Here is a 71,893-nt window from a genome sequence, read left to right as displayed (position 1 = left end):
AACCGTCACCATCTTTTGGATAGCGGCCCATCAAATTCATACGATTCCCATATGCGTCCCTTGACGGTCAGCTAAGAACGGATGAGGGCCTCTGGCCCGTACCGTATACACCCGAAAACAAACCTGATTCTCGCGGGAAAGTTAACTTACACATGTGTAAGTATCGCCAGAGATGATCGCGTCACTGGAGGATCATGGTGGTGGTCGGAGATGATCATGGTGGTGATGGTGGTGGTCGGAGATGGAAGAAAGAAGAAAGAGGAAAACTTTCTACTTTTTGTACTTTTTTAAATGTTTGTACTATAAATAACTCACCCTATATCTGTGTGTAATGAGCGTATGAAATACAAAGTTTGGAAAAATTAAAAAAATTGAAAGAAGTGTCTAATGACTGGATGAAATACAAGTTGGGAAAAAAATCAAATATTGAAATAAATGAAAGTGATCCTGATGTAACATATAACACAAAGAAAAAGTACGTGAATACGTGATGGAAAACCCGATTAACAACACTAAAAGGTGTCGCACATTTACGAACTTGGTATATGATAAACTAATAACAATGGCGAGGCACAATGAAGACTAAACAAACCGAAAAGTCAAAGTGAATGGTGATGATAGATACGATTGATGAGTGCATATTTTTTTTATCTAGAAGATGCACTTATCTTTCCTATACCTAACTTTGTTACATTAAGACTTTGCTTTCAGTATTTTTTTTAACATTAAGTTAGTATACGATGAAAATCTCACCATCTTATAGTGAAGCCTTGTATGTACCTTAGACAAATAGATATTGACTATAGGTCGTTACAAGTATTTAAAAAGAAAAAATCCTAAAATTTGTCATCTCTAAGAATCAAACTCAAAAGCTTGAGTAAAACCAAATCTATGTCTAATATGAATGCTAGGCGTATTATAGCCATATTTATGTTTTATTATTAGCTTTTTTTATTTGGTTTATTACTCTTAATTATTTTTTTTAACATTATCACTCATTAAGTTTTAAAACGAAAGATAAGTTGCAATAAGTTTGTATTTTAAAAGAATTCGTATTTGTAATTACTAAACATATGTCCGCGCGATGCGACGACGGCGATGACGATAATGGCGGCAGTGTGATGGTGACAGGTAATGGTCGCGGCGGCGATGGTAGAGGTGATGTGGGCGGAGGTGATGTGATTATTACTTCAAAAGTAATTGATGTAAAATGGTATAATTTAAAAAAAAAAAAAAAATTTTGAAAAAAGGTCTTATCAAACATACTTTAATATATAAATTATAAAAGTGAAATATAGCAGATCGTAATAAATTTACCAAATTTTTATATACCTATCCCTTATTTTGAAATGATGTCATGGAACACTTGAAATTAGGAGGAATAAAAGAGTGCCACTAGAAAGAGATTAGTACATAAGATTCAACTTTGCAAGTTCCTTTTTAGCCTTTTGTTTATTTACGTGGAGATAAGTACTCCCACTATCATGATAGGTGTTCCTCGTATGCCTTGCCTCTTGTAAAGTATCACTCCAACTAATATTTTATTTGGGAGTACTTCTCTTTATCAATTTATTCATCTTTTATTAATACTTTTATATTTTCTGAGCCAAGTCGTATTAGACGGACCGATCATTCAAGTCGGCGCGCGTGATAAGTTTTTTCTCTCTCTATCTCTTTCTTTACTTTTAGGGACAAAAAAGATTTTAAACTCATATCATATATACAAGTTTTATAACATTATTAATATAAGAATTAGCGTCAAAAACAAAAGAAATACTTATATGTTACATGTAAAAATATACTTAAAAAAGATTTGACATATTTAAATGTAAATACTTAATGATAAATCATATCAAGGTTGGATAATGTAGTAGAGTTTATTTTATACAAACTTTTTCAGAGAAAACAATATATTAACTTTGATTATATAATTGACCGAGTTTACATTGATATCTTGCGAAAAAATAATTTATTTTCGTTAGTCATTATTGTTAAACAATAAAAGTAACAGCTAGATCGTGGGGTTTTCAACAATTTTGTCTGTTGTGATTTAATTTATAGGTTTTAGTTAATATAAGAAAAATCTGTATCCTAAATCTAATTTGATTTAAATTACTGATAGATTTTAGGCTCGCGTCCAATCTTTTATTATATTAAAGCACATTTGCTCTAATTACTTATCGACCAATCACAGCTTTTGATTTCTTAATGTTGACTTTTATTTTTAATTTTGACTTTATTTTACACTTTTTTTCTTTCCATCACAAATTTACACTTTCTACCAATAATTTTAATATAATAAATCAATAATAGTAGCTAATATATATCTAATAAAGTAATAGCTAATATTTATCCAATAAAATAATAACTAATACTCCCTTCGTCCCACTAGAAGTGTCACATTTTGAGTATTCAAAGTCTTTGTTATTTAACTTTGACTTTTAATATATTTTTTTTGTGCTATATAAATGTTGATAAAATTTATACCTAATGAAAATATATCTAAAACTCAATCAATTCATATAATTCTCATCAACTATTATATAACACAAACAAAAATAATTAAGGTCAAAGTTACCGAATAAAGACTTTAAATATTCAAAACAAAACACTTCTAATGGACGGAGGGAGTATATATTTAACTAAATAATAACTAATATATATCCAATAGTATGTTCTATCATATAAACATAAAATTAATTGATTAAATCTAAATAAAAATTTAACGTAAATATATTAAGATTTAAGAGTAATTGTACTATCATTTTTTATTGAAGTGAAATAAAACAAATAAACTGATAGTGATCTATTATGATTTTTTAATGTTCAAATATCGTTAAGTATCTCACAATTTACAACTTTGATGGACATATTATATTTTGTAATATTCAAATATCGTAAAGCATGTTACAGTAAGCAACTTTGATGAACATATTTTTAAAAATTATTTGAATATAAATACAAAGTGTTAATATGTAGATTAATTTTTTACTACTCAATATAGTATATTAAATTTCAAACTATAATAAATTAACTCTAATATTGATAATGCCATAAGTCTGTGTATTATACACGAGCCTAAAATCTAGTACACAGTATTACAAAGTTATTAACATTAGTTTATTATGGTTTAAAATTTAGTTACTATTATGTAATAAAAAAAATTGATGAAAATAATTTAATTAAAATTGGACAATATTATATGTGTTTATTATAAATTTTATATAATATTTAATACCATAGATGTATAATAATTAACTGAAACTAATTTAAACAAAAAAAAAACGAAAAAGAAGAACGGTAGTTTGTTAAGTGTATTGGATTTTCTACTTTATTATACTAGCTAATTAACCCGGGTTTAACCCGAGCCGCTTAATTAAAAAGTTAAAGCCAAAATTTATATAGAAATATGTATGTAATTTGTTGTCGATACATTATAATTTGATATTGAGATAGTAAGATACTTGTAAAAATGAACATTAATATATAAACCCCAATTAAGGTGATGAAAAAGTAAAAGAACTACGATAAATTAATAGTAGATATAGATTCAAAAATAAAGAGTTAAGACAAAGTCGATCATTTTTCATATTAATTAAAAAAAAAATTGAAGGTTAGACAAATAAAAAAAAAGATGACATAAGGCCTAATAAAAAATATATTAAAACAAAATAAAAAATGATTATGACATCATATATGTTTAAAAAATAGTTTAGAAAAAAATGTTGGCATGCCACGTATAAAAAAACACTTGTAGAAACAATTTTGTTTTATTTATATATAAGAGAAGAGATTAGTTAAAGACTTAAAGTTATGTTAAAAGTTAATTGTGTTTATCCATAACATATATATGATCAACCATTCGACTTATATTAGATATTTATGTTTATAATTTTATTATATTAATTAAATTAATGTTAAAGTTTTAATGATGACATCATCAAATATTAATTTTATTAAATTGAGCTTTGTGATTAGTTAATAAATTATTTAGTCAGTTATATTTTAATATATATAAAGATAAAAATTGACATCCAGTTTAAATCATAACGAGTTGGCAACCCATATTTCAATTTTTCTTTCTATACTTTGGCTCCCAACTAATGTTACTGGTTTTACTTCACTCATACTACGTTACTACATTTGATTACTTTATTGACCGTCCATTTTTTACTCATATCTCATTACAATTATTATTTTATTTAAGGAGCTGATAATAGTAATTTAGTATATCTATCCCACTTTATATTTTAAAACATACAGTAGAACTATGTAATGCATAATAACGGAAAATTTACCAAATTCTGTGATACAAATATCATTTCCTTATTATTTATAACATAAAGTTCCATTAAAGTAAAACATTACATAATAATAAAAATATTAAACTAATACATAACGTAATACTAACTTTGTTTTACGGTCTCCGACAACTTGTTCACCGATATATTAACCCAAGCCTTAACTAACACCTCCTCCTCCACAGACTCCCAATTCTTTTTGGCCGCTTTCATTGGGCGCACCACCTCGGCCACTTCTTCTACTTCATCCTCTTCGGCTGCTTTTTGTGTTTCGGGGACGACATCAAGTCCCTCGTATTCATCTTTCTTATCCACGAGTTGCGGATCTCTTGGCGCCCAAACTGGACGATGTCAATAGCCATATCATACATTTGTGGCTGTGGGTGTAATACATCGGTGTACTTTACGAGTGAAACATTTGTGTGTGGTAAACTAACTGAGAAGATATTTCATACGATTGCGGGTGGTAAGCGAGTGAACTAAATTGCGGGCGGTAAAGGGGTTGCGGTTGAACTTGTTGAGGGCGAAGTTGGGAGCGTCTTCCAGCTTATAAGCACCGACCTTATAAGAAGGGGAATGCTCCAGCTTCTTGCCTGCCACATCTGCATCGCATCACTCAGGGTTCCCCTCAGGACTTTCACTGTCTATAAGGACAACTTCTTAGAACTTCTCCGCTACATCACCAATTATTTTATGGAGTTAATTACAGAAATCGTCCCTGTCGTGAACCCCCATTTGCAGCTTTTGTCCTTAAGTTTAATAAATTACAGTTTCAGTCCAAAAAACTTTGCTCCGTCAACACTTTTGGTTCTGACCGTAAACGTCCATTAAAAATGAGGTCACGTGTCAGGCACGTGATGAGTAATCTCGTAATTTGGGTAAGAGTTAATTATAGATTTCGTCCCTATCGTGAAACACCACTTTCAGTTTTGGTCCTTAGGTTTAAAAATTACACTTTTAGTCCAAAAAATCTATAAGTACATAAACAAAAAACATAACTTATTTACCAGATTATCATCATCTTCATCTAATTACAACACCAAATTTATATATATTTAGAAAAATATAAACAAAAAAATACCATTTTTTTTCCCAACAATTATTTGAAATAATTTGAGTCATCAAAAATCAATCGAACTAAACAAATATATCTTCGATCTATATCTACATGTACGTCATCAATATATATATATATATATATATAAAGGGGGATGAAAATATAAAGCTGTCAGGTATTTAAGCTTAGGTGTGGAACATTCACATATTATTTTTTTAATCCATAAAAATCATGGGGCCCATGCATTTATTCATTAAACAAGAAATAATAAAATATTAGTATGTGAGGGGTTTCACACCTAAGCCTAGGTGTCGGACAACCTTATATTCGCTTTTCCATATATATATATATATATATATATATGGGGACAATCAAATAAGAACAGTTTTAAAATAAGAACGGTGAGAACACTTAAAAAACATCATTTTGATGCATTAAAAGTCCATAAAACTAACATAAGTCTTAACTAATTATCATTATTTAAGTGTATAAGAACACATTGAACCGTCAAAATCGAGAAAATCACGTTTTTTGTTGGATGCATCATTTTGATGAATATGCATCCAAGATGGATGCACAAAACAAAAAAACGTGATTTTTTGATTTTGACAGATCAATGTGTTGTTAAACACTTAAATAATGATAATTAGTTAAGCACTATGTTAGTTTTATGGACTTTTAATGCATCAAATGATGTTTTTTAAGTGTTCTCACCGTTCTTATTTTAAGACTGTTCTCACCGGAATGTTACCCTATATATAGGTATATATATATATCCAATCTAAATATATATCTCTTTCATTGGGGTAACAACTCCAACACATAAAAAAAACTGATGGTAGAAAGAATATATGGATATAGATACGATTTTATGTATGGTGGAAAGAGAAATTTAATAGGGGTATATATTTTGCATGTATATATCTGCCACTAGTTTTTTTATGTGTTGGAGTTGTTAACAAAAATGAAAGAGATATAAATCTAAATTGTATATATACATATATAGCTCGATAATGTAGATGTAGATATAGGTTTAGAAATGAAAGTTATTTATTATATATGTGTTATCGTCTTCCTCGTTTGACCTGCAAATTACACACACACCCTACAACTACATAATATATATATAGTTGAGTTATAATGAGAACAAAAAGATTATCGAGAACTGTGAAAACCAATAAGGTCCATTAGATTAAATACATTAATTGTCAAGAACTTTGATGGCATTAATGTAATTAATGAGAGTTAAAATTAATTTACTAATTAATAAAAATTGAAAAAGGGCATAATAGGAACATGGTTAAAACATGAAACGGCCACCTATGAGTCACAGTGAACGAAATTCTTGGATTTTTGTTATATGAGTAGTAAACTTTTTGATATTATTATTGATTAATAATAATTGATATATTATGATAATTTTAAAATATAACTGAGACATGTTTTTATGGTTTTACAAATTGTGTTACATTACAAATTTATTATTTGAGTGGTACACATGTGATTCACGTTTAAAACTTGTTATTAAAATTATTAACATTAAATTAAAAAGATATTAATTTTCTAACCATATTCACATGTGTTACGAATATATTTTCTAACAAAAAGTTTACAGTTGAACTTATAAAAACATTGATATATGAGTTTTATTCATATGTACACATGTGAATGACCCTATTCATAAATGTCTAGTTTTTTATATAACAACTTTAACTAGTGAGTGAGACACATGAATTGTGTTCATATGTAAACATGTAACTTGTACACATGTGAGTAACTCTATTCACAAGTGTTTAGATTTTTTTTTTTAATTTGACCGAAGATATATTGGTTTACACCTGAAACTTTAGACTATAAAACATTATATGAATAACCATATCTATATAATTATTAAAACAATAGGAAACCGAACGATTCTAGAGCCCTAAAATCTCAAACCTATTTTATAAACTTGCCACATATGATTTATCTTACGTGACATCTCCATGTTTTTTTAAGGATATTTATATATAATCTACACAAAATTATTAAAAAAATATCGTATCAAATTAAAAACCGTATATGGAAAGGTAGATCCATTACATTTAGATTTAATTTGGCAAATATTTTTTATACGGATATTATTATATATATATATCTTATACTAATACAATTCCATTCAAATATACATATAATTTTTGTTCACCTAGCTAATGCGTCCCTGTGTTGTTTGAATCTTGTGTATTGTGCTTGGATTTTTTTTGTTTTTGTTTTTTGTATTTTCTTCCTCTTGGTAGTAAATCATCTCTTTATGTCGTAGCTTTGCCGTTTTATTTCAACAATATTTCAAGTTTAAATGAAATTGCTTATATTCTTTCTTCCATATTGCAATCATTTACAATCGTTCACATCCTTATATTTTTATTTTATTTGGGGTATATATGATTCTTTCTTCACATTCATACCTATTTTTGTTTTATATATTGGATGTTGTCATGCTTAATCATTTTAATCTTAATTGTTTCTATCCTTTTTTTTTATGAAATAATCGTGGGATGTTTATTAGTAAAACAAGGTTTTTGGATCAAATTGAGAAGAAAATTGAAAGGGCCACTATACCATGATTCGAAGAAGCCATGGCGTGGTATTTAAGTTTTAAGTACATTCTTATCGTATAAACTCAATTAGATAAAATTGATATATGTGATAATTTGAATATTTTCATAACTTTAACGTTTTAAGGTATGAAAATGGGCAGAGGTAGCTCACGTTATCATGCTTTCAATATAGTAAGTATTTAATTTTTTTCTTGCCTTCTCTATACAAGTTAAACAGATTTTAAACAAGTTGCGATATATTGCAACTACAAACATTCTAAAACCTTGGGTTGTCATTAAATTTGCATAAACTTACATGGAAGGTGGTGGAGACTTTGATGCATATGGAGTTCATATAGTAGTTACCTGTTATTAACGGAGTTGACTCAAGACATGGTAAATTTTTCATCGGTAAGTTTTCTTCACAACGTCATTCGTTTATATTATTTAACTCTTCGATTATTATCTTATTAATTTGCATGTTTTATATCTTTTTATTATATGGTAACCAATTACATGTAACTTATAAATAATTGAAGTAATTTTTTTATAATAAAATTAACTCATAAACACACTTTATTAAACATCAACTTAAATTAGTCGCACATCGTGCGAAAAATATTAGTTATCTTAGCTTTATAAATCTATTCAACATCAATTTAAAGTTGTCACCAAACATTGTCACATAGGATTCTTTATAGTATTTTTTTTCAAGATATTCATTTTATTATGTGTAGATTTTGGCAACAAAAATCTCCATTGTGCAATATTTATAACATAATATATCGTCCATATATTATTATTTACTATTTCATTTAATATATGTCGCCTTTTTTACACATTTTTAGACAATGATTATAACAACTCGCGCATCGCGCGGGGTAAAATACCTAGTTCACATATATACAGATATATTTTTAACAAACTTGACAAATGCATAGTAAAATATTCATATATGAATTATGTTCAAATGTGAACCAATAATATTTTACATCAAAAAGTTTTCTACATTCTAATTGTTCACAAAGTAATATATAGGCGTCAAATTTATAAACAAGATTATGAGAAATCTTGTTGATAACTACTAAATGACCGTTTTTACGTAAGGGAAAAATTCCCAATTGATGAAGTAATATTAAATGAGAGAGTAACGGAATTTCAGTTAACTACATGAGAGATTTATGGGAATTTTTCATAGATTAATTAAATTATTTGAATTTGATTTAATAAATTACAAGAAAACCCTTAGATATAATTAATGGAAACAGTTCTCGTGGTTCTCGACAAAAATTGAGTTATCGGTTTTTTTTTACTATATATATATATGGAAAGGTTATTTTAAGAACCCTTAAAAAGACAAGAACCTTTAGAAACCTTTTCCATAAGGGTAATATTGTATTTTAATAATAGATTAATTAAATTAATAGAAATTAAAAGAAATATGGTTACACATGATCACCAATATGACTGTTTATGCACATGTGATCACCAATTAATTATATGAAACATTAATTACAAAATACTATCATACATGTGATCATAGCACGTTTATGCGCATGTGATCACTAACTAATCTCATAAAATATTCATTTATAAAAAACTTGCATATACTTTCATACATATGATCATATAACTATACATATGTGATCACCAGGTAATACTTGTATATATATGCTCAATAATCATTTACATGCATATATGCTCATAAAACAAAAAAAAATATCCTAAACACATATTTACATTATCCATCTTGGATATATGTGCTCATATAACTGTTAGTGCACATGTGATCACCGACTAATTTCATGAAACATGCTTTTATAAAATACTTGATTACATATGCTCGTAACACTGTTTATGCATATGTGCTCGTAATCTTCAACATTTGTAAACTTGTTCGTTGATGGCAAATACTTGATCCGATTACTTCTTCTTGCAACAAAACTACAATCACACAACAAATAAAAAAAAAGTTCACATTTTGATTAACAAATATGCTTAAATCAATAAAAAAAAACAAAACAAAAAGATATGTAAAAATTAAATCATATGCTATATTTATGATCAAAATGATCAACGTATGCAAGACAAATAAATAAAATAAATAATACTACATTTTATAAACAAATACTTATATTAATCAACATTCAGAACTTACAAAGTGTACCAAGCTTTCAAAGAGGGTGAGATGATCGATAATTCAAACCTCTACATATTTTAATTCGTCATGCGTTACGTTCAAAATTACAAACCAATTGGTCAGTATCAACAATTTTCTTTATTGAATATATTGTTAAATGAATTGTTGTGTTGGTGGTGGCGTAGAGAATCATTGTGTTATCGATGCACCGCCCAAAAGAAAGTTTAGAGCAAAATATATATTAGAGAGATTCAGAGGAAAACGTTTTTAGGTTACGGCAGTTTTTTTGTAAATTATGACCAAATTACCCTTTCTTCTGTTAATATATTAAATTTATATATTTAATTAATTATTTAAATTCTTTTTATTTTAGTCCATTGATTATATAAATTAAAGGCCATGATTAATTCAAAAGGTTTTTAAAGGTTCTTACATTTTTTGAGGTTCTCAATCTAACTTTTCACTATATATCCCTACATTATATAAATCTCACTTCAAAATTTGTTAGTTATTGCCTATGTGGCATGCTTAAAAATACAAGAAAGCCCAAAAATCATTACAATATTGCTCCTTGGAAGGTCTACGGATTAGTTACTTTTACAAGAAGTTCAAATTTTCGAAAACGGATTAGTTATGCTTTCAAGAAGTTCAAATTTTCAAAAATTTGAATATGTAACCGTTCGTGTATTATTGCTCGTGGCGGTTACTTCCTTGCATGTCTATGTCTATATAAGGCCACTTCCATTCAGTTTTAAGGCATTTCAAAACGTAAACACATAACAAATCAATTTTAGCATGGCTTCACTAAACCATGTTTCAATTAGAAGCTTGCGTCCAAATAATAAGCCATGTACGATAACGGTTAGAATTTACGGATATGGAAGCAACCTCTATATGGAGATGTTAATAACATAGGTAGTATTGAGATAATCCTGATGGATGAACATGTAAGTATTCATTGTTTGTGAATTTTTCTTTTTTGATTAGATTACTTTTTAACATAACTTTCTTTCGAATTTATAACTAGCTTTTTAACATTCTAATGTATAAACATTTTCATTTTGACAGTTTGATAAAGTGGTTGTTGTTGCAACAATCGGTTTTATTCCAACCGACCAGTTATGGTATTCAATGGAATGTGTGAACTGTTCTCAAGAAGTTAAGTTGACCGATCTCTACATGGATGCAGTCGACATTATTGATGCTTTAAGGGACAACAAAATGTGGATTTGTTGTTCATGTAACAAGGAAGGAGTTCTCATCAATCCTAGATATATGTTTATATTTCATATTAAAACTCTATAATCATTAAGTTGTATGGTAAAATTGTATCTCTGTTTTTTTGTTTTTTTTTGTAGGTTTAATGTGCAAGTTAGGATTGTAGATGCCACTAGTGCTATTGGAGTTAAAATGAATGATCAACAAATTTCAAATCTTATACAAAGAACAGCCTATCAAATTTGTGATGAAAATTATGAGGTATATTTGGTTTATTTTAGTGCTAAATAAGACTTTTCTATGCATTTTAAGTCATTAATTTTTTTTAAAATGGTCATTAGATGTAATAGGAGTATATTTACTTCGCTACATGCATGGTTGAACTGGTGTTAAAGAAATTATTTAAGGTTATAGCGCATCCACGTGGGTTTATATATCAAAGTGGGGGAAAATTCATAATACCTATCACATCCAGGTAACCAACATAATCCTTCTTATATGCGCCTACTATGGGCAATCAATTTTATAATTTCTCTCTGGCGTGCAATGTACGGGTTTTAAGCCCTCGTGTATCATTAATAAATCCGAAGGTATATCTAGCATTCTTCTTCTTTAAATTAATCAACTCATAAAAATATTTTTATTATGTCCAAGTCATTTATATTTATTCATTGATACAATCTTAAAATAAAGTTTAAGAAAAATTATTTAGGGTTGTCCGTGCATCGCACGGGGTCTAAGCACTAGTATATATATAAACACCATTCATATATATGTTTACAAATCAGGAAAAAGGAAAAGAAAAGGCAAACGTAAACATCTTCGTGGCCCCACCTCTCCTCCGTCCTCCAACTTCTTGGTGGAGAATTTTTGCTCGACGCAGGACGCAAGACGCTCATTGTCGATAAATGTCCGACGTCTTGGAAGCCAAAGACGCAAGCCTTGGATGGCTATAAGCATCAACTTCTAAGCTTCTCGCTATCTTAATGAAATTGTATGGAAAAAAAAAACAATTTAGAGCATGTCTAATGAAAATTTATTTATGTAAAAAGCTTTTGAAATAAAAAATTTTTTCGTTGAATGACAATAAAACAAAGGTAAAATTTAAAAGATAAAACTTTTAAAGTATTTTATTATACATTATAGACTATAACTTAAACAAAAAATTGATATATTAGTGTGAAAAAATAAAATTGATTTCCTTATAACGTTAAAATAAGTTTACATTAATAAGATTTTTTAAAGATTTTATCTTACTATTGTTTAAAAGATATTTGACTAATTAACTTATGACTTAGACTAATGAGTATGACATAACTATATAAATGACATAAAAATAGAATAAATATTGTGATAAAATAACAAATAATTAAAAAATTTAACGTGATAAATAATTCTATATTAATATATATATTAAAAACAAAGTTACAGAAATGCGTGTAAAGAATAGTAACGAGTCGTTTTATTTCTTTGGGCCCATTTTTATTTTCTTAGTGAGCCGCTTTATTTTCTTTTGGACCTATCTTATATTCTTAATTTTGGGCTTGACAAATTATGTTTTGATATTTTAAATTGCTTCTAATTTGTTTACAAAAGATCACTTATTTTAATTGCATATTATTATAATTTAAGTTTTTAACATTTTTAAAATTATCTCATCTTAGTACAAGTGAACTATTACATAGTATATATACACATAACAGTAGGGTATATGTTTTAGATATATACACCTAACCATCTCCGAAAAGTTTGATTGGTATACTTATTAGTTTCAGTGTTATTTCGGTTGATGTTTTATTATTATTGATTATTTTTTTTCACTTTCTATTTTCAATTATTTAAGAAATTAGCTTTAGCTATGTTTTTATTATTAATTTGTTTTTTTATTTTAAATATTCTACTTTCATACTTATTATCTTTTAGAATTTATATAATATATTAATCTGTTATAAAATTATATCGTCGATTTTTTTCTAATTTATAATTGATTACCCATTAAAAAACCAATATTAACTCAGGTTTTGAGCTAAATAATGTTTCTAAAAGCATGTAATAATTTTTATATAGTACGGAACACAATAAATATAATGTCTCCCGGGGCATCGCCCTGGTAACATATCTCGTTTCAATTAAAAGCAACGTATTATATTTTAGTTATATAAAGAGATTTAAATTTAAATAAATGGTTGAATTTTTTCTTTCCAAAAATAATTAATAATTAATACTCTGTATATAATAACAACATGACATATATCATAGCAAATAACGTTACCAAAATAAAAATAATCAAATATCTATATCTATAAACCCTTATAAAGGGTATTAAAATTAAGTTTAAGCATTTTTTTCATTCCCATACTACCCTCCATATTTACTTTATATTTATTCCTAACTATTTACCCTTACAAAATAATTAAACCCACAAAAATAAACCAATCTTTGATTCTAATTTGATTAACATTGATAATTGTATATAATTTTAAAACAATCGACAGAATCTCATAATCTATATTTTTTTGATACATTATGTAACCAATGTGTTCATCCACAAAAGTAGTTATAAAATTCTGTCGCAACTGTAACATCCGCGAATTTTGACCCTTTGACTTCTATGAAAAATGCTTATTAAATTGAATTAATGATGGGTTTAGCTCCTTTGAGATTAAATGATGGGCAAAACGCTTAACGGGTCACGTGACTACGTGTTGGACAATACGTTATTAGATGACTTACGACGACGATTTAATTAAGCTAGTAATGTGTGAAGCGGGTCAACCCATGACCCATGACCCAACCCCACCCCCTTATCCTCATCTCCTCCCTCCCGCCCACTCATTCTTCATCTCCTTTCTCTCTCTAACTCTCTTCTAAGAACACACACACACTTCTCTCTCTCTCTAGATTTCTATCACTTTTATAAAAACTTAAGCAAGATTAAGAACTAGAATAATAATCAACATCATCTTCTTAGCATCATATCAAAAATTCGGGTTTTGAAGTCCAAGGTGCAAGAAAACATCCCATACGGGTCAAGATTTGGGTTTGAGTGCTAGGTCAAGATTTGGTAAGCTAAACTTGTTCCATAACCTTTATTTTATCTTGGTTTACTTGTTTCTAGTTGATGTCGAGTGAATTCGGGTCTTGAATCGAGTCGAAAAGCTTGCAAGTGTCATTTAGGGTTTTAAGAAGTTAATTCAAGAATTTGAGTTTGATTTGAGTTATGGAATGGATTTGTAAGGTGGGTTATGTTTATTTATGTTAAGGTATGTTTAATTATGCTTCAAAATGAGTCTCGAAGCCTCCTAAATCGATTTCTAGGTCAAAAATTGAGTTTGGGTCGAGTTTGGATGATCTGGAACTGAACTGGGCATAGGTGCGTCGCACTACCTCTTTGGTGCGTCGCACCAGGGTCTGAGTGAGTTTTCTGAACAAAAAATGCGTCGCACCACCCTTCTGGTGCGCCGCACCTGACCCCTGAACATCGCAAACTCACTTGTTCTTAAAATAGTCGTATCTCTCAAACCGTAAGCCCAATCGAGACGTGTGACCTGCCGTTGGATTCGTGAAAGAGTCTAGTTTCTTGTAATAACCCTCATTTGGGATGAGACCTACCCCATTTCTAAAAATGTCGAGTCTAAGTGTCTTATTTACACCCGAGAAGGTTGTTTAAGCGTTAGTGGGGTTGTGACTCAACTTGAACTTGCTGGACCAACTTGTTAAAGTTATAAAAGTTGGAATTGATTGTAATGTGATGTACATTGATAGGTTGTAGACACGTGGCGATCGTTGAACGTTTATAACCTAAATTTAACTTGTCGTTTTGCTTGGAACCAAGGTGAGTTCCGTAGTTCCCTACTCGCTTGAGATTCGGGCTGGAAAGTGCACCCATACATGTTTATTGTTTGATTGATTTATTGATGGTTTGATAGTTCTATTTTATCTATTTGCACTAGATATGATTAAATAGTGTGTGTTGAATGTTGATTGAATTATGGATTGATCGATGGATTGTTTGATGAATTGATTGATTGATTATGCATATGATTGGATTATAGTAGTTATTAGGATATTTGTGCATACATGGATGTCGATTATACGTTCAAAGAGTTTGGTATGTGGTGGGAAGGCTGCGGGTGACCCTATATATAAGCATCGAGAACTCGTTGGAAGTAGAATCCTCCTAAGTGTATGCACGCATGGTTTCGGTTGGTTGGATTGATGGATGATTATTGATGGAATTGTGATAGAGGCAACACACTTAAGCTTCGATATGGATATTGGCTAATTTGTGGGACTTTGTGGTAAACCAAGGTTTGGGGCGGTTTGGGGAAATGCATTTGGGATGCATTGGTTGGTTGTTAATGGTTCTAAAGGCAGGTTGTTGAACCGTAAGGCCACTCTACGAGTAATGGTTCTAAAGGCAGGTTGTTGAACCGTAAGGCCAATCTACGAGTACTTTGGATTTTGGCATGCATATCATACGCATTCGACTTTGGCATGCATATCATACGCATTATGACTTTGACTTGCATACGATTCCTATTTGGCATTGGCATATTATGTGTTTACCATCACACGCTTGTTTATATTGTGAAATCATGATGGGTTGATAGTGTGGTACGTGAAGGTTACTTGTATGCTGGATCTTCCTTATATGTATTGTGATTATTGTCGATGGCTCCTTGTGATCCATCACTACAAACTCACCAACCTAGTGTTGACTTTGTTTAGTGCACTTTTCAGGTATTCATGTGAAGTTGGAGTATTGATTGGCTACTTGTCATTTCTGCTAGAGCTTGGATTGGGACTCCCATGGATCCGTGATCCGTTGTCCATTTAGGTTTATGCTTGGTACTTATGAAATTAGTTGTAATGACCCGTTTATTTCTCATTCATGACTTCTTGTTTACTTTGTATCTTGCACCTTAAATGTTGGTTTGGATTCACCGAATCCTTTATTTTCATGTACTTTATGTTCTACGATAATTCCACTGTGTGCTATATAATTTCCGTAATATTTCGAGCCCTAGCTCGGGGTGTTACAACAACACACATGTACTATGCTCGTTCAGATAAAATGACACCTAAATCTTATTTGTCAACTAACTTATAATGTCACCTATGCCTAATTTATCTTATTTTGGTTATATAAAAAGATACTCCCTCTACCCTATCCTTACAAATGAAAAAAAATAGATCTCAAATTTGGAATAACTGAAATTAAGGCATATTTTACTAATAAACCACCAATCCCGTAAATTGATCTTCATAAGTCACATATCACACACACACAAAAAAAATCATACTAATACCATCATTTTTTTATAAATACTAGCACGTTACCCGTGCAATGCGGCGGTGGTCGTGACAATGCCGTTGTAGTGGGGGGCCGAGTATTGGTGGTGGAGACGGCGTCGGGTGGTGTAGATAATTGATATAAATGGTTAATGAAAATATATTAAAGAATAAAGGATTGGTAGTTTAAATTAATCATTAATGTTATGGGGTAGTGTATGTTGAAATATTTTAAGGGGTGTTAAGTGAAAATTACATATTTTCAACACTTTCATAAATAAAAGGGGCTATTTTTTTATAATATAGTATAAAAGTATAGATATAGATATATATATATATATCACAATATATTGGTTTTAAAACTGGACCAGTAATACAAGTTTATAGGTCATCATCCATCAAAAATAGTACTAATATCATCAAGTAATCACACATTAATTTACTTCCGTCAATGTCAATTTATCTCTCCACACGGATTGCTTGTAAAAGTTTGTCAATATTTTAACTGTCCATAGATAACCTAACGGTCCCATCATATATGAAAGATAAAAAGTCGCATAAATATATAAAATTTTAAAGTCGAAGTATATAAACGAAAGATAGTGACGATATGTTTTCTTATTGTTAGTTGATTATATATATCATTTAAATGAGCAAATGAGATTCAAAAGCTCGAAAATGTAATGGAAATCAAGTGTCATAAAGATTACTCTATTATTTATAGCCGCCCCTTGCACTTAAATGTTAAATCCATTAACTCAATTAGTTGATGGGTTAACGGATTCATATGTCTCAATTCGTTTAATAATCTAGTCGAAAAGTTAATTGCAGACCCGAACCACTCAATAAACAAATTAGTCGTGTCAATCCGTTGAACTCATGTTAAATCAAAATCCATATGAAGTAAAAACTAAAAGATGAAATTTTAGATATTTTGGATCCAGACAATAAATTATATCAATTATAAACAAACATAATTTTGTGAAGATGCAGAGTAAATATTAAAATAGAAATATAAAAAAACATAAAAGAATTTTTTAAAAAAATTGATATTTGAACTTAACATTAAATTTTTCTCTTTGTACAAATCCAATCCATATATCGAACATGCTTAGTTATATTGACTTAATTATGACCCACATCTAATCCATATAGTAAACATTTTGCTTATATGGACCTAATTATGACTCAAACCTGCTTATTATATGTCTTGTTAGACCATCTTTAACGCTAGATGTATTCTCAATGTATTACTTTCAAAACGTTGACTTTCCGGCGCGGAGGGGTTGATGCATCCGGCATCTTCGTCGACGTATTGCCCCAAAGTGGTGGCCAACGCGTTGGAACATTGAGCGTATTAGTTCTGTTTGGTTGGTTGGTTGTTTATTTATTTCATAATCAAACTATAATGAAATAAAAAATCAGTGTACGTTTGTTTTTTCCAGCTGTTTGTTAACGAATAAAGAGATTAAAAAGAAACATAATTTGTCTTTTTGACTTTTTGTCATTCTACTATTTTACATTTATTTTTTTTTTAAGCCAGGGTGTTAAATGTTTATAAAAAAAACAATACTCTAAAATACTAAATTATATTAGTAATTCTACCGAGTATTGATTGTTAATTAAATAATATGTATTTTAATTCTGTATTATGTGGTCATAATGCTAATATGATGATGTGACATGAACAAATCAAAATTTCAATTTTGGGGTTAATGTTAAAAATAGTTCAATGTGATAATTCAATGTATTGTTGACATGACATTGATAAATCAAGTGTCAATCTGATGGATTAAAGATGATCAATGTCACACGTAGTGTGGAAAATTACCAACCGAAATTACCAACCCTATTTTTTTTTTTTGAGTAAATTATATTTTTCGTCCCTGAAGTTGCATGTTTTTTACTTTTGATCCCTAAAGTGAAAAAACATATCAAATTTGACCTTAAAGTTGACAAAATTTTGCAATCAAGGTCCTTCCTCTCTACGGCGTTTATTTTTGGATGTTAACGAACGTACGTGCTAAACACGTGAGGGCACTAATATCATTTCACGTAACACCCGACTACCCGAGGGACGAAAAGTGAAAAAATTAAGCTACTTGAGGGACGAAAAATGAAAATCATACAAGTAAATTTATTATTCCATTCTTTCTTTTCCAATCATCTTCTCCAATCATCTTTTCCGGATGGAATTTTCTGACTAGGCATTTATTTTCCAATGATACCTAATAAAAACTCGACTTTCAATCCAAATTTAAACCACAAACAAAATCATTTACTCAAATTCATGACATTCAAAACACAACCAATTAATCAAATTATAGACGACAGTTGGTTGGTGGTAAATGTAGACTGTGGTGGCTGGTGGTGATTGTAGGCGGCGGTGGTTGGTGGTGATTGTAGTGGCATTGGCTGGTGATATTGACGGTGGTGGCTGGTGGTGGTTATAGACGGCGGTGGCTGGTGGTGGTTATAAACGGCGGTGATTGTTGTTGGTGGTTATTTGGTGGTGATTGGAGAGGCTTGGGGAATAAATGTCTAGCCTGGAAATTCCATCAAAAAAGATGACCGACAAAGATGATCGGAAAAGAAATAATGAAAAAATAAATTTATTTGTATGATCTCTCAAGTAGCTTGATTTTTTCATTTTTCGTCCCTCGGGTGTAACGTGAAATGACATAAGTGCCCTCATGTGTTTAGCACGTGCGCACGTTAACGGCCAAAAACTAATGCCGTTTGGCCAAAGGACCACGATCGCAAATTTTGGCCAACTTTATGGTCAAATTTGATATTTTTTCACTTCAAGGATCAAAAATAAAAAACATACCAACTTTAAGGACGAAAAATATAATTTATTATTATTTTTTTTTCCTATCATTTTGGTAAATGAAATTGGCTTCAAGCAACCAAAATCATAAATATACCTTCTCAACTATCAACTTTGATTGTTCTTCAATCAAATATCTATGACATTATTTTAATCATATAAATTACAAGATAAACCTTTGAGTAGCTGTAAAGTTCATATCGAGAATATAGACCAATAAGGTAACCACAACTCTATAACTTATAATTTATAAGTGGAAAGGTTAATATATGTATTATTAAAATGTTACAATATTCAGTAAGAGAGGGAAAAAAAAAACACATAAAGCAAGCCCACTGAACTACTGGATTCTTGCTTACCACAGATCTAATGAAAAAAATTGATGTTTATCAAATTAGGAATAAAAATCTTCTACCCCGTGCTTTGTCTACTTCTAGTACCAATCTAATGACTATTTGCTTTATGTCCAGATCGTTTTAATCAACCCTTTAATTAGGTTCCACATTTTAATTTACTACTACAAAAATTCCATAAGTGATAGCACATTCAGCAACCGTTAGCACACCAAAAATAATTGCAAGTTTGCAACACCATGGTATTGGATGTTGCAATCGACAACATCATGTTTGATAATTGATATGTAGATGGAGTGGTACAAGTTTGCATCATAACACTAAAGTAAGAGCAATGTTGTTAACACAATAGAGTGTTCAGCGTGACCAATAACCGAGTGAAACTTTTTCTTTTTTCTCACTTTAACATTTTGAAATGTTTTGACTGCCCTGTGAATAATAGTTCTCTCTCAAAGAAAGAAGGGGGAAAAATCTAATAGTACCATTGGTGTGGTGTCCTAGTTAAGATGTGGTATAAAATGCCAAGATGCTTTCAAAGTGTCCTAATATAAATCAACATTGCGAAATACATAGTCCCCTAAAATATCTTATACCGCTCAAACGACATCCTAATTACAAGGCCACTTAATACGACCTTAAAATGTTCTATAATATATATATTCCTCTGCTAGTATCGTTCACGACACATACAACCATCCTAAAAAATGTTTTTTATAGGAGGAATCAATTGTGAGAAAATTACATTTTTGATATCTCAATTTGGTAACTTTTGCATTTTTAGTCTCCAACTCAAAAAATTACAGCTTTCATACCTAAAGTTTTGTGGTTTTTTCAGTTTTGGTACCACGCTCGTACGACGTTAAATCTTGCCGTTAACGCCTTCATGTGACAAACACGTGAGGGGTATTTTAGTCTTTTGACCTCCTTTTTTTTCTGAGAAAATTATAGTTTTGATACCTCAAATTATCAATTTTTTCACTTTTGGTACCTCAAGTAGACAACATATTTTTATTACACTCTACAATTTTCATCTAACACATTAGCGCCTATCAAAGAACACACACTCAAAAATCAACACACATGATTTCTTATATTTTTTTTAACGGCTCATAAAAAAACTCCCAATGGTGTGTATCTATTCTTGAAATATTATATGTTGTTGGTGTAATTACGGGTGACGATGGAGGAACTGAATGCATTGGTGGATTGATGGCCGAAAAAAACTCATGTCGCGGGAAAATCCTCTCTGGTGGTGTATGATTCATATAAGAGATCTGAATCCTCTCACCCCTAAATTACCCTCTTTTTCTATTGGAATATGCTACAAACGATACTTGATCGGAATCTGCTACAAACGAGATCTTAACGGAATCTACTACAGATGAATATATTTGTTACAGACGAGATTAGATCGGAATCTGGTGTATGGTGGGGAAGGAGATAGTCGGTAACCCTTTTTGGTGGTGTATGATTTATATAAGAAATCTGAATCTATTTATGCATGTTTATGTATTGAATTTGGTATGATATAGAGATATAGGTATACATGGATTTATATGAATGTGTGTTGATTTTTAAGTGTGTGTTGTTTGATAGATGCTAATGTGTGAGATGAAAATTATAAAGTGTAATAAAAAAAATGTTGTCTACTTGAGGTACCAAAAGTGAAAAATTTGACAACTTGGGGTATCAAAACTGTAATTTTATCAAAAAAAAGGGTCAAAAAACTAAAATACCCCTCATGTGTTTGTCACGTGAGGGCGTTAACGACAAAATTTATCGCCGTATGAACTTAGTACCAAAACTATAAAAAAAAACACAAAACTTTAGGTATGAAAGTTGCAATTTTTTAAGTTGGAGACTAAAAATGCAAAAGTTGTCAAGTTGAGGTACCAAAAATATAATTTTCTCATCAATTGTTGTATTAATACTTCTAATAGTATAAAAAAGGGGCCTAACATAAAATTGATCAATTGGGATGACTTATGCATTCATACTTAAACAGGAATTTGAAGTGACACATTATGCTCTAAACAATGTTTGGACATATATTTGTTTGCATACCAAGTCACATAGCATATATAGTAGCAGCAATACTCAAACCAACTAAACATCCAAAAGATAGTAGATAGATGAATGTATCCGAATATATATGTCTAGCTAATTGAATGGTAAAAATAGGAAATTGTCCCATCTAGATAAAGAAAAAAAAAAGAGTGTTGCTTTCCTAGACAGCCCTACATGGGTTCCTGATTCTTGTATCTTAATAAATCAATTATTTGATTCTCTGTCAAAATAAAAAGAAAATTCCAAAATGACCCCAGACTGCACAGAGTACTTCCTCATTATTTTTCAATGGGTACCCTAGACCCATCAGGTGGTTTACTTTTATCTGTGTGTGCAGTCATTAGTGTAGATTGTAAAACCTGTTTTGGTCCTTTTGGAGCTACAAGCATGCTAGATCCCATGGGTTGCGGTTATAACGTAACACATACAAAATTGTGGTCTCTAAGAACAAAGTCGCGCGCCTGCATATACCCTGGTTAAGAATCTTGGATCCGCAATATCCTTTCAGATTTCACATTACTTCTCCCCACACCAATATAACTTGATGGCTACACATGTTATGTTTTATTTGTAGGTGTTTCTCTCTTTTTAACTCTTTTATAAATTGAACCATTCCTGCCATTCGAAAAAAAAAGGACTTAGACCATGTCTAATAATAGGGATCTCATCACTTTCTTGTCAGTTGTATCAACTCAGTGCACATCAACACTTCTAAACTAACACTCAAACTGACTTGCCAACATAATGCCTCACTTCCTTTGTTATTAATTTTCTTTTTACAACTTTTATTTGTTCCTCAAATGGTCAAAGGGACCCACCTTCCGCTTCCTTCTCTCGTCGCTCAACGAAGACGCAGAGTAGGTGCCAATGGTTCACAAACTAAATAGCTGCACGGTTTCATACAGAGGAGCCTGTTGAGAGGCGCATATATAGTACTCGTATCATTTACATGTAGTCAACTTTTTTCTTTTTTTTTTTGTTATGTAGTAAAAAAACAACTTATACCATAGCTATGACATACTTAAAATCACAACTTTTGATTCACATACCACATGCATGCATTATTGACATGTAAAATCAGTTGTATATCTAATATATTCTGTGTTTTTTTACTACTTGGCAAGAGAAGATTTGACTGAATATAAACTAGTATGTATTATATAAAAAAAAAATAATCACCAAGAAGTCAGAAATTAAACATTGGTTAACATTACATGTGTAAGCATTAAGTTGTATTGGTATGGCTGAAGCAATATAAAATTAGGAAGAAAATTGTGGCTGAGGAATAAGTGACTAAAAATTCTTATGCCCCCACTCTTGACATATAAAAATCTCAAATGGTGGCCTTCCAAATAGTGGAAGTAACACAATATGTAGTGCTGCACAATACCCATTTCAGAACCAAAGTTCTTTCAACTCATATATTCTGGTTCAAACTTCTTATTAAAGTTTCATGGTCTTTTCTTTCTTATTCTATGATTTTAGAAAAATAAAATGACACATAAAGAAAAAACATCCAACTATGTGATCACTAGATCATCAAATACAACAATGACATCTTTTCTGAAACGAGTTTTCGGTAGAGTTCATACTGCTGTAAATTCATGGGAAAAGAACCATTCGCCTTGCAGGCAAAGAAGTCTACATAGAGATGTCGAACAAGAAGAAATTCAGTGCACCAGTACTAATTGTCTGTCTTCATACTATAGCGTCTTTGTAGCTCGACTTGCTATCATGGTACTAAAAGAAAATTAAAAAAAAAAACAGAACATCGAGTGTTTTAACTTCCTTTACTGTATGTGTGTCCCAAAATATATGAAGGTTTATTGGATCGTTTTGTTTTCATGTATGCAGGTAATGTTGGCAATTCTTATCGGTCTGTTAACGCTTCTCACATGGCATTTCACTAAAGTGTACACAAAAACATCATTAAACGCTTTAGCATATGGTTTGCGCTATGAATTATTACAACGTCCAGTATTACGTATGTGGAGTATACTAAATTCAACTGTGGAAATAACAACAGCTCAAGTTCAGATCTCAGAATACGTGATCAGGAAATACAACAAACCTGAAAACCAAGCACAGCAAGTTGAGGTTTATGTGATTTATGTCAATCTTATTTCTGATATTCATAAAACATATAGAAATCTAATATGAACATACAACTTTTTTTTACTAGTTATATGAAGTTATGAGGGATCTCACTTGGGCATTATTTGCAAGTCATAAAGCTCTAAATTCGATATCGATAAAGTACAAAAATGGCTTTGTTCAGGCATTTCATAGGGATCCAAGAGATAATAGTACATATTATATATACTCTGATCTTACAAATTACACAATGGATGGACCTTATGATGTCAACATATCATCACCACACCAAGGGTGGAATGATCAAACTATACATAGTAACATATCAGCAATATGGTACCGAGAAGTACTGGATCCCGATACTGGTGAAAAGATAGGAAAACAAAAGGCTATTCCACCAGACGAATTAATAAATATTGCTGGAATTTCTCAAGTACCATATGGTGCACCTTCATGGCATGTGGCAGTGAGTAAATTTACAAACTCTCCATTGCTGTCTGCTGCTATGCCAGTTCGAGATGCGTCTCAGGGAAGTATAGTTGCCGTTGTAGGTGTCACCACCGCTCTTTATAGTGTCGGTCAGCTTATGAAAGAACTTGTGGGGTTTCATAGTGGACATATTTATTTAACTTCACAAGAAGGTTGGTTGTTAGCTACTTCTTCAACGACTCCATTGTTGAGGAACTCGTCGACTGGACCCAAGCTCATGATGGCTGTTGATTCACAAGATTGGGTCATACAAACTGGAGCCAAGTGGCTACTAAAGGCTTATGGAAACAAACCCCCACCAAACCATGAAGTTCACATACAGAATGCCAAATTAGGCAATGAGCTCTATTATATCGATTCGTTTTTCTTGAATTTAAAGCGGCTTCCTATGGTGTGTTAACTTTATTTTTTGAGTCAAATATGCTTAATATGATGAAATTTACATATTTGCAGTTTTACGTACGCTGACCCTATGTAATCTATATGTGCAATTTTGCAGGTTGGAGTTTTAATAATACCCAGAAAGTATATAATGGGGAAAGTGGACGAGAGAGCTTTTAAGACGTTGATGATACTGATATCTGCATCTGTGTGCATATTAGTTATAGGATGTGTGTGCATATTTGTGTTGACGAATGGAGTGTCTAAAGAAATGAAGCTACGGGCAGAACTAATTAGCCATTTGGATGCACGAAGGAAGGCTGAGGCATCCAGTAACTACAAGAGCCAGTTTTTAGCGAACATGAGGTGAATATTTACGAATTACAGTACTACTTTAGTCCCTTTTCACATTCTTAGTAAGAAACTTATGATAACTAGAGTAGAACTGATCAAAGCATCAGAAAATCTTGTTCAATTTTATATCTGGAGTAAACGATAATAGATGTTCAAATAGTCAAATGACCCTTGTAATCTGAAGACATATCTCAGTTAAAACATTGTATGGTTTTGAATATGGATATGAATTTAGATGTTGTGTTGACAATGCACAGTAGATTTACAATTCATGAGTTACATTTACATTCGACAGTCATGAACTGAGAACACCAATGGCTGCAGTCATAGGATTGCTGGACATTCTTATGTCCGATGAATGTCTCACAAACGAGCAATCTGCAACAATTACCCAAATTCGTAGATGTTCAACAGCACTCCTACGGCTTCTCAACAATATTTTGGACATTAGCAAGGTGATATACCCAAACAACTTGTAGTTATATCTGGTTTATCAAGAACTGATTACAAGAAACTCTAAATATATAACATTAACAGAGAAAACCTTTTTTCTGAAAACAAATCTTGATATGATATTGAATTACAATTACCTCCAAGGTGGTTAACATACTGATATGCTCACAAGAGGTCTTAAGTTTGACTCTTGCTAGGTAACATCTTGGGGGTGGCCAGGGAAGGGTTCAGAAATGGCCACTGGATGCCGATTAGGCCACATACATCCAAGTCAAAAAGTCTCTCCTTTCTCGAGTAACCAAAATAGAGAAAATCTCATTCGTTTACCCGTTTTAAATCTTGATATGATATTGCTTCATGACTGACAACCATTTATCTAAAAGTCATAGCTTATACCTAAGGTCTTTTAACTAACCAACCATGCTAATGGAAAATTATCAGAGTTATGTAATGATATCATCATATAAAGCTATATTCATGACATTATCATAACTTGCAGGTTGAATCAGGAAAACTGGTGCTTGAAGAAGCAGAGTTTGACATGGGCAGGGAACTTGAAGGACTAGTCGATATGTTCTCTGTGCAGTGCAAAAACCACAATGTGGAAATCGTTATAAATCTCTCTGGTATTGCATCATTACTGTTTTACTAGATGTAATCTTTACTAACTTATAGAGCCACATATTGGTAAAAATCTGTATTGTTGTCTTTTTGTGATCAGATGATATGCCAAAAATAGTTCAAGGAGACTCTGCTAGATTTGTTCAAATATTTGCTAATTTGATTAGCAATTCTATCAAATTCACAACATGTAAGTACATTTTTTTTAAGATAATATTATCAAGCTTCATATCTATGGCACACGGTATCAAAACATAGATCTTTTAGTAATTTAGGCTAGCCCATTTGGTCTCTAGAGTTTTGATATTCGTAATTGACTTACAGCAGGATACATTATTCTGCGAGGATGGTGTGAAGATCCACATTCTTGTATTGCTAATGGAAAATTTCCCCTGGATCGTAAAGCTTTATGGTCCTGCAAGAAAGACAACAAATTGATTCTTTGGTTTGAAGTTGAGGATACTGGCTGCGGTATGTACCTTAAATCTTTTGTTATACATAGTGATATTTTCATTTCTTTTTTTAACTTATTTCATTGTATAGGAATCGATCCAAGCAAATGGGAGTCGGTATTTGAAAGCTTTGAACAAGCTGACCCATCTACTACTAGATTGTAAGTAATAATGGAGAAACTTTTCTTTTTTAAGATAACATTTACAGATTAACCAATTAACTATTGAAAACATTTTCTAACTTGTTTTTACAATAATCTAGGCATGGTGGAACCGGTCTTGGACTATGCATCGTTAGAACTCTGGTGAGATAACAAGCTGTTCTAAACTTCTAATCAGTTATCTGATTACCTCATAAAATACAAAATAAATATACATAAGCCCAACATCATTGAGGGGTCAAGAAATTATAAAAAGATGAATTCGTGTATGACATATTCTTTTAGGTCCGAAAGTTTTTTCACATAAAACTTCTATTAACAGGTAAACAAGATGGGTGGACAAATCAGAGTTGTCAAGAAGAATGGACCAGGGACTCTAATGCAGCTTTATCTCCTACTCGGTACACCAGTAGATATACCACGAGACAACTACAAGTTAAAGTATGCAGATCATAACTTGAAGGTTAACATGAAGCGAATTTCTCTCAACAAAGTTCTCTCAATAGCTACATGGTTCGATATAACTAAATTTACTTATGATAAATAATCAAAATGGACTTACAGGTAGTTCTTGCGCTAAATGGATGTATGGGTCGGATGATTTTGTCTCAATGGCTACTTCAAATTGGAGTGCCTGTCTGGGATGCATCCGAGTGGAATGAACTGACACACATACTTCAAGATCTCTTTATACCTGCACGTTATGCCCGAAGTATAACATACGAGTGTTCAAAAGTTGGACCTTTGAACAAGAAAGAAATGGAGGTTTCGATTTTCATTATAGTCGTTGATATTGGACTACTAAATTTAAGCACGGACATATGGAAAGAACAGCTTAATTTCCTGGATACTTTTAACAGGAGAGCAAAGTTTGCTTGGGTTTTAAATCATGATACCTCTAATTCCATTAAGATAGAGCTTCACAACAGAGGACACTTGTTAATGGTAAACGAACCGTTATACAAGGCAAAGGTGATTCAGATAATGGAAGCTGCTATAAAAGAAAAAATGAATTCTCATAGACATACTATTGTAGGAGGTGACACACACGAGTTTCTTGAAATCGATAATGTGCATTCAGATCCAGAGAGTTCAAACGACTCTGAAAAGTCTGAAATCAATTCAAGTTCAGTTGGAATGTTTCAAGCTGAGGAAACATGGCGCACACTTTCGTCTTCACGATATGGAACTGCAAAAAGCTGTTTTCTTGAACTAACTGAGATCTCTACAGAGCGGAACAAATTGCACACGAATGAAAAGGTTCCATTGGCTGTCTCTTCAAGATGCAATTCAAATTGTGCAGAACCTGGAGAGAAGGCAATGAACGGACAGAAATCTCTACAAGGTGTGCGGATTTTGCTGGCAGAAGATACACCAATACTCCAGAGAGTGGCGACTATAATGCTTGAAAAGATGGGCGCTACAGTTGTAGTTGTAGGAGATGGGTTGCAGGCTGTGGAAGCTCTTCAAATTCTACAAACTGAAGATGGATCAGAAACTCCAACCAAAATGACCAATGTTCCACCATATGATTTAGTACTCATGGATTGTCAGGTAATAAAGTTACCAAACTACTAATATAAGAAGTATAATATATATTTTTATCTGACATAGTACTCAGACTCTAATGAGAACGATAAATTCCGTGAGAGTGTGACAACCACCATAATTTCTACATAATATACGTAAAATTCACATAAAGGGCAAAAGACACATATGGCATTTTTCCAACGTTCTCATTGTATATTCTGTTCTCATATGAACCTGACCCTATATGACGATTTCTAATTTGTTTTCATTTATCTGAGACACCAGATGCCTAAAATGGATGGTTATGAAGCGACAAAAGCAATCCGAAGGGCAGAAATGGGAACAGAGTTGCATATTCCAATTGTTGCATTGACAGCCCACGCAATGTCATCAGATGAAGCAAAATGCTTAGAGGTGGGGATGGATGCATATCTAACAAAGCCGATAGACTGCAAGCTTATGGTTTCCACCATTTTGTCGTTAACTAAGTTACAACCTATTTCTCACATAATAAGCAGCCAAAAACAATCTATTATTTGATAACTTAGAATATCAACAACAGTTTTATAAAAATATATCAAGGTATAGCAGAAATAGTAGCATACAGGAGGAGATTTTTGACATAAAGAAATGACAAATGCATAGTAGTTCCTTTTTTTTTTTTTTTTTTTTTTTTTTTGGTTATGGTGGCTAATTAAGGGCCTGTTTGGTTTTTTATTCATCAAGTGATGTCCAGATTGTCTAGATAATTATGATATGTGTAGGTTAAGCAGTTTGTTTTATGTTTTGAAATACAAATAAAATTTATCAAAACTCAACGACTTATTGAATAAAGTCTGTACATCTTTGACTTTTTGAGTCAAGTTAATCTTTACATACTTCGCATAAGTCTTAAATTGCGAGATTTACTCATTGAGTCGATTAAGTCCAAAAAAATAAACAAAACTGATTGTATGTGAAAATTTTAAGTCAACTTTCGTTTTCCCAAGTACTTAATACGAGTATCGGAGTATATTCTTTGGACAGGGTTCAGAATTGTAGATTTCTTAAAGTTCAGGTGTCCTTATGAAACTTGTAGAAAATGAATAGGACGGCTTAAAAAAGATTGGCCCATGCAGGTCTCGAACCTGCGACCTTCGCGTTATTAGCACGACGCTCTAACCAGCTGAGCTAATAGGCCATTTGATTGAATTCAAAATATCAAAGTATATATCTCGATTGCTCCCAGAAACTAAAACACGAACATCCCCTTGAAATGCAGTAACAAATGCTTTATCTACTGTTTCAGAGGTTAACCAGCACCTTGAGCATGTCGCCTGAGCATTGTTAGCTAAAATGTGTTGGTATACAAGTAAATATTTGACCGGTTATACGTTTTTTGCAAGTTAACCATGTAAATTTCCATGGCATTCTTTTTGTTCACATAAACTGAATTCATTTGTCTTGTTGTACCAACTCTCCAACTCATACGCCATTGTTGTAAAATAAATAGAACCTTTTGGTTTCAAGCTAAGCTAGCTTAATCTAGCTACGCGATATGCAATGGGAACAAAAATTATTCATTTGTGATATTTTATTGGTGTTTTTTTTAATAATAATACAGAAAAAAACGTGGCTTAACCATTATTGGGTGGTGGTCTAGTGTTTGGGCATGTGTCTCTAGAAGGATAAAACTCTCTGTAGGTCACAAGCCGGTTCAATCGCTACTTACTTAAAAAGAAAAAATCTTAGTGACCACGGAGTTTCACCTGCTCTGACTCCGGCTAATGTACTTGTAAAGCGAGGAACTTTTTTCACAAGATAACAAAATGTATAATTAATTGATAATACATTAGATATTTTTAAATTATACATGCGATGTAAGTCTTTAATAACAAAAATCGTGATTTATAAATTTTACGATATTTTTATAACATTAGTTCTTTCAAATATAATAATTTTCAAGGCTTGTCGTTTCCCCCCTGGTCTCCTACTACTCTACTCTCCGCACTCAACATATTTAAAGAGTAGTAATCTATACCGTATTCTATACATACAATTATTGTGAGTAGATACTTTACTATATATTCTATAACAAAATCTCCAAATAATAATCTTTCTTATAAAATCAATATGCATTACACGAAAAATTAGCATAGCCTCTACCAAGGTTAAAGAAGTCGTTAGGCGCTTCTAGATCGATCGACAAGGGGTTGAGACGAAGGCAGAGGACACTCGGAGTAATTGACCGACTGGGGCTCCCTCAACGTCCTATCTTGTAGTGAAGATTCGAGGAATTAAAACTCGGCTAGAAAAGTTTTACAAAAGTGGCCTGTAAGCCAAAATAAAATTCACAGAAATGATCCAAATGTTAAATTACAAAGTTATTAGAAATTTTTATTGGTGTTTTAATCTTGTAGAGATATATACAAGAGGACCCCTCTTTATATTGTCCTTTTTCCAACACATGTCAAGTTTCCATCTCCAAAATGACCACTCTTGACCATACTTTAGTCTTTAGAAAGAGAGAGAAAGTCATGAATATTTACATGAAGAAAGCTTACTTTGGAATGTCCAAAAGGAACAATACTCTTGCAAATTAAAGAGTAAAAGTTGAGACATTGAAGCTAGCTTCTTCCTTTACTAAAACTGCACAAGATTTGTTTTATTTCCTAAAAAGTTAACAAGTACCCATATGAGATTTCATGGAGAATGATCAAGATTTTGTGTTCTTTTAATTTCCATGTCCTTGAAAAACCCATATGGGATTTATTGAAGCATTTTTATAAAAGTATATATATATATATATATTCTGATTAGACCGCATAGTCAAAATGGGGTGTTGTTACTCAAGGCTAGAAAAAGAAGAAATGGTGGCAAGATGCAAAGCAAGAAAAAGATACATGAAACAATTTGTAAAAGCAAGACATTTTTTTTCAGCATCACATTGCATGTATTTAAGATCTTTAAAATCCACTGGCTCCGCCTTACTTCAATTCGCCACCGCCGAAACCACCCTCCACCACCACCTCCACCCGCCACCCAACCACCACCACCATAAACCACCCACTCTCCCATCACCACCACGCCCACAACCACCCATGAGTCCCACTTCACAAACATGGACAACCACCACTTCCACCACCACCACTCCACTACCGCCGCCGCCGCCGCCGCCGGCGTCATCCACCTGGGATTTCTGGGACCCATTTATGCCATCATCATCAACAAGGTCAGGAACTGTAGATGATGATAATAATGATGAAGAATGGGAAGATATGTCTACCACCATTCCCTCCGAGACCGCCGTCACAACGAGTGTGGCGGCGCCGCCACCGCCGCCATCCAGCTCCACTGCCACCACTAGTGAGATGCAAGTGGTTGTGTCTACTAAGATTAAAGATTTGATGGAGATTATTAAGGAACTTGATGAGTATTTTCTTCAGGCGGCGGATTCCGGTGGGAAGTTGTCGGCGTTGTTAGAAGTTCCGGCAAGTACTCTTCCTGGTCAAAGATCTTCAGGTAACATATAATTATAATTACAATATAATAATAAAATAAAATCTTTGTTAGTACATTAAAGTAAAATTTTATTAAATTGTGGGAAGCATAAGTTGCCAAGATAGTGATGAGTATTGAACACGTGCACACGTGTGTTCTTTTGTCTAGTCGGAAGTAGAACATGCTTACCACTATTAAATTTCACATGGCGGATTTTAAGTTGTAATTAAGATTTTCTTGTGGGTAGCATATAGACTATTTAGCGGCTTGCTAGCAGTTAATAATAATGCATTCTTCTATTGGAACTTTTTTTTTTTTTTTTTGTAGGTAATAAGTTATGATCCTTGATGAAAATATGATCTATTGTAGTCACTCTATTGGACATAAGCTTTCTTTTTATTGAGATATTTTGGTCTTTCCCTTTATCTTCTTAGGTGCCTTTATCCTACTCTTCCACATTTCCTAATTATGTTAGTTAACTGGATTAAATCATAGAATTGGTATGATAACAAGTATTGCGTGATATGGACCCGATTGATGAAAATATGATGCACACTGTATGAGATATCAATTGAAACGTGAAACGTGAAACCTAGATACATATTGTTGTGAATACATATATACTTTCCCTTAGAAAGCATGAGATCGGATTTCCCATGGCCAAATTCAATCGGTGAATTCAATATTGATATGTCCGGCTTTGACTCTTATGGAACAGTTTTAGAAACCTAAGAACGGAACTTTGTTGTAGCAAAGAAAAGTTAATTTACAGTGAACTACATTTGACAGTTTCTTAGAGCTAAAATCTTTAATGCGTTGCACTAATCACTATCTTTGACCTCTAAAAGTCAACTTCCAAAATCGTCTTATGTCATGTATTGTTGTAGGCAAAGTTCATGGGTACGGGAGAAACTTGAGCCCATTGTTTAGTTCATGGAGCTCGACTCCAAAGTCAAATGTTTTTGGGAAGTTCGGATGTGATGACATGATCGGAGATAGTCCTGTTGGTGGTGGTCTTATTGTTGGTAGCCATTGTTCTACGGTAGAGAGATTGTATGCTTGGGAGAAGAAGTTGTTCCAAGAGGTTAAGGTAACAATATTGTAACCATGTGAAATAATCATTATCTCCCTTAGTTAGAATGTAAATACCTTAAATGTTGTCTAAAGCTTATGATTTTTGGTTGTGCGAAGAACATGGAGGGTTTAAAGATGGAGCATGCAAAGAGGGCGGAACAGTTGAGGAAAATGGAGATCAAGAGATCTGATTATATGAAGACTGAGAAAGTTAAGAAAGAAGTGGAGAAATTGGAGTCTAGAATGATGGTTTCTTCTCAAGCTATCGAGTCAACCTCAGATGAAATAGTCAAACTCCGCGAGGAAGAGCTTTACCCACAACTTGTTGAGCTTGTTAAAGGGTTAGTCCTCTATTCTTATACAAAACTATGCTTGATTGCTTCAACTCATTTTTCTTACAACCCATTTTACTTCTTTTTAACTATGGTACCTTATGTATAGTACATACATATGGATAATATTTTATATAGTACTTTGCCATATAATCATGAAAAACAATATCTTGTACCATATGGTCAATAATAAAGGACTAGGATTGTATGTCATCAGCAGATACTATATGTACAAAAATTAAATTGTACTATCAATTTGCACAAGAAAAAAATAAAAGTTAGATTTTGTTTCCTTCTTCTAAAATCAAAGATGAAATTACTTTTTTGCAGATCAATGGGCATGTGGAGAAGTTTATATGAATGCCACCAAGTCCAAATGCACATAGTACAGCAGCTTAAGTACCTCCATGTCATCCCGTCAACAGAGCCCACCTCCGAAATACACAGGCAAGCGGTTCTTCAACTTGAGCTTGAGGTTCAACAGTGGCACCTAGCCTTCTGCAACCTCATAAAAAGTCAACGTGACTATATTCAATCTTTGACTGGTTGGCTCCGCCTCAGCCTCTTCCAGTTTGGGAAAACTCCGTTATCACAAAACAAACAAGACTCCGCCATCTACACCCTTTGTGAAGAATGGCATCGCGTGGTCGAAAATGCCCCTGACAAAGTCGCGTCTGAGGGCATCAAAGCTTTACTAGCTGCAATTCATGCCATAGTGGTCCAACTAGGCGACGAGCACAAGCAAAAGAAAAGGTCAGAATCGTCATTTAAGGAGCTGGAGAAAAAAATGACGGAGCTCCGGTCTCTTGAACGTAAGTTGGGACCGTTTTCCGGTTCGGCAAGTGGGAAAGACCCGGTGGGGGACAAACGGGCCAAGGTGGAAATGTTAAGGGCAAAGACAGAGGATGAAAGGGGCAAATTTGAGAAATCAATCGGGGTAACGAGAGCAATGACGTTAAGTAACCTACAAATCGGGTTACCGCATGTTTTTCAAGCCGTGACGGGCTTTGCTAACGTGTGGGCACAGGGGTTCGAGTCAGTTTACAACCATGCTAAGAAGCCCGAAGAGGTGCAAGATGTAAAGAGGTTAATGCTTTAGAGTATGTTCAATTTGACAAATTACTTTTACAGTTTTACTGTTTTATCTAGAAAAGTTTGGGCTTCAATATATCAAGGTGAATGTAGACATGATATGTATTTATAAAGTTTTCTATTAATGTTATAAAGTAGATTTTGTTTGATTCCTATTTGATCTTAGAATATCTTTTAAGCCACGTTCACAGCACTAGTGAAACTAAAAGGAATCTGAAGAGAACCTTGGTACATGACTACATGAGACAAATTAGACAACCAAAATGGTCTTTATTGGTTAACCAAACCAAAATCTATATTTTGGGAACCAAAACCAAAATATATGTAATAAAAAGTTACATTTATGATTTTTATTTAAACAAAAAAACCTCACATACACGTTTCAATGTAGACACAATTGAATTTGTACCTGGACATGGATTCACAACATATAATAGATGCCATGTTGTATGGTTTTATAGTTCATTTTCAATCTTCTTTATCATGTTATCAGTTTTGATCGATGAGAGATTCGAAAGGGGGAAAAAAGGTACAACCAGTGGCAAGTTTTTGTTTTGTGGAGGCACGGAGATGCAAACATTCGGTATTTCGAGTTATTTGGTTTTCTATTCATTTCATGTTCGACTAGTATATTTTTGGTATCCAAGGTTAAATATGTGTATCTAACTAAAGTACAATTACATTGTCTAATGTTATAGATTTTCATAAATTTAGCCTTTTAAGATAACTTTAGTGGCTTAGTGTAATTTTAGTGTGAACTCACTAATAGAAAGATAAATAATTTTGATGATAATGATCGAGCTGATTATTTTTTTTCTTTTTGGGCCCATCCATTAAACGGGCTTTTAGCTTTTTAAGTTTTATAGGGGCTTTTCGAGTTAGTCTCCCAGAACTCTGGGTGTATCCACTAAAGTTATTTGGTTAATGATCTTGAGAATATTTTAAAACTATCTAGGGTCGTGTGTTTACAATCTATTCATATTACTTAATTTAAACAGTAAACGATAGCGATTCCATAATTGATACCAAACGCGAAGTAGATAAACAAAATAGAGTTATTAGACCAATTGGGTCTTTGCTAATTGGTACATGCAATTAGGAAATAGTATACATGTATATAAAAAATCTGATGGCTCTTCAGATTTTTTTGAACGTTAACGGGACGGCTGTCCTCGAATCTCAGAGCCTGTTAGACCCTATATGTGGTCTCTACACCCACCGGGATGGCTCTTCAGATGAATATATATAGCTGAAGTATCCCCTTGAATGTCGAAGATTGAATAAAGAAAATAGAAAGACTTGCTGAATGACAGCTAGAGATCTTAAGCCCAATCAATGGGAATTAATGACAATATCTTAACAATTAATACGAGAAAATACTTTATGCAACACTAGCGTTGTACCCGCACGATGCAGCGGGGAATAAAAAAAAAACGTCGGTGGTTTGATGGTGGTTTGTGGGGCGGCGGCGATGAAAAAGAAAAAAAAATAAGCCGGCGGCGGTGGATGGTGGTTTGATGGTGGTTTTTGGGGCGGTGGTGGATGGTGTTTATGGGGAGATAGCGTACATAGAAGGTGGATTGCGGCGGTGGATGGTGGTGGATGGTGTTTATGGGGGGAGAAAATCAGAGAAGGGGGGAGGAAGAGAAAATCGGAAATCGGATGAACGTATGTGTGTGTAATGAGCGTGATGGAAAAAAAAATAGGGTAGTGTAAATTAGGAGGGCATCAAAGACATTTTAAAGGTAGAGGTGTTAAAAGAGGGGTGTGGTAGTTTGCTTATTAAGGGAGTATAGATATTACCCGGTCCATACCTATCTTAACAATTATGTACCTTTTGTAAACCTATATAAAAATTGTCAGGCATCAAGAAAACGTTCTCAAAGACTTTAAATATCAAGAATATTAAATGAAAAGTGAAAACCAAAGGCGGATATACATACATTTTAGAAAGTGGGGGCTAACAAAAATGCATCGACATGGTCATATATACTTTTTAAAGGCCGGGTTAGTAAAACAATTCTTACCGCATGTAGGCTTTGCTATTATGTGGACACTCGGGTGCGAGTGAGTCTACAACCATGCTATGCCTGGGGAGGTACACAATGTAAAGAGGCTACTCCAAGTTTGGGCTTCGATTTAACGACGTGAATGTAGACATGATATATGTGCATAAAGATTTTTTTTTAAAAAAAAATAATATTAAGCATATGTATCAATTCTATTTTAATCTAATTCTTTCGAGACATGTTCATAGCAGTAGTGAAAGCAAAAGGAATGTAAAATCGAAGGTGTATCGCAGGAGGCCGAATTCGAACATGAGACCTAAGGATTTTGACAAAATCACTCTTGTGTGCAGCGGTTAGACATCTTTAGAAGAAAGAGTGGTCTTTTAGGATGCTCATATATTTTACAGGTCTGTGTACCGATTGATCTATGATTATTTATTTGATATATGTATTCTAAATTTGTGGACTACTTATCTCTCTACTATTTCTTTTATGAGATCGCCTTTTTTTACATGTGATTGAGATTCTAGTTGTTGATACATAATCTAATTAATGTGTAGTATTTCTATAAGAATTTTCCATTAACAATTTATCCTCTCGTAAGACTTCATATAACATCAAAAGATACCTATCCAGATCCAAATTCTAACTATACTAACGAATAAATTAAACTAAGTTCTAATTACATAAAGTGGTGAAGTGCCTCGGAACATCAGAGGATTAGAAGAAATCCAAACTTGAAAACTATTCTAGCATATAACTTATGTTCTAAATGAAGTTAAGTGGTTACACTTTATGTTCAAGGTCATATATAAAAAAAAAATGAATAACAATTAACTTCTTTGCCATAACAAATAGTCAAATAATGATGTTTAACTCGGTTAAGTATAGTAATCGCATAATTTTTATTTTTATTTATTAAGAAATATTTGGTTTGTTCATATACAAATCACCTATATAGTACACAAAGTAACTACAATTAATGTAGATATATATGTTGCACAATTTTAAGGTAGAATTTATGAAAGAAAGTTAAAGTTTAAGATTTTGTTAAAATATGAAGCAAGTTTAGTTAAAAAGAGTGATGTGGATGCCTCTCCAAACTCTCCAACCCCACTTTCATAAACCATCATTGCATGCAACCGATATCACCCAAATCGTGGAAAGGTTTCTTAATGTACACTCCTACCTTTAATTCAACGATCTATGATGATAAAATTGTTATAGGTTATAAGACCTAGATATGTTTATCAAATTATAAATTTATAGAGTGGTATGAATCTGCCCTCATCATACATAATTTTGTAAAGCTTAATAAAAAACTAGACATAAAATAAAAATTATAAAAAGTTTATCATCTTGAACTTCTTTCAACTATGAAATTAAAGTTAATTCATAAACCATATTAACTGCTGGTACACCTTAATTTTCATTAATTATCATTATAGATGCCATTTAAATCAGTAATGTTATATTGTTATTAATGGTTAAAAGCCTTTTAACGCTATTATGTTTTGTACAAAGGTACTGTTTTCTAGTTTGTTGGCTTAGTTTGGCAGCTTTATGATCAACTATCAATAGATAAATTGATACTGCGGAATATTCAAAGGCTTTAAGGTTTTGGATTCAAATTCGAATCTGACCGGAATGCTCACAGAGATAATAAGAGTTTTTCCTGAAATTGGAACTAAAGTTGGGTATACAAATAACAATGACGTTAAACTCAAATTTGTCGTTACCAAAAGATACTTATCTGCTAGCTGGAATGACCATAACTATTATGAACGCAAACTATTTTATAATTCACGAATAAAATAATCAGTTCGAAGTTTTGCTAATATTTTATGGGGAAAGCCTATGTACAAGGGAAAACCCTACCGTATAATGGTGAAACCTTGCACATATCCTAGATAATTAAAAGTTGACCATTAGCCGTTATAAGTATTCAAAGGAAAAAACTTCAAAGCTTATCATCCCTGATGATCAAACTCAAGACCTTGGATAAATTGAAAAATGCTTCAGACTAGCGGATGACCATCGTTGGCATGTTGGGTTATATTATCTAAAACAAAATTATATTGGACCATCCATCATAATATTCGATCATCTGTTATGATATTTATAAAAAATTATACTTTAGCATTTGAACCAAACTATCACGACGGATGGTCCAATATTTGATATATATTTATAATATTTTAATTGGATAATAACTTTATGTAAAATAAACTATAAAATTTTGAGTTATATGAGTAATATTTAAGGAAAATGATTGATTTTTTAAATATTAACCTAAAAATACTCTTAAAATTTTAAAACCATTTGAATGTGACAAGTTGTTTTTTTTTTAAAAATTTCTAATTTTTTTTTTAATAAATTAAAAGGATTTTTAAGTTAAATGATTTAATCATTCTCCCATTATTAAAGATTTTAAAGCAATGGTCCAATCATTTCGATTGCAGGGTTGTCCTCTATAAATGAAAAGTCACAAATTCTAATTACAGCAAAATTACATAAAATCCATATATATTAGTTGGCACTACAAAAACACAAATTTCAGAATATCTTTCTCATTCTCATTCTTTTTTTTTTTAATTTTAAATCAAGAAAATCCAGAGAGCCAACAAGAGAGAGAAATAACAAATCAATTAAGAGTTGATCTGCACCACCCAACGAACGATTCAACTGCATTCTTTCCCGGCTTCTTAACAAAAATCAACCTTCTTTTTTAAACCATTTTCATCAAAAAACCAAAAAAATTATTGATTGTTATTTGGAATTTTAGGTTTTCCTTTCTGGGTTATTTTCTTTAGGGTTTGTTCTAGGTGGGTTTGGCTTGAAATTTTGAATCTTCTAGTTTTGGTTTGATTTCTTGAAAGAAAGAAAAAAAGGGTGAAAATTGTCAGATTTTGAAGAAAGGAGAGTAAAAAGTGGAATTATTGAAAAGGTGAAGGGGCTGTGATCATTATTAATAATCAGGTCTTCTGAGAGAAGATCTGAGTGAAGAAGAATGAGTGCATCAAGATTCATAAAATGTGTGACAGTTGGTGATGGGGCTGTTGGAAAGACTTGTCTTTTGATTTCATACACCAGCAACACTTTCCCAACGGTATATATATACATATAATTTTCTATATCTATATATTATCATATATTATATAATGTGTTTTGTAATTCTTGGTTTTAGATATTGTTGATGTTAGAAAAATAAAAGGAGAACCTTGACAATCTTTTTGGTTAATCTTGGTAAAGATGATGAATTTGCTTACATGAATTTATTGTTATTGTTGTTTCTTTATTTTATATATTTATATTTATTGGTTGAATTTATGTGGTTATTTTGTTTGGTTTCATCTAATATAGGAGAAGGGGAGTCAGGAAATTGTGGTCCCTTTTTGGGGATTCAGTTTTGTTTAATTTTTTTGTGATAAAGATGATGATTTTGCCCTGTTTTTGCTATTGAATTTATTGGATAAATATGGATGCTCTTTCGGTTGATTCCTGCATAGTTTATGAACATAGAGAGTTGTATATGGTTGGCATTCTTTTTTATGTTTTCTCGATAATTATGAAGGATATGATTGTGTTTTCTATATTATTGATTTTGTGTTTTGCTTAAACTAATACTGCAATGAACTTTTGGTTGATTCTTATATATAGTTTAATGAAAAAGTAGAATCTGTATCTTTTATTCTTGTTCTGGATTAATTGGTTAAATTGCTTGAGATATTAATTTAAATCTGTTTTGATAAAGAAAAAGAATTTACGTAAAAATAAATTTTGTTTGTGTTGTTTCGATTAGTTATTATATATGTTTTATATTCTTTTGGTTGATATTTACGTAATTTAGGAAAAAGAATACTGATAAATGATGACATTGCATTGTCATATATTATTAAATGAAACGTGTGTCGAAGTGAGTTTCAAAAGTAGTTTGGTGTTGCAAATCACTAGAAAACTAGAATCAGGCTTGCTTTTATAGTGCTAAGCATGTTGTGATTTTGTTCTAAACAGGATTACGTCCCAACAGTGTTTGATAATTTCAGTGCAAATGTAGTTGTCAATGGCAGTACAGTCAATCTTGGCTTGTGGGATACTGCTGGTAAGCTCTCAACACGTATAGCAAGTAATTTTATAATATTAATTCGCTACACACACTGATGGTATGTTCTCTGAAACAGGACAGGAAGATTATAACAGATTAAGACCATTGAGTTATCGTGGGGCTGATGTTTTCATTTTGGCATTCTCGCTCATTAGTAAGGCTAGCTATGAAAACGTCTCCAAGAAGGTGAAGATCTTGTTTAACTCTTTATGAAGTTTATTATGGCTGCAATAATTTGGACTAAAATTTTCATACTCGCTATTGTTTCTAATAATCGCAGTGGATTCCAGAGTTGAAGCATTATGCCCCTGGCGTCCCAATCATTCTTGTTGGGACTAAACTTGGTAAGCTTTCTCACAATCTTCCTTTTTGAGCCAGAAACTTTAAATGCTTTGTATTTATGCCCAGTCCTTGCTTCATTGGTTGTGTGTAGTCTTTTCAGTATCAGGTGGTTTCATATGTGAAATCTAACTAGACCAATTCAAATATTATCATACTGGCATGTATGTGTGCATGTACAATTACATATTTGTGAATGTAACTTAGCAGTCACTGTACATATTCATTCAGCATGTGCTTGTCTTAATTTACAAGAGTTATGAACAGATCGTCCAAGGTGCATGTTTAAAAGCATCATGTTGGTGCATGATTGTTGAGATTGTACCGTCATTTCATCAAAGTTATTTCTTCTATTATCATCTTTATATTCTTCATTTATGATCTATAAGCAAAAAAAGGCTCAGACTGAATCAATAGCCTAACAGATTTGAATCTCTGATGAATTCTAGATCTTCGGGATGATAAGCAGTTCTTTGTAGACCATCCTGGTGCAACTCCCATTACTTCTGCCCAGGTCTTAAACTCATTCATGTTGCAACGTAGTTTTTTTTACTTTTCTTTTTGATATGCAGAATGTTAAATATTCAGTCTGTTTACAGGGAGAGGAGTTAAAGAAGACAATTGGAGCTCCTGAGTACATTGAATGTAGTTCAAAAACACAGCTGGTAAGTTCAATCTGGCTTTAGTTTGATAGAGAAGTTGCAGAGGTGGCAAAATGGGTGGGTTGGGTGTCAGGCAAAAACTAGTCTAGGTCTATTTATAAAGCAGGTCAAGATGGCCCACTAAAACCATATTATCTAAGTTATTCTAAACTTTACAAAGTATCGTTTAAATGTTAACTTATACCTAAGATAAATAATGCAATTTTGTTTAAATAAATTGACTTACGAGGTTAAGAATATGTGAGTAATACTTTCTAATTTCAACTAATATTGTTTCATTCTCTCTATATTATATATTGGCATAATTAGACTATTGGAGTTTAAAATATAAACTGGACCCCAATCAACTCTTTTGAAGTAGATGGATGAAGTCCTTCTAGGCTCCACCCATTCAGGATTGTGTTTATGTTAAACAAGGTGGTTTTCTTTTTTCCTTTCAGAATGTGAAGCAAGTTTTCGATGCTGCCATTAAAGTTGTTCTGCAGCCTCCAAAGATGAAGAAAAAGAAGGGAAAGGCTCAAAAAGCATGCTCGATATTGTAATCAACAAGAAGATCAAAGCACCGAAACTAAGCTGTATTTCAATGTTCTTCCACCTCAACTTGTCTTGGATTCATTTTCATGTTTGTCGATTTGTATTTTGATCTTTTAAATACTAAGATGTTAATGTACTAATCCTGTAGTTCGGTCAAGAATTTGTATTCCAGTGTTCGTTTCCGTATGTGATTTAGTCCCATTGTTCTTGCTAGTTTACTGCAGATTTATACTTTTTTCGGGTATGTTGTTCTTGGTCTGCATAACAAATCTGGTAACTCTTAGAGAGAGTTAGGTTGTGAGAGAGTTTGTAACAACAATGTGTTCTAAATCTGAAAATTCTTAATCTTTGAATTAAAACTGCAATGAAAGTGATCTCTTTTTTTGATATTATGATTAAAAACTGGTGTATATTTGAAATAAGTATATTGAATCTCTTCAAAATAAGCAGTTATGCCATAATGATAGCATATCAAATTGATACTTTGTTTTGTTGATATCTTTGATTAGAAATGATTTGTTTATCACGGAATATCTGCAGAGTGCAGTTTTGATTTTATGAAAAGATTGGAAAAATGCAGGTTAATATAATTATTTCCGTCTTGTTTTAAATTATCTCAAGAAAACTACTTGCTGTTTCTAGGATGTTAAAGGACTTCAGTATATAGGATAAAAAGACTTCATCAAAAGTCTCGAACAATTACAAAGGAGGTTTTCCCTATTTAGGAGGACAAATCCGACTCAAATGTACATGACCAAATTGGTATCTTCGTGACCGTTTCTAAACCAATCTCAAACAATATAATGTAAAAAATTACAATGCCCAGAAAAAATACATCCACCCATCAATAATTCCAAACAGGTATAAGAAGTGATGAATGGTTGTTGGGTGAGTGTTAAATGCAACTTGCTTTGAGGCATTTAAACTCATGAATGTTGATGGTAAAGCTCCTACCACAAACAACACCATGGGGACATCAATTATGGAAAATTGAAGTAAACTTGTGAGCTATGCAATTGCAAGCTCCCCATCACTGTCATCCAGGTTCACCTCATAAATGAACTTCCCTTTAATGTGGAATTTATTCCACATTTATTCTCATCAACTTCAAGTTTATACGAGGTCAAATAGTAAAGTCAAAGATCACTCATAGTACATTACATGATATGAACACCATGTTAGTATGTCTTAATTCTTATGCAAAGAGCCACAGGCCTTGCACCGTATCAGCTTCACCCGGTAAATCAGTAGTCAGGGGTACATTCTCGTTGTAGTCGGTTTCTCATACTATTAGTTAAGTTAGACAGTTACAAGTTTCAACAACAACAAAAAGGTAGGTGTCATACACAGAAAATCGCTGCAAACACCCAATTACTGAAGGCAACATGTCAAAGGGGTTTCGTGCACAATTTAGCAGCATCTTAAGCAAACTATAACTGTATAATATTATAGTAATATCTGTATACACATAAAAAAACAACTCAAAATCCAAAGCAAATTGTTCTCACAATATATACAAAACACAATATTGAACACATTATTTGATCACCAAACCTTAGTATTCTACCACTCATGCTTCATGCAAATCTTAGGCCGCCATCAAGCTGATGGCCACCCCATTAGATATTCAAAATTGTACCATCATACTCTACCTACCTGCTAGTGGCACGAATCTAATATACCAAAAAAAGAGGAAATTGCAGTACTACTATACATGATTAAAGGATGTCTCGGAAGAAGACTAACGAAGTTTATTCTGAGCAACAGCCTGGCAAAGCTCAAGCTCTTCATCATAGAACAACACTCTGTTCGAAGCAAATGTTTTGCATATCGGTTTTGGTATTAGAGACGAAACAATGTACCTAGAAGATAATGCAGATTCCTGAAAAAGTTGCGCTGCAATTTGGCGCATTTCTGTTAACTTAAGACGAGAAGGAGGACGAGGTCCATGCCTTGGTGCTTTTGGCGTGCTTGGTAGTGTAAAATCTTTGCTCTTACCTTCCCCTCTGTTTTAATAGGTCAAATAAAGTCACGTCATTAGATGATCAATGTACAAAATGATAAATTTCCATAAAAAGAAAAAAAAAATCAATGGAAATTAATGAGATGCTAACCTCACAAAAGGCCAGTGTTCAGTAGGTAGTGGTGTTGATGTGCACAACAGTTCTTGTCGAGACCTGCTTGGTGTGGTGTAGTTAAAATGGAACTGTCGAGCTATAACAACCTGAGAAATGAACATGCCATCATTGTTTGATTTTCCTTTTCATAAGCACAAGTAACATGGTGCTATTACATATTAGAATATAAATTTCATATGTAAACTTAAACTAAACAAAGGAACAGAGAAACTCACAGCCTTTCTGACTCTCTCGCAGACATGGAAAACAGCTCTTAGTTGGTCGTGGTGCAGGTGGCACAGTATTTTCACCTTGAAACACCGACAAGAATGAGTCAGAATGTAACAAATAATGTTAATAATAGTTAGCTCATTTCTATCACAAGACACTCACTTAGTGTCATAAGAACCACATAGCTATTCAATACAGGGATATGAAATAAAAAACTTCAACAATTCTTTCTGCGCTAGTAATATTAAGTTTGTCATAATCTGAGATTATTCATGCTACACTTCTAAATAATAAAGATGCATTAAGTACGTTTAGTATGGCAATTTACATACAACAAAGGTTAAGTGGTTAACACAATGTAATAAACCTGAACCTATATATGACATGTTACCATTAATGAACACGAAGAAAAGCAACTTTGACAGAAATAGTTTAGCTTGATAAAAACAGATCAAGTATTTCATTTCAAATGGTTATCACTGATCAACTATATAACCTCAAAAAAGCCTTGATGATTCGATTATGTTAGCCTTAAATACTATCTAAGTAAATTCATACCATTAATTGCAACTTCATTTTTCAACTCTAACAAAATATCAGTTCAAAATAACAACATAGAAACATACGGGTCAGCCCAGATTATATTTTATTAAAAACAGGCAAACAGAAACACCTATGTGCTCTAAAAAAACAATTTGCAGTGAATACATATCAAACCATAATATACATATATCATTTACTAATAAATCAATGAACCGCAAAACACAAATTCTAGTACTAATAACTATCAATAACTAAGAATAAACCGAGAGAAATGAGATTGTAAATTACCAGCAATTCCATTGGGAGAGATTCGAGCCTGGACTCATAATCCGACAAATCCCCAACAGGACACGGCGTTTTGGGTGTCCTCTGTAAATTACTCTCTTTAAACGAATCAACACGATTACTACACCTAAACTTTTCGGGCGATAAAATTATTGGGACATTATTATTATTATTATTATTATTATTATTATTATTATTATTATTATTATTATTATTATTATAATTATTAGTCTCTTCATGATCCAAAATAACTTGAATCTTATTCTTTCCGACATTATCGATACATAACTTGGCCTTACTGTTACGAATCTGAGCTAAAGCTCCTGGCTTTAAATACTTACTAGAACCATTATTACTACGCCTACTCTTTCGTTTCGACGTTTTCGACATTTTCTCTTTTGGTGACACTTTTCCCATTCTCTCAAAAGCCACTTCTACTTAACTTTTTATCACAACATATCATATCAAAATCCAAAATTTCTTCTTTTTTTTTTTTTCTTTTTTCTTAAATTAAAAAATATTAACAAATAATTACCATCAGAAGTAGCTATTGGATTTCATCCTCTCACTCTGTTACCTGTAAATATAGCCAGCAATATATATATTAATACAACTATATATATATTAAACATAATCATCAGTATATTATTATATATAAATTAAACATAAGCATGCAGAAATCATAGATGCAAAAGAAAATAAAAATAAAACAGATGAAGAAAATTAAATGAAATTAAGTAATTAAATTATATTGATAATAATGAAATTAAAATGAAAAAAAAATAATTAAAGAAAAATGAAGTGAAAATAGAGAAAACCTGTAAAGAGAGAGAATGGGAGGAAATTGGGGGAAATGGAGGTTTGGTGAGTTAGGGTTTTAAATCTGTAAATTTGAATTTATTGTGAATCCCCGCCAAATTATTATTATATTATATATTTAGGAAAATAAATAAATAATAATTTATGAAAGAAATAAAAACGGTAGATCTTTATGGTGACGTGGAGGAATGTGATTTGGTGGTGGAGTGAAGACGTGTACGTGAGTTATTGGGAATCCAAAGTTGTATTTATATTCTGTCCCCTTGCTGGGGCCTATCTTCAGGCCGTAATTTGCGCTTTACCTTTTTTTTTAATAATTAATATTAATATATATAAAATATTTAAAAATGGTTCATTTTTTGTTTATAATAAACTGTTAGAAAATATTAAATGAGTGTGACTTATTCATTTTTAATTTTTGTTAATATACATTATATTTGACATTTTTTGATAAGTCAAAGGTATCAAAATTAAATAAGCATGGGAGGCCCGGAGTGGGTGCAAGCAAGACATCCGTCTGAGACACAATTTTAAAGGGCACAAAAGTTTTAGAAGTTTTATATGATATTATATATGTAAAAATATTAGGTAAAATAAAACAACTATTAGAGTAAAACAAATAAACAATATATATAAAGGTATAATATTATAATGTCTATCATTTTGTTAATATTATAATGTCTCAATTATATAAAAAAAAATTTGCTTATATAGTTGAATTCCTTAGAATTAGGGCATTTTTTTTTTCGGCTCGGACTGGTCACTTGATTTCTCAGGTCCGCCACTGTAAATAAGTGAACATGGATTATATGAAAAACCGCTTAAAAGGTTTGAAGATAGTACGGGTATTAAATAAAAATGTTATATTTAGTAGTTGGAATTTAATAATACAATATTATTTAACCTAATTGTATCCACTTACATATGGCCAAATGATAATAGTACTTCATTCGACTTATTGTGGGGAAATGTCAATTAATTTAAAAGAAAACAAGAGTCAAGAGTCATTTATCGTTGTAGTAAAATCCTCATTTCAAAAGGAAAAAAGTTATTATCAAATTAAAACGATAGTCGAATTATGGAAGAAAACATAATTTATGGGGTATTTATAATATAAACAAAGTATATATTTGTAGGGTAATAGTTTTTTTCGTCACATAATTTTTTCAAACACTTATTTACAACTAAGATAAAGTTCGATTATTTTTGGGAATATATGTCTTCAGATTGAATAACATTTTGCTCATATCTTGATTTAATACTAATCTTAAATTTCAAGTCTCTCTAAACACCAATTTAATTAGTTAACCATGGTTCCTAATTAAGTTATGAGTTGTAAATCTCCAAGATCGGATGTATATCTTCATTAATGATCACGGGTGGTAAAACAGAAAGCTTAATGACTAAACACATGCAAAGTTTATAATTAAAAAGAAAATGGATAAAGATTTAAGAAACTATAGATATACATTGAATCCTATGCATTTCTTTTATAAAAAGTTCCTAATATTTTAAGAGAAGGAAGCATTTATATTCTTTAATGACATCGAGACGAATCAATCCCTACGAAAATGTTTAGTAGATATATATATTGTGAAGGTACTTTATGCAGTTAATATATTACCTTGAGATGGGAGTTTTACAAATGTCAAAACGAATTTACAGCAAAGCGACAATTATGGTTCTCGTAACTGACGTTTCAAATAAACTTGAGTACGTGGATCAAGTCGTCGGTAAGAACAAGTACAAGTGATGAGTTAAAAATATGATTAAGGTTATGTAATAATTATATCTATCTTTTTTGTCAAAATAGATATATAGCATATTGAAAAGATAAGGTAAATTTTACATAAGACGTTGTACGTCATCATTAACCTAACAAATCCAAAAACGTATTCTATACGGAATAGAATGATCATGCGACATTTCTCCATCTATTACGTAGCATCACTGAAAGTGTAATTATAAATCCTTAATAAGGCGAACAAATATAAATGATTAATTAAATGCAATGAAGGTACGGTAATTTTTTTTTAACAACATTTTAATATAACTATACTTTTAATTACATGTATGCCTGAATGAAACCAAGACTTCTGTAATATTGGTATTACTTATATTGATTATACCAATATCGAAACATTAAGTATGAAACCGAATACGGTTTCAAAACTTCACACTTATAAATATCGATAAATTTGGTTGTTTTGGGGTATGTCCTTTATTTTGTTTTGTTGCCTCGCGAATGGTTTAGTCATGGTTTATCTTGGTGCCTTTTTATAGTTTGTTTTGTTTCATTAGGCTAGTAGTGTTTGTTTTTATGCAATACTATTTGTCCATATACATTGTCAATTTTCATGCATGTCCAACATTGGTAACGCATCCATTTGATGTCGTTTTTAGTTCTTACTATACACGGAGTATATTCAATCTTGTTATTAATTATTACTGTTATTATACTCTTACCTTACCTTTTTTTTAAAAAAAATGTTCAAATGGAGCTAATGCCTCAGAGTTGACTTAAGATTAAAACATTGTTTAGGAGAAAAGTGGAGAAAGGGTTTGGCAATTAAGCAAAGGTCAAGTTTAATGAAATCTAGCAAGAGATTAAAGATTATATATAGCGAATCCCATAATGAATGCTAGAACGGTTTCATAATTCGGATTAACTGTATACATATCCAATCTATTTAGTATTTGAGTTTATTCGGATTAGGCTATTTGAGTTTGGTTTGGGCATTGGGTGAAAAAAAAAAAAAAGGAATTGGTTTAATGTCCAATTTTGAGTTTATAAATTTTCACTTGGGCTCCAGTCAAACCCGAAAAAACATTTATTACTTTTTAAAAAAACTTAATATATACACTTGAACTAATAACTTGTTAACTAATCAAATTATTCAATTTTATTAAATTAATCTTATAAATTGACTATCACTTAGATTAACTTTAATTTAAAAATTCTAATAATTAGTATCCAAATATATTATTATATTAGTACTTATATTAAATTGTAAAAAAATCTTATTAATTTACACTTTTTTGTTTTCGTTCATAATAATATCATAACTTGCTTCAAAAAAATTGTATAATAAATGAATTATTATAGCATGTGTCTTGTGGAATGACTACAGTAAACAATTTCATCAATATGTCGCAGCTAGGGCGGAGGTACGTGAAGACGATGGAGGGTGCTGGCCCTCTAACCTTCTTAGTAATTAATATATATGTACTGTTCTGTATTACAAATACACGAACTTTTTATAGTTAAATTGGTTTTTGCTTGTTTTATAATCACCCTTCTAGCAACTTGCATAGGTTCGAACCCCACCAGTCCACCAACTACTCTTTTAGTTTTTACTTTTGGCAATTAATATTTTACCATCTCTCGATTTTTTACTTTTGAACTAACGTTTTACCATCCTTACTTTTTTACTTTTGGCAGACTAATATTTTTAAAACTATTGTTAGTTGTTCCCTTTTAGTGTATAAGTAAATTATCTTTAACTTGTGTTTTATAACTAATTAAAGATAAGAATGTTTTAACGAAACTATATTAAACGAGCAGTCAATATACATGTCGAGTTATTTAGGCCCTCCCAAATATCAAGCTCGTGTTCCGCCACGGGTCCCAACTAATAATGACAGTGATAAACTTATGATTATTGTACTACAAATTGCAAAGCATAACACTTAGAACCGTATATCTTCAAAATATTATAAGCTTTTATGAATCAAATGTATGAAATTCTAATATTGATAATATCGTAAACTCGTGAACACGGGTCTAAAATCTAGTTTATAACATAATACCTAATTCAAGTCACCTAAATACAACTTTAATTATCTTAATAACCTATTCTAAGCAAGGTTGCAAAACTCGGCCGATACAACCAAAAAAATGGAGCCAGGATCGGGATCGGCACTTCTACGATACGATTCAAGCTGGATCGGAGTAGAAACTTGGACAATGCCGGTCAACAGAAATCAACAGCAGAAACTGCTCGGATTTGTGGTCGGAGATGTAAAAATCTGGTCATAATGGTGAGAAAAAACATTTAGGATATGAAGAAGTAAAAGAAAAGAGGTTCTTACTTGTGATTTGAGGTTAGGCGTGTAAGCGTGTTGAAAGAAGAAGTAAAAGAGTGGTGGATATTAGAGGCTCCCAAATGGTTTGTCCCTCTGCTCGTCCGCCCTCCAGGGCGAGTCCACACCGTTGGGTGGGACTCGTTCCCCTCTCGTCAGCCTCAGTCGTCCAGTGGACTAGTCCCTGCAGGGACGAATGGTTGCTGCGTTTTTTTGTTTTTTTTTTTTTGAATTCCAACGGCTACTAGGAGTTTGTCTAGTTGGCAAAACAGGTCCCTCATCAGTCTTTTTTTTTTTTTTTATCAAAAGTGGTTCCTAGAAGTGTCACTTTTAGTCCTTAACGGCTATTTTTTGTAATAATCAAACACATTTCATTATCAAAACACATTTTATTATCAAAACACATAACACATTACATGACTAAAACACGAAATACATAATAACGTTTCGATTACTCGTCATCATCTTTGACTGACATTTTTCCCAAGCCACGATTAGCATATTCGTTCAGCCACCACTTGTCGTATTGGGGGCATTTGACTTCCCACGTTGATTTGTCTTCTCCGCAGTTGTCGTGGTATGATTCGGCCCAAGTGTATTGCTCACCCAACGTGTGACCGGCCTTAAAAACATCATCGACCACCCTCATGACCTTCTTGCTCTCATCCTATAGAACAATGAATATGTCGCTTCGTGTTTGGAGACCTTGCGGCCCGGTGCTTGTAATGCCTCAACATGCTGCTCGCATTGTCGCCTTTTCTCTCGTATGTAACCGATGACCCCGGACATCTCAGTTTGGAGGAGGGTGTCCTCTTTGATATCAGTCATGATTCTTGTTTTCATCTCATTCTCGGTTAGACGAGGTCGGTGAACATTCTTTTTTGATGATGATGACGCCATTTACTTAGAAAGAGTGAGTGGGTTTGTAGAAGAATGAAACTTAATTGTGCTATGGCTTGGTATTTATAGAATCACAATCCAACTAGCAGTCCAAGGACTAGAAGTGTAAATATTTTTGAAATTTTGGCCGTTTGAGGGACTAGAAGCATCAATATTTTGAATTCGAACTTTGGAAGGACTAGAAGCGTAAATGATTTGAATTCGAATGTTGGGGAGGCGTCATTTAGTTTGCCTATAAGTACTGGCCTATTTGAGCAAACATTTCTGATAAAATCACAAACATCTAAAGGGCTTCTTCATCAAGACCCCCTAACCGAAAACCACCAATGACTGTCGATCAAGTGGATGACAGTATCATGGTTGATATACTCGACCACGAAATGTTCAGAGATGAGCTTGTTGCAATTGGTGAAAAACTAAATGGGAAGAAGCAATGGTGTAAAGAACAAATTGATTATATACAAACTGGGTATTGTACCGATCTTGAGTGTCAATACTTTACGTATTTGCAGAGGAAGATCAACAAGATACAAGTTGGTGTGCAACAACTAGCTTGTGCAGTCATCACCTTGAACCATTTCATCATAAGAGCCAAAGTAGTTTATGCGATGAAGAAATAAATTGTGTAAAATGTTTTATGCGTGTTTTTGTTTTATTTTAAAATAAATTGTGCAATGTTTCAATTACTGTAATGTTTATTTTATAAATAAATTGTGTAATGTTATTTATTTTTAATGTAATGTTTTTATTTTTAATGAAATGTTTTTTATTTGGGTATGTTTTAGTTTGTCATAAATTTTAGAGGGTTAAAAGTGTAAAGTTTGGATAAATGGGTAGAATTAAATAATTTGTAGGTCCAAGACTAGTCTTTGGTGGATGAGTCCATTGGGTGCGTTTTGAGGGGATTAGTCCTTGGAGTGTTTTTTGCTGATGTGGCGCTGACAAATACTAGTCTTTAGTGGATTAATGTCAATCCTTATTTACTACTACATCTTTTTTGGGATGTATAGCTCAGTTGGTAGAGCATTGGGCTTTTAACCTAATGGTCACAGGTTCAAGTTTACGATTGGGAGCCTCTTAATGGTAGGGTTTCTTTTATGTGCATCAAAGACCGTAGTATTAATTTAGAATGGTAATTGTTTGTTGGGCCCAATAACAACTTTGTTCATTATTCCGTAATTTCTAGCCCAAATTGAACTATAGTTATAATTTTATGTTTTATTTAGATTTTATATATCTGAAGTTTATTTAGTTTTGTGTTTTTTTTTTGTTGAAAAATAATATAAAGTTACAAAATCATGATTTTTATGCCAAAAATTTGTTATGTGTTTCCATGTTTATGTTTATATTTCATTTTTATATATATAATTTCATAAATTAATACTTTTATATGCAGAAAACCCAATCCGATTTTTTCCCGATCTGATCCGAGTCTTCAAAAAATCCTGACTCCCCATCTCTCCGATCTGATCACGAGTCCTGAGTTTTCCAACCTTGATTCTAAGTACACGTACATTTTTTTATTCCATTGATTAATTCAAAATCCAATCATATAACCCGAACTTGTTATTGGGCTGTTTGAATTGGGTACTCCTTAATTCATTGGATTCGTAGTTAGTCAATGACCAAAAAACCCAATCCACAAAACTTCATTAATCCAGAACCAGATTAAAAGTCTAAATGAACATGCAATAAAATATTATATACTAGATTAAACTCGCACGTTGTGTGAGACTAACTGATAACATAAATAAAAAAATATAATTACAGATAGTTAAATTATTATTCATAATATTAAAATATGTCTGATTACGACTGATTCAAATAATAAAATTATAGTTTATGAATATATGATATACGTCAAATATGTTTATTTTTTTTTGAACGGCAAATATAATACACTACTAAATTACACAATTGTCAAGGATTGAACCTTGGTCTATACTCCAAGAGGCAAGACTCTCTACCACCCCACCTAAATGGTAATAACTACGTCAAATATGTAGTATAACTACATCAACAAACAAATTACAAACAAAACTATACAAACTCCATACAAACAAAACTATACAAACTATACATCAATAAAAGATTTCTGAAGTATTTTTGAGACATAAACATGATCTCCATATACACTTGGCTCCACCATTCGGCTAAACTCTATATTCGTACTTTCAAAAGGCAATGTTAATCCCATTTGTTTCACAACGTTTCCAACATCAAATTCATTTGTTATCTTGAACTTGGGTATCAATAGCTTTTCCATATAATGTGGTTCAAGGTAAAACCATGTACAAAATAAAGCAGGATTAGAATGAAAAACTTGTAGGAGTTCCTGCAATCCATCTTTCCTATAGGGGAGAAACATATACATGGAGAATCTGTTCATTGATCGGCCTTCACCTTCGTATGGAATTTGGAGGATCTTGTAACCTTCAAAAGAACCATAGTAGAATTCCTTTGAGCTAGTCATAAAGGGGACCAAAACATTATTATAACTATGTAGAAAACGGCTGATCAGACCACATTCCTTTAAAATACAAAGCATTCACAAGCGTAATCACCTGGTCACCTTTCAAAGCTTCCCGGTTAATGATCCTGGGGATCAAACCTCTAGTTTTCTCGTCTACCCAAGAATTTATTTTGCTAACGGCCTTCATACAAAATAATAAATTAATATTATTATAACAAAACATAACTTAGGTTTGTATATATAGAAATTAAGAAAGCTATGAATGAACTTAAAGCATAGTACCTCCTCTTTAAAGTCCATAAATTCAACTTCTGTTTTGTAAACGCTTTTCAGAACCTCTTTGTAAGAAGATTGAAATCGATTGGTCACTTTATTGTTTACCCATAAACCATTTGCTAAACAGATCGATCTCAGGACCTTTTCCAGCGCCACGACTTTGGTCTGATAAAAGCCGTGCAAGAAGTTTGACACTTGGTGACTCGGAAAGAAATTGGTCAATAGATTCATGTCCAAGGAATTCCAACAATTGTTCTAAAGTTTTGCCTTCGGCTCCAGCCGCAAGCATTCCCAACAACATCTCGAGTGATATTGGCGAACAAACGAAGTTTCCATCCTTGAAGCCATTCTGGGCATCATTAAGTAAAATTCTTGTGGCAACCTGTTTTTAATATTCTAAGGCCTGGTAAGTATAAACTAACGTATGACAAAGAATAATATATAAGAAAAAAAAAGGCATAAAAAAATAAATAGAATTCGATTACGTACGGTGCTGATTTTGGGTGTCGAACTTGCAGGAAGACTACTCATCTTCTTTTGTTTCTTACGGCTGCGACGTTCTTAGGGGAAGAATTTATGTGCCAATATTTTTCCAAATAAAAGTACCTTAAGGTTAATATCCCTATCTCTATCTCTATATCTCTATATATCTTTTATTATTGCTTTAATAACTTATAGACCAGTCACAACTTTCGTAATGTTGACTTTTGTTTTCAATTTTGACTTTAATTTACACTTTTTTGTTTTCCATCACAAATTTACACTTTTTACCAAATAATTTTAATATAATAAACAAATATAATAGTAGCTAATATATATCTGATAGAATAATTGCTAATATATATCCAATAAAATAATAACTAATATATATCCAATTTACATTTTTTACCCTATAATTTTAATATAATAACTAATACATATCCGATAGAATAATAGCTAATATTTATCCAATAAAATAATAACTAATATATATCCAATAATATGTTCTATCATATATATATATATAATTAAAAATAAATTAAATTTAATGTAAATATATTAAGATTTTAATAGTAATTGTACTATTTTAATTTTAATATATATTCGTATCCACTTATATCTTCAACTTTGAACTTATAAGCTTTTATGAGTTACATGTATAATGTATTAATATATAATATTAATAATGACATAAGTCTCGTGTCCAATGTTGGACACGGGTCTAAAATCTAGTATCTATATAATTATTAAAACAGTAGTTAACCAAACGATTTTAAAACATCTTTAACTTAAAACTAGCTTATAATATTTTGCCACATAGGATTTATCCTACGTGGCATCTTCATAATATTTTGACAATATTTATAAATTTTATATATTTATATATATTCAAAAAAATTTAAATAAAAATATATATGAAATATATATAGAATCATATCGTATAAAATAATATATAGATTACCAAATCTTATAAAAAAATCTTTCCAATCCCCGTATGTGAATAAAAGTCCATATATATATATGGCTATAAATATAAATAATGCAAATTATTAATTAATATTATAAAAATAAAAACTTCTTAGCTCCTTTACCAACCCTTGCTACAAGAAATCCCAACACCCCACCTCAAAAGTCTTTCAACTTTCAATACAAAAACTTTGATATTTTCATGTTAATTAGTATAACCGAAGCTTTGCAAGGAATTAATCGCAATCCTTATTCAAAGTAGGTTAATTTATTATCTTTTAAACAAAACAATGCACGAGTTAAACTCTTTAGATGAGATCAATCGTTAATTCTTGAACATGATTTCATATTATTCTCTTTGGATAACGATATTTACTTTTGTTCGTGATGCATGTTTTATAATAATTGTCAACTATCGATTTTCATTGTTTGATGATTCTTTCATCTATGCCCATCTTAATGCATTTTAATTATTACTCCATTATTATTATTATATTGATAGTGTTTCATTTATGTCAATGTATTGCTCTTTTTTAAAGAATAAAGTGTTAGGGTTTCTTATTTCAAGATATTTTTCATAAGAAGAAAGTTGGACGTTCAACAATTTGCGTTTGAATCGAAATTAACTTTACAATATTTGAACTTTAGATTTTTTTTCATTTGTTTTAGCTATTCATTATGTATCTAATATAATATGTTCTTCGTCCATTCATCCAAGCATTTTTTCTTTTTATGGACCTGACTACCGAAAATGACTTAATTATTAGATTAAAATTGCATAATATTTCAATATTTTGGTATTTAAATGTAGCTTATTGTAAATTTATTAATGTCAATATTAAAAGTTTTGAAAAGTCAATATAACTACCGCACATCGTACTGGTAAAAAACCTAGTGTATATATATATATAATGGTGAATTGTTTATAATTATATTTATGCGAGATTTTTTAGACAAGATATATATGTAGATTTTTATTTCCATATACGGAGTATTATTGACTGTCAATATATCTAAGTATCTCCCAATAAAAGAGAATCTTAAAATCATTTCTTTTAAGTAAAACAAACAAAAACTTTAAGTTTTTTTAATCTTTTAATTACATCAATGCATTACCACGAATGATATACTACTAAATTTGAAACATTTTAGGCGATTTTCTCTAAAGTAAATATCTTTTGCAATGCACATAAATATATACTAATTCAGAAGAAGATTGTAATCCACATATTAAGTACTGATACATTAACTCGCCATAATCATATGGCAATTTGAGGATAAAACTACCACATGGATAGTTACCTACTTGGTAGTATATGAACAATAATATAAACCAATAATATAGTTAGTAAAAAAAATGAATTTTGCTGTTCGAAAAAAAATTAAAATGAATTAAGATGAGCATAAACAGAAGAATCCTCAAACACTACAATTAATTAGTTAGTAATTATTAATGATGGGTTAGTATGGTGGTTTGGAGTTCCCTGATGATTTATAGGTCCCAGGTTTAAATCCCCGTTCAACCAACTTTGAGATATATGTAGTCTTCTTATGAATGCTTGACTTGAGATAAATGTTCATTTATACATCCTAAATTTAAGTTGAATCCACCAATCCTAGCTATGTACCACATGATGCTAATTACATGATTTTTATACGGAGTATACTTTTTACTGCTCTTTTATTGTGCTAATTACATGATGTGAAGCTTATTGGTGTTCAAATTAACATATCAGTTTATTCTCTAATTTTATCAGCTATACTTCCTACATTAGAAGGAAGCTCTGCTCAAGACACTGAATATCACGGTAGTAGCTCATAACCTTTCAATAAAACAACAATGATTTTTAATTTACAGCGTGTCAGCGTGGATGTATTTGATATGCTACTTGTAATTATTTTGACAATTTTACAATTGGAATAAAAGAGCCAGTGGGGTGATGATTTTCTTTCACATTTAATGTGCTGATGCTGTGTGCTTGTACAAGAACTACGAGAAGTTGAAATGCAAGGAATGAAGAAATTCATGTTATGTCATCGCATAAAGTTGTTCCTAATTTAATATGGCACAGACCATAAGCTAGACTCTGTGATCCAATTTATTTGACAGAGAAGACGCTTGTTACATGCTATAATTCGCTAACATCTCTTGTTGAAACTTTTGGAATTCTGTTTAGGCTTAAGAAAAAGAGAAGAAGATACATAGGCTATAAATTATGAAACACACATTGAAATTGTTCCTTGAATTATACTAGTACACACAATCTACGTACATTAAGCGAAACCAAGTTTGGAAATTACATGAACTATGAATTGAGCTTATACTTGGTTCCAAAAAAAGTAACCTGGCATTATTCAAGTAAGATGGCATTATTTTGCACTAGCAGCAAGATGAAGACAATCTTCACGCAATCTAGTAAGAACGAAAGAAGGCACGTTACACTATCTACTGTTAGAGGTCATATTATCATACAGTCCATTGGCGGAAAAGTCTAGTCTAGACCAACTCAAATGGAGATTGAAAGGTCGAGAGTTTCATTATTAAGCAAAGAAGTGTTGTGAAAGCTCAATTTCTGAGACACTTAAGCATCATTTACAAAAAAAAATTCTTACGAAAACTCTATCATAGAGATTTTAGCCAACAAAAACCTCAACATCATTTTTATTTTTATAAGATATAGGATTCTAAGCCATATGCAGTTCAACTGAACTTGGCCTATCATTAAGGACCGGACCTATAATTTAGCAATCAAAAATTTATAGCTTATAACAGAATCATGACATCAGTGCCATCGGTTTGCAACACGAAAAGTAAGCTAGAAAAAAGAGTAACTCAACACTGATGCTAATTCATTATACCATCTAGACTTGAGATGACAGTTTTCATAGAGCACATCAAAAATAAGTGCAGCAACTTAAAAGGAACAACATAAGCACACAATCAATCATCCATTTCATTTGATCAAATCTCACAAGCCCAAATCACCTCAAAGAAAGCAATAAAGGGCCCAGAGAGACTACCAGAGCAGCACGAGTGCGGTGATGGGGAAGTAAATCACAAAATTCTTCCCCGCTATCAAGTATAAGATTAAGCCAAATTCCACAATGGACAGATAACTTCAAGACATTGGTCCAAAAAAAAAAAGGTAAACTCTTAAATCCAACAAACCCAGACTACTACTGTCATAATGATTCTATCTTTTTGTTGTTTCTTTTATTATTAATCAAAGTCTTTTCCTCTTTTTGTTTCTTTTTTGGTTTTTTCATTTTTTTTGGTTTTCAAGTTTTTTAAATTTTTTTTGTCTGTCCATGTGCCTCTCAAAACATCATTTCCATGGGAATCGAAGATAGCCCATATCATCATCATCGAGGTCCACTCTTCTCAAAACATGAGTTTTAGTTAATAACTCTGCTATAATAGCTTCAAGCCACTGTTGCATTTTCAAAACCAGCTTACTGATTACTGACACGACCAGTCACCTCACCTCCAGCTTGTGTGAATTCCTCAGAACTTGACCTGCTAGAAAAATGTTCAGTAGAAACCTGATTTGATGAAGTTGGTTCCTGCAGTGCTAAACCCTGAAACTGGGGCACCAAGCCCTCATGATTAGCAGCATGTGGGCTTGATGGATTTGAGAACTGAGCAGCTGCAGGAATTATCCATTTCATCCAATCATTTCGCCGCCGTATCTTGTCACCCTACAAGGTAAAGTATTTATGAATCACAAAACAAATCAGAAAGTTCAAACAACATCTTAAGGGACAGCAACATCCTATGAGAGAGAGAGAGAGAGAGGGGGGGGGGGGGGGGGGAGTTTAAAAGACAGCAGAATTTATTATATGAGTATAACAGCTCAAGTGGAAGACTTGTTTCCCATAAAAAGAGAAACCAGTTAAAACAATTGACGAAACATTCAATGAAATTGATATGCAAACAATAACTCATACCTGCACTTCCACAACAGTCGAAGTTCGCATAGCATCTAATATTAGCTGCACATTATCCGTCAAATATGAGACCTGTAACAAAAAAAACATCTAGTCATCTTCAGAGAAACAAAGCGGACCTGTTCTATGTTTAAACAAAACCTCAAGAAGTATTAACACAATGAACTTTAGGACAAGAACGGGGACCTAGAATAGGCTTCTAGACCAAACTTTAAAAACTAACATTAAGAACTCTCTATAAATGCATCAATTCAACTAGCCAGAATTCCTAAAAAGAAGTGGGTAAAAAATTTGGAGACTTTGGCAAATGGCTACAAGTAGAAGTCCATATACAATAAGCTAGAAATCGTTGATAATTGACACAAATGTCTTATAGACAACAATAAGACATTCACTTGTGGACATTTTTTGAGCTTTAGAGAAAGGCATCTGCCTGTAATTCCAAGTACGGCACATTGTACAGAAAACAAGGCATCCAATCGGCATAAATGCAATGTCAAGCCACCTAGTAGATCAAAAGGTCAAAAAAACTCGATATCTATTTTGGATTTGGCCATTTTGATATTTCCACTGTGTGGTTCCGAACACATGGTGTGGAAATCTCAAGCATAGTTCTGGACTTTCTGGTTCCCATTAACTAGAATTGTGAAAATGATTATAGGAGGAGACCCCATAAGCAACAGAGTACAAACAAACAATTATTTGTGCTAACCCGAACAGGCTACCCCAGCCATGATTCAAGTCATTACAAGATGTTTTGGCACTTGAACCTTCGCAGCTGCCCTGATGAAATACCTCTCGGTTCAAACAAAATTTCAAATCTGCACAGGCGCTAAAAAGAATAGACTTTAAAGCTTAAGTGAACATAGGCAGGCATGTTACACACATCATTATAGGGATAGATCAGATGCTAAAACCTAATCAATAAACCAATATACTGACTAACACTAGGCTTTATGAAAAATAAAAATAGGAGTACTTCCAGTCATTTTCTGTCGTCACTATTTACATGCCAATTTTCTGAAAGAGTAAACACATTTTATTATATTGATAGGTAAAACTATGCAGTCAAATGTCAGTCATTTGTCCTTGTTCATCACGCCACATAAGCATTAAAATAGATACTGTATCAAAAAGAAGCAAGTAGAAGGTACAACCACCTGATGGGATAGATATTAATAAGAAAAAAAAAACAAAACAAAACTGCAATGAAGAATCAAGAATATACTATATAGTTACAATCCAATTTTAAAACTGCTGTGCTTAAAGAACAGCAAGATAATGAAAAGCTTTATGAAAACAATTTATATTTGCAGAGCCAAATGAGATGCTATTTTAAAAAATTATAAATGTATATTAATACAAACCAGGAATTAAATCAAATTTGCTCAAACTCCAAGGTTGGAAAATTAGTTATGTTCCACTTATTTGCCTTGGTGGTTTCATTAGTTTGGACACCATTCGGGTTTTAAATAAGTCAGACAGTTCAAGCTCAAAAATCCGTGTACGGATTAGCCGATTAGGTATAAATATAACAACACAAGTTGACCACCCATACACTGACGATTGTGCAAAGATGCAGAAATGTCTAATATAGTGAAAAATGCAGGAGTGTGGCAACCAAACTAGAAGGAAACTAGACGAAAGCATTAACTAGTAACTGAAAAGACTCACTTTTTTAAAGCCTGCTATTAAGCTAACGGAAACCCAGCCTTGTTCATCCATGTTTTGCCGCAAGTATGTATCTCTGACCAAGTTCTCATTACTGCAATAGAACACTATTAAATAAAAATTTTGCACCACCATAAATAAGAAGTTTTTAAAAAATATCGAACAATCAACTCCTGTTTTATACTTAGAAAAAATGTACCTGAAATAGTAATCAATTTGGGTCACTATGTTAGCATACAATTGGGGATCAACAGCAAAGTACATTGCAGGCGGTAAAGGTGGAGCAAATGGCATAGCCCTTACAGAATCTGGAGGAGGAGCGGGCATATAAAAAAGAGGAGATGCCATATCTGGAAAGATAAAAAAAAATTAATTATAAAGCAGAACCACAAAAGTTTATAGCAGAACTATTTGATTATAGAAAACCTAACCAGGGTACATCATGTTGTTGCCAAAAGATTGCACTGGCACAGGCATTGGTGGAGGAATAAAAGAGGCAGGAGTATGTAAAGAAGGTCGCATATAACCCCTGCCAAAACCTCTCTGAGATTGCATGTGTGTATCTCTGTTATTAAAGCTTCTATTCTGTTGATTCCATTCCTGATTCCCGCGATCCTGGTCTCGCTTCCCTCCATAGTTGTTATGATAAGATCCATCTCCTCGTGGATGCTGCCCGCCATTCCCCCTTCTATGTGGACCTCGTTGATGATGGTGATCATTACCACTGTGAGATTGTGATCCAAAACCTCCTCTTTGCGACTCCTTATGCGTATGATCCTTTGGAGAAGGATGCTCAGCAGCACTTCCCAGCTTTCCGGATGAATTATGTGGAGCTTCCACTACCGAACCCTGACTCGATGGTGGTGGCTGAGAAACCACCCCATTAGCTGATGCATTTGCATTAGAATTCCCACCACCCCGCTTAGACCTTCGTGGCGATCCCACATGGTTTGGAGTTAAAGCAGAACTCACATTATTGGCAGTAGCCTGTTTGTGAGACGGAGACGAACTTCCTGTCACCTACAACATAACAAACATATACACACACCCAAAAAGTGCATACAGATCAACATATTTAACATAACGACAAACAAACCCGATAGCAACTATCCATTAAGTTCTTTCAACAGGGCACAAAACATTGTCTATCTATCAACAACATTTAAAAATCCTAAACTTATATAAATCTTGTATAAATTCGGCAACTTTCTACTTCCAAATAGTCCTTTTTCACTTACTAAGCATTACTATCCTAAAACTTTTCTTATTCAAACATCGATCTAGATACAACAATAAGCTAATCACGCATATAAAAAAGCTTAAAAATTTGCCAATTAAGTTTACTACCTGTAATGCAGGTGTCGATAAACCCTCCGAAAGCGTTTTTAACGACTCCGATGAAGACGACTTAACCGCGGCTTTAGTCGACTCACCAAGCGCAGGCCAAGCCGTGCCCATAACCGGACTAACAACCTCCACAACTCCATTCGACGGCCTATTCCAAACCGGTTTTTTCGACACATTATCCGAACCATCACCGGAATCCTCCGGCGAACTCACCGTCTCCGGCGCCACCTTTACTGGCGACCAATCAGCCGCAACAACATTACTCACATACGACGGCGATGCCGGCGCCGCAACCGGAATCACCGCCGGAGCAACTACTTCCGGCTCGCCGCTACCTCCACGGACAATCTGACTCCACGGCGATGTAACCACCGGTCGTTGTGAATTAGGGCTGTGAATCGCTCCGTCACCAGATTGAACGTTTGTAGCAGCCATAGGGTTTTTATTTTATTTATTATTATTAAATACAATATACTTATATCGATATAATTAGATATATATATATATATATTGTATAATATTGTATATTCTATATAAATATAGATATATTAAAAATATATAATTAATTAAAATTTAAATATAGAGAAAAACCTAACGATCAAAATTGGGGGAAATCTAGATGATTTTAACGGAGAATGCTATGTTGAAGCTATGATAGGATTATTAGGGTTTCAAGGATATAATTTTAGTTTGTTTTTTTTTTCCAAATATTTGTGTTTTTTATGGATTTTAGAAACGGATCACGAAAAAGATCCGATCGGGTTTTTTTTTTCTCTCACACACAGACACACAACAACAACAGCATGGAGGCTGAAGTTTAGACGCAGCACAGAGAGAGAAAAAAATATATATATATATAAAAGAGAGAGAGAAAACACACAAAAACAATATATTTGTAAAAATTGTAACGGAGCTGTGTCTATATCTATCTCTATATTGTATTGGAATGGAATTTGGATGCTTTTGGGGTAAAAAGTTGTGTAATTGACGGTTTTACCCTTTTTATGGTGGAGGTTTTTTTTTTTTTTTACTTGGAGAGTCAAGGTTGGGATGTTGTTTTGAGGGTAATGTTTTTGTTTGGATTATGTTTGGATGAATTTTAGGAATATGGAAAGTGTTGGTTTAAAGTGTCCTTGTTGTTTTGAGGTGTGGCTGATTTAGTCCTTGTATTTGATGACGTCGTTAGATTTGGATGTTGAGGAAAACAATGACTTGTACTTGAATATATATCTCACTCTCAAAGATACAATAGTAGATGACTTGAACATGCATTCCCTAAACACAATTTATGACGAAATTATATACTTTGAGGCTAACTTCAAGCTCTCTATTACACAGATAGTCGATGGCAAAAATCACGTTTGAGGAAAGTATGTTGTAGACAGTTCTATCTCTACTCAAAGGTAAAATAGGTACTTATAGAGAAGGACTTCCAACATAAAGCTTTTCACTCACTTTATGTTTTAAGTTATTTTACATGTGTTGATGTAATGCATGATTATGTATGGATAAAACACATAAAAGTGATAGATGTATGTATCTACACCCATTTGAATTAGCTATCATATATTTGCATACTAGATTTAGACTTCGCGTAAAATGAAGATCTGTTGAATAAATTTGTTTTCAATATGTTTGATAATCAAGGTGAAATAATTAACATTTTGATTAAAATGTATCATTTTTTTTAACCGGATATGTTCTTTTTATCTGGACCGACAACTACTATATTTCATTGGAAAACTTCAATATTCAAATTAGTTTTATTTCTCTTCTTTTAGGTTTTTTCTCTTTTAGACAAATATACCTATAACATATATAATATATATACACAGACAGATATTACTATAACTAAAAAACCAAAAGAAAAGAAGAAGGAAATTCTCATAAAGTAGTTAGTAGATCATGATGTCGGCATGACATTTGAAAAGTATTATTGGTCAATCTATATTCTGACACATCTTTTCTTATGAAATTGGGATTCTTTCTTTAGTAGTATACTAAGATAATAAGATAAGATAAAAAAAAAAGAGATAATTTGAACAATATTTATAAATCTGGTTAATGAACAACTTATTGAATGTTTGCCAACTTAATGTGTCATATTCCGATATATGTACAGGGGTTTGGTATTGTAAAATAAGTATTAAAGTAAAACAAATATGACAAGATTTTGACCCTTAGATCATGGTCTAATTGATGCACGGAGATTCACGAGACAAATGATGCATGATGATTTTCATGATGCATGATAATTTTCATGATGCGTGATGATTTTCAGTAAAGAAATCTTATTGTTTTATTTGTTTTACTTTAATATTTGTTTTATTTTACCTAAAACCTATATATACATACTTTAGTGAACTGAGAGTAAATTCTTTGGTATTAGGCAATATCCCCACATTTGAAGTAATATGGTTGAAAGTTATCCAAATGTTGGTACTCAGGGTGTTATCGGATCAACTATAAGTAATGGGAAGTGTTGAAGCCAAATCAAAGCAAAGCAGAGCAAAATGAAACGAAAGATAAAGATTTGGCTCTGCAAATTTGGATACCTCTTCGAGAACTCTAAACCCTTCAAAGTTCTCCCATAGTTGGCCCAAAATTTCAATAGTTTCTGTCCAAACGTTCTAATGCTCGAACTTATACTTTCCACCCTCGAAATTTGCGGACGTGCACCCTAAAGGCAAATAAATTAAGGGATCGTTTGGTTCCTAAAATACACGACAATTTGATGGAATGAAATTTATAAAGATGACAAGGAAGAAAATTTGAGTGCTTATGGTGACGATTTAATTTAAGAAGCACACACTACATATAATAAACACAAGCTAGTAAATTATCTATTTTATTTTTTACCTTTAACCTAAACAAATTCATTAATTTATCTCGCAAGAAGCTAGAAAATTTACAAGTTTACGATACATAAAGCATATTAGTTATTTTTTTTTTCAAAAGAAAAGATAGAGTTAGTCAACGAGAAGATTTTTCAAAGAACCACAGCAGTCGGTAAATATTTTTTTAGAAGACTAGATGTAAAACACCAAAACTGTTCCTATTATATGTACATGATTGGTGGAGACAGTCAAATCCATTAAAAATCGTCAAGAAACACAAAGAAATATTGATAATTTTAGACACTACTGTGAAATAACTTAGAAAGCCACCCAACAACAACATCCATATCAAATGGAGACTGCGTTCACACTATATTTATGACTTTAGACCTTTAGTGTATGTAGTTATAGTTAAGCATCAAAAAGCTCTTTAAAAAACATAAAGACACTTTTCTCGATCGGCAAAGATAAAGCAAATACATCAACCTTGTTGTCCTCGCATATATTTGGATTATACATATAAAAGATCAAAGACGAATGCATCTTCTCTAGCAAAACTTCTTCGTTCCGCTTTGCAGTCAAAGAAACCGATTTATATGGCTCTCAAATAGATCATCAATATTTGAATAGTCAAAATGATGTAATTTTTCAGTTTTTAACTTTCTATGTATATTATCAGCACTCTCTGTTTGTATCACTAGCCTCTTAGCTCGTTAGTTTTAATTTTATATATATTAATAAAAGTCACGAGTCCTTGAGCATTAGCTCAATTGTTGATATACCATCCTCTTATCCATGAGGTCTTGAGTTCAAGCTTTTAAAGGGTGTTTGGTAGGAGGGAATCGTAGAGAATGAAAATGTAATAGAGAATGAAAATAGTGAGAAAGCGAATGAGTATTTAGAAAGAGAATGAATTCTATTATTTGGTACCCACAGAGAATGAATATATATAAAAAATAAAATTTTAAATAATAATACATTTATTACATATAACATCTTCAAAATAAATTTTTATTTTTTTTCTTTTCCATTCTCACCCATTCTCTACAATTTGTAGAGAATGGAGAGAATGAAATTAATTCCCCTTTCTCCTTTCTCATTCCCTTTCTTCGTCGCAAACAAACAAAGGAAGTCTTTCTCATTCCCTTTCTCTCATTTACATTCTATCATACCAAACACCCCCTAAGAGGACATAAAGAAGTCCCTTTATGAGGGTTTGGCTTGGGTATTCTCATGTTCAAGTCTGAGAGGGCAGAGTTTACTCCTATTGATTGTCGTGCCTTCGGGTGGATTAGTAGGGGGTTTTCCCCTCATCGGGTATTTGAAATAGTCATTTCTACTTCGAGGAACTCTCTAGCGCGGACCCGGTTAAGACAACGTATGCTAGACCTTCCGCTGTCTATTCGCGACACGAAGTTTGCAGCGAAATTCACCTTTAAAAAAAATAATAATAAATAAATAAATAAATAAAAGTCACGAATGTTATGATATAAAATAAAAAGACTTAACTTTAGCATTAAATATCAATCAAAGATAGCTGATATATTGTGAGTGTTGTACGATATACATGTATTGTAACATGCAACACGTGAAGTAATTTGTGGGGTACTGTTTAGAGCATCTACAATTTAAGAAGTTCAATGGCACATTGGCACTCCTAGTTTTCATGGACCATCTTTTATATATTAACATCTCAAATCCTAGCTATATATCCTATGAACCATTTATATATCATATATATGGGTTCTCCTAACAATTAATCCTCATGTTGTCATGTGATACTTTTTAAAAAATTAGTTTATCTAGCTATGTGCATGACCTATTTTCTTTCTCTCTTTAAAGTTTACACACAAACTTTTTTTATTATTATTAGCTTTTAAACTTGACCAAATTATAGGGAAATTCATAGTAAAGTCGTCACATCAAGGTCATGACACTATACACTTGACTTATAAACCTTCATTGAAGGTGCTTATATGTGTCTCGAATGACAAACCCTCTAAGAACATAATCACATCACTCTATACAAAAATAGAAAAGATCGGTTATGATTTACCTTCATTTCATTGAGAAAAATTGCAGTAATGTCCTTTGGAGTTTTGGGAGCTTCAACCTCCATCATCTTATTTGGTAAAAAGGGATCTATAAAGTCATGCACAAATTATTATACATGTGAAAGGACAATGGCAGTCATGGACAATGGCAGTCATCTGGAATATTAAAACCTGTCATCAATGTGGTTATAAATATATAGCTTACTTTTTTTGGAATGGCCAAAAAAAAAAAAAGTAATTAGTGGCACACAAAAAATATATGAAGAAAAACTTATATGTCAATTCATCAACCCCAAAATATTGTTTTGGGAACTTTACATATTGTGTAATCCAAACGAAATCTTTTCTACTATCGGGTAATATTGTCAACATCTCAACTTGCTCATATCTTGCACATAGTGCTATCGGATAGGATTGTCTACACCCTACTTCCCTTGCACATAGTGCTATCGGATAGGATTGTCTACACCCCACTTCCCTCATACCTTACACATAGCGAGATTGGGTATCGTTTTTAATTTGGGGTGAAAATTGCACATGGAAAAGGTTCTTTTAAGCATTGGTTCTACTTCATTAATACCACTAGTTGGGGCAATAACACCATAAATAATAAGACCAAGAATCAAGAGCTTTGACTGAAGTAAAAAGAACACAAAGGTCTCATACACAAAGCCACAAAGGAATCAAGTAGCTTCTCATACACAGGAATATATATATCTATATATACATCATCTCCAATAACAAAGTCTACAAATTTGGTGCAAAAACAGATCGTATTATAAGGAAATCATGAGTGATATGTATCCCATTCAAATTTAGGTTTAGAAAAGACCTCATAATCGATAGGCCCATCTACAACATTCTCAACAGTTTGTATGCTTTGCAATAAAGCTGGCTGAAACCCATCATTCTCAGAAGGTAAAAGCTTATGTATCACTAAAACAGCAAGAGTGAATATAGCTTGCAACTTTGTGGAATCCCCTCTAACCGAAAAGAATAAAATCATCGAAACGAGAAACAAATCAACACATATCCGCATGATAAACAATACTGTATCCATTAACCTTCCATCATTTCCAGCAGGAAATCCCCGAACTCTGTAGACAAATAAGAAGTTGTACTTGTCAACCACGTACCTGTAGCCGAAATAGATTGCACCCACAGGGACAATAAGCGGAGAAAACGAAGAGTAAATCAAAGTCAGCGCAAAAATGGTTAGATTGAAAGCGTAATATTGTGCAAAATCAAATGTCTGTTTGGGCACGGGTGAGGTTCTGCTTATGGGATATTCAGAAAGATCTTGTTCATGTATATCATGTACGTCAACTGCATTATTTGAAGAGATAAGTGGTCTTTCAAGGCCCTCGGTATCTTGGTTTTCTTCAAGAGCATACTCCTCACTTTGTTCTGGCACAAGTTGCAGCATATCGTTCTTTCTAAACTTCTGCAGCTTTTTCTTAATCCATGGTATGGGTGCTAAAAGATCAAAAGAAATCCCCAAGAATGTACTTGTGATGAGAAATGCCACCGAAGAAAGGCAGGATCTTGACAAGACAGAAGCGCTCATGTATTGCTCGATTCTTTTACAATCTTCACCATCCAAATAACACCTACCCATCTTTAAAATTGCACTTTCTAGAGATGATTCTACGAGTGCTCTCAAAAGAATGAGGTTTACCAGAAAAAAGCAAACCATCTTTAAAAGTGCAGCCCGTTGTTCACTAGAAACAGTAAGATGGCGTTCAAATTTGGAAAGATATGAAAGGGCAGAAGGAACGACTATATACATACTCACGAAAATAAGAACATTTGGCAAAAACTGAAATATGATAGTCGCTAGCCAGCTTGAGCTTTGAAGCCAAGTTAACCATAATTGAGCATTATCCATTGCTTCTGCATTTATTATCCTTCCGGCACTCTTGAGAGCACTGATTACAGCAAGAGGAGAGCTACAAAAAAGAAGCAGTAACAACAAGCACGTGTTCACACAAATTCTCCGAATCCTCAAAGACAGTTTCGACGACCCCAAATGGTTCCAATAGATATCAGTTGCTAAAGGTGCCCGTTCAACCTTCCAATGATTCCTCTGCAGTTGCAACTCCATGACAGAAAAAAACTTTCCCACCCGTCGCTTCTTCTCATTACGAAAATCTTGAACAGCCTTATTTGCAGTATAAACATCTTTAAACACAACAAACGCAACCCCAGCACCTTTTGCTCTGCCATCTTTATAACCCGCCATTTCACTCTCCAAATCTGCTCTACGTTCTTGCAACTTTCTCAATCTCTCATCATCCGAAAACCCAAGTTCATCACAACCCCGTCTCCATAAATCCTTCACCCCTTGCCATAAAGCATCAAACTTTCCCCTCGTCCCATCATTAAAATCGCCCAAGATCCCATAACTAACATCCTCATACGACAAACCTTGTGTTTCCATCTTACTAACCAACTTTGCAACATCTTCTCTAACTTTAACCAAATCTGTAACTAAATCATCCAACGCACACAAATCCATCGGGACAATTACCTTATAAACCTTCCCCGGATACTTATGTTGAAAATACTCAACCAACGAATCCCTTTCACTCCCTATACTTTTCGGTATCCCTTGTATCATTAACGTAAATATAGCAGACGAATTAGCACTAGTAGGATCACTCGGGTTTCCATACCCATCTCTAAACCTAGTAATCCTCAACCGTCCCTCGACCTCATTAATTCCAAAATGTACTAAAACAACAACAAACACAACAAAAACAAAATGCACCCAAAGTAAACCCGACCCTTTACCGATATGACTAATAGTAGTCATTGAAAACTGATCAACCATAGATACATTTCCTGCATATATATTCAAAGGAAGCAAAACAATAATCGAAACAACCGCAATACAAACAATCAACAAAAAACTACCTCCTTCAATCAACAAAAACTGTGCAGCATCTGCACCACAATGTCTGGCAATCTCACGGCCAGTAGCGTGCCAGACTGCAAGCAGCTTAGAAACAATGGCAGTGGGACCGGGCATACGTCGGTGATCGCTACGAAGCTTAACGAACAAGAAAACAAGAATGCAGGTGATTGTACCAACAGCAGAGATGTTAAGGAGGTATTGGATGTTGCCATACCATGTTGGTTCGAGGTTGTCGTCGGCGGAGGGTGACGGTGGTGAAGCGGTGGTTTGATTGGCGGTGAAAGGTGATTGTGGGGCAAGATTCATGATTATGAGAAATTGAAGGTCATAAAGGTGATGAAAATTGGGGGTTTTTGGATTTTTGACGTGGGGTTTGATTAGTTGGATTGGGGTTGAAAGGAATTCGATTGGAATTGGGAATTGGGGATTGTAGAATTAGGGTTTTGAGTGAAAAATTTGATTTATTTTGTAGTTGGATTTATGTTGGAAGAGGTAACTTGGTTTCAGAGAATTGAGATAGCGGAGCAAGCAGACCGATGATGGAATATTTGAATATTAAAATTAAAAAAATGATTAATATAATAGTAAATAATAATGGAAAGAAAAGTATTTAATCGTATATTCTTTTGAATTGATATATGTTTTTCGTTTAAACGAAACTAGTTTAATTGGGAGATGCATTTTTGGTTTTTCACCACAGGTTTTAGGTTCGACTCTTATAAGTGACAAGTTTATGAGTTTTTTTTTTTAAATCACCTGTAACAGCTTATGGTTACATCTCGTATTCTAGAATACGTGCAGGACTTCACAATTATATAGTGAGATGTTCCTTGATGTCGAATACCGAGTAACTGTTATATATATACTATTTAAATAAGCAAACTGGCTATTTTTTTATTAAACTTTTCTACCTTTAAAAAGTCAAAACTACCCCTTTTTGTTTTTATTTTTACTTTACTATTTAGATAAAGTGCCAATAATGCCCTTGAAAGATTATAAATCAAACCCTAACAAAAAAATTGGTTCACTCACCCTCGATCTAAACCCCCTCCCTCTCTCTTTTGCTCTGACGATTCCTACCCCCTTGCCTACTCCATCTCCAACCCTATCACCAGCACCACCATCGGTCACTTTTGCCCCTTTTTACATGTGACCCCTCCACAACCATTTGTGCCGCCGCCACTTTTCATATTCTTAAGTCTTCACTTATTTTTGATTCAATTGCATCTGTTTCTTTCATATATGCCGGTCTGACTTATGAAAGTGATTAAAATTCGACCACTCAATTCTTTCATTTTGTTTCCATGCAATAATTACGGCATGTATTATTATTCTTATTATTATTGTTGTATCTTAGATTTTTATCATTAATTCCACACAATAAATCTGTTCATTTTATAAATATAAAGAGAAAATTTCTCGGATCGTCCCTGTGGTTTACCCTAAACATCACGTTTCGTCCTTTAGTTTTCAAAATGACACTGCTAATCCTTTATAGGTGGATAAGGTTCTGATTCAGTCCTTTAAGTTAACGTCCGTTTATTGGCCTCCGTTTTCTCCTTCACGTGCTTCCCACGTGAGAGTATTTACGTCTTTTTCATTCCTAAAGGACTAAACTTGATATTATTCCTTTTACTCCTTCCTTCCACCCTCTTGTTCATATCATCTATATCTTATCTTCTCTACATATTCTCCTTCCACCTTCTTGTTCATTTCATTTCCTAGTTGTTTGCTGGAAGATTAGGAACCAAGCAGTCAAGTAAAAACCTCAAAATTTCCATCCTCACCATCATTTCTTTGTTCTGGGCCAGCCCATCCCACAAAAAGCCACCCACCATTTGTGTTGTGCATGTTTGTGTGGGGATGATATAATAAGAAAGCAGCACAACAACAGTAACATTGGGACTTGGGAGACATTCATACTACTTCAAATTTTGGTTTCATAAA

General features: G+C 32.6%; 6 protein-coding genes and 1 non-coding gene across 9 annotated transcripts; 2 read left to right on the top strand and 5 right to left on the bottom strand.

Moving 5' to 3' along the window:
• The first annotated feature begins 23,238 nt into the window (after nt 1-23,238).
• LOC122604010 (histidine kinase 1-like) lies at nt 23,239-29,031 on the top strand. 2 transcript variants are annotated; one of them, XM_043776892.1, is made up of 13 exons: nt 23,239-23,574; nt 23,692-23,928; nt 24,020-24,811; nt 24,920-25,167; nt 25,451-25,610; nt 26,108-26,234; nt 26,330-26,419; nt 26,554-26,700; nt 26,773-26,842; nt 26,944-26,986; nt 27,165-27,305; nt 27,407-28,396; nt 28,658-29,031. In XM_043776892.1, the coding sequence occupies exons 1-13, from the start codon at nt 23,332-23,334 to the stop codon at nt 28,910-28,912; spliced, it is 3,543 nt and encodes a 1,180-aa protein (XP_043632827.1). In that variant the 5' UTR covers nt 23,239-23,331; the 3' UTR covers nt 28,913-29,031. The 2 variants fall into 2 exon arrangements, with proteins under 2 accessions (XP_043632827.1, XP_043632826.1); XM_043776891.1 differs by having other exon boundaries at nt 23,692-23,934.
• A 447-nt stretch (nt 29,032-29,478) lies between these two features.
• Nucleotides 29,479-29,552, bottom strand: TRNAI-AAU. Its single transcript has one exon. It is a non-coding gene; the product is annotated as a tRNA-Ile (tRNA).
• A 1,618-nt stretch (nt 29,553-31,170) lies between these two features.
• On the top strand, nt 31,171-42,185 carry LOC122602760 (rac-like GTP-binding protein RHO1). 2 transcript variants are annotated; one of them, XM_043775355.1, is made up of 10 exons: nt 31,171-31,873; nt 32,740-32,942; nt 33,044-33,267; nt 33,589-34,336; nt 40,374-40,461; nt 40,541-40,650; nt 40,745-40,808; nt 41,253-41,317; nt 41,403-41,468; nt 41,906-42,185. In XM_043775355.1, the coding sequence occupies exons 1-10, from the start codon at nt 31,186-31,188 to the stop codon at nt 42,005-42,007; spliced, it is 2,358 nt and encodes a 785-aa protein (XP_043631290.1). In that variant the 5' UTR covers nt 31,171-31,185; the 3' UTR covers nt 42,008-42,185. The 2 variants fall into 2 exon arrangements, with proteins under 2 accessions (XP_043631290.1, XP_043631289.1); XM_043775354.1 differs by lacking the exons at nt 31,171-31,873; nt 32,740-32,942; nt 33,044-33,267; nt 33,589-34,336 and adding an exon at nt 38,905-39,468.
• Nucleotides 42,186-43,465: 1,280 nt separating this feature from the next.
• Nucleotides 43,466-45,673, bottom strand: LOC122606180 (F-box protein At4g35930). Its single transcript, XM_043779142.1, has 4 exons — nt 45,179-45,673; nt 44,353-44,427; nt 44,114-44,223; nt 43,466-44,005 (listed from the first exon to the last, which is right to left on the bottom strand). The coding sequence occupies exons 1-4, from the start codon at nt 45,590-45,592 to the stop codon at nt 43,741-43,743; spliced, it is 864 nt and encodes a 287-aa protein (XP_043635077.1). The 5' UTR covers nt 45,593-45,673; the 3' UTR covers nt 43,466-43,740.
• A 7,378-nt stretch (nt 45,674-53,051) lies between these two features.
• Nucleotides 53,052-54,027, bottom strand: LOC122604641 (serpin-Z10-like). Its single transcript, XM_043777515.1, has 4 exons — nt 53,832-54,027; nt 53,733-53,788; nt 53,501-53,631; nt 53,052-53,442 (listed from the first exon to the last, which is right to left on the bottom strand). The coding sequence occupies exons 1-4, from the start codon at nt 54,025-54,027 to the stop codon at nt 53,052-53,054; spliced, it is 774 nt and encodes a 257-aa protein (XP_043633450.1).
• Nucleotides 54,028-58,104: 4,077 nt separating this feature from the next.
• LOC122603199 (la-related protein 1C) lies at nt 58,105-62,626 on the bottom strand. Its single transcript, XM_043775841.1, has 6 exons — nt 62,139-62,626; nt 61,223-61,811; nt 60,991-61,141; nt 60,795-60,885; nt 59,121-59,192; nt 58,105-58,871 (listed from the first exon to the last, which is right to left on the bottom strand). Exons 1-6 carry the CDS (start codon nt 62,571-62,573, stop codon nt 58,626-58,628), a joined length of 1,584 nt encoding a protein of 527 aa, XP_043631776.1. The 5' UTR covers nt 62,574-62,626; the 3' UTR covers nt 58,105-58,625.
• Nucleotides 62,627-67,665: 5,039 nt separating this feature from the next.
• Nucleotides 67,666-70,474, bottom strand: LOC122606335 (CSC1-like protein At4g35870). The gene has a single exon (XM_043779287.1). The coding sequence runs from the start codon at nt 70,250-70,252 to the stop codon at nt 67,817-67,819; it is 2,436 nt and encodes an 811-aa protein (XP_043635222.1). The 5' UTR covers nt 70,253-70,474; the 3' UTR covers nt 67,666-67,816.
• Between the last annotated feature and the right edge of the window lie 1,419 nt (nt 70,475-71,893).

This window comes from Erigeron canadensis, chromosome 6 (genome assembly GCF_010389155.1).
Source record: "Erigeron canadensis isolate Cc75 chromosome 6, C_canadensis_v1, whole genome shotgun sequence".
NCBI lineage: Eukaryota > Viridiplantae > Streptophyta > Magnoliopsida > Asterales > Asteraceae > Erigeron > Erigeron canadensis.
This window is presented reverse-complemented; position numbering and strand designations above follow the sequence as displayed.

Bases quoted from the DNA above. Each gene is read 5' to 3' on its own strand.
- LOC122604010 (XM_043776891.1), top strand. From the start codon at position 23,332: ATGACACATAAAGAAAAAACATCCAACTATGTGATCACTAGATCATCA. The intron at 25,611-26,107 runs GTGATATACCCA...CATAACTTGCAG, and splicing joins ATATTTTGGACATTAGCAAG to GTTGAATCAGGAAAACTGGT. The intron at 26,843-26,943 runs GTAAGTAATAAT...ACAATAATCTAG, and splicing joins GACCCATCTACTACTAGATT to GCATGGTGGAACCGGTCTTG.
- LOC122606335 (XM_043779287.1), bottom strand. From the start codon at position 70,252: ATGAATCTTGCCCCACAATCACCTTTCACCGCCAATCAAACCACCGCT.
- LOC122606180 (XM_043779142.1), bottom strand. From the start codon at position 45,592: ATGGGAAAAGTGTCACCAAAAGAGAAAATGTCGAAAACGTCGAAACGA. The intron at 44,428-45,178 runs GTAATTTACAAT...CGGTGTTTCAAG, and splicing joins CTCTCCCAATGGAATTGCTG to GTGAAAATACTGTGCCACCT. The intron at 44,006-44,113 runs GTTAGCATCTCA...CTATTAAAACAG, and splicing joins GAACACTGGCCTTTTGTGAG to AGGGGAAGGTAAGAGCAAAG.
- LOC122603199 (XM_043775841.1), bottom strand. From the start codon at position 62,573: ATGGCTGCTACAAACGTTCAATCTGGTGACGGAGCGATTCACAGCCCT. The intron at 61,812-62,138 runs GTAGTAAACTTA...GTTATGTTGTAG, and splicing joins TATCGACACCTGCATTACAG to GTGACAGGAAGTTCGTCTCC. The intron at 60,886-60,990 runs GTACATTTTTTC...GTTCTATTGCAG, and splicing joins CAAATTGATTACTATTTCAG to TAATGAGAACTTGGTCAGAG.
- LOC122604641 (XM_043777515.1), bottom strand. From the start codon at position 54,027: ATGTTGTTGGGAATGCTTGCGGCTGGAGCCGAAGGCAAAACTTTAGAA. The intron at 53,789-53,831 runs GTAAACAATAAA...CTTCTTACAAAG, and splicing joins GTTTAGCAAATGGTTTATGG to AGGTTCTGAAAAGCGTTTAC. The intron at 53,443-53,500 runs GTCTGATCAGCC...CTTTATGACTAG, and splicing joins TTGTATTTTAAAGGAATGTG to CTCAAAGGAATTCTACTATG.
- LOC122602760 (XM_043775355.1), top strand. From the start codon at position 31,186: ATGGGGTGTTGTTACTCAAGGCTAGAAAAAGAAGAAATGGTGGCAAGA. The intron at 41,318-41,402 runs GTCTTAAACTCA...GTCTGTTTACAG, and splicing joins CTCCCATTACTTCTGCCCAG to GGAGAGGAGTTAAAGAAGAC. The intron at 41,469-41,905 runs GTAAGTTCAATC...TTTTCCTTTCAG, and splicing joins GTAGTTCAAAAACACAGCTG to AATGTGAAGCAAGTTTTCGA.